At 36.4% G+C, this 68,356-nt stretch overlaps 8 protein-coding genes and 4 non-coding genes across 14 annotated transcripts in view; 8 read left to right on the top strand and 4 right to left on the bottom strand.

Moving 5' to 3' along the window:
• Positions 1–8,429: 8,429 nt before the first annotated feature.
• LOC141821768 (uncharacterized) lies at positions 8,430–9,773 on the top strand. Its single transcript, XM_074709127.1, has one exon. The coding sequence runs from the start codon at positions 8,464–8,466 to the stop codon at positions 9,541–9,543; it is 1,080 nt and encodes a 359-aa protein (XP_074565228.1). The 5' UTR covers positions 8,430–8,463; the 3' UTR covers positions 9,544–9,773.
• A 5,185-nt stretch (positions 9,774–14,958) lies between these two features.
• On the top strand, positions 14,959–16,086 carry LOC141822268 (uncharacterized). The gene is made up of 2 exons (XM_074709707.1): positions 14,959–15,655; positions 15,758–16,086. The coding sequence occupies exons 1-2, from the start codon at positions 15,041–15,043 to the stop codon at positions 15,983–15,985; spliced, it is 843 nt and encodes a 280-aa protein (XP_074565808.1). The 5' UTR covers positions 14,959–15,040; the 3' UTR covers positions 15,986–16,086.
• A 268-nt stretch (positions 16,087–16,354) lies between these two features.
• On the bottom strand, positions 16,355–16,743 carry LOC141821659 (uncharacterized). Its single transcript, XM_074709022.1, has one exon. It carries the CDS (start codon positions 16,655–16,657, stop codon positions 16,355–16,357), a length of 303 nt encoding a protein of 100 aa, XP_074565123.1. The 5' UTR covers positions 16,658–16,743.
• Positions 16,744–17,041: 298 nt separating this feature from the next.
• LOC141822522 (PHD finger-like domain-containing protein 5A) lies at positions 17,042–20,852 on the top strand. The gene is made up of 2 exons (XM_074709967.1): positions 17,042–17,146; positions 20,374–20,852. Exon 2 carries the CDS (start codon positions 20,398–20,400, stop codon positions 20,728–20,730), a length of 333 nt encoding a protein of 110 aa, XP_074566068.1. The 5' UTR covers positions 17,042–17,146; positions 20,374–20,397; the 3' UTR covers positions 20,731–20,852.
• Positions 20,853–21,594: 742 nt separating this feature from the next.
• LOC141821361 (omega-hydroxypalmitate O-feruloyl transferase-like) lies at positions 21,595–23,375 on the top strand. Its single transcript, XM_074708785.1, has 3 exons — positions 21,595–21,663; positions 21,753–22,190; positions 22,267–23,375. Exons 1-3 carry the CDS (start codon positions 21,661–21,663, stop codon positions 23,128–23,130), a joined length of 1,305 nt encoding a protein of 434 aa, XP_074564886.1. The 5' UTR covers positions 21,595–21,660; the 3' UTR covers positions 23,131–23,375.
• Positions 23,376–26,520: 3,145 nt separating this feature from the next.
• Positions 26,521–27,100, bottom strand: LOC141821658 (uncharacterized). The gene has a single exon (XM_074709021.1). It carries the CDS (start codon positions 27,098–27,100, stop codon positions 26,591–26,593), a length of 510 nt encoding a protein of 169 aa, XP_074565122.1. The 3' UTR covers positions 26,521–26,590.
• A 1,997-nt stretch (positions 27,101–29,097) lies between these two features.
• LOC141821778 (amine oxidase [copper-containing] zeta, peroxisomal-like) lies at positions 29,098–42,632 on the bottom strand. Of its 2 annotated transcripts, none has more exons than XM_074709138.1 (12): positions 42,132–42,632; positions 37,956–38,068; positions 37,557–37,862; positions 35,857–35,969; positions 35,430–35,760; positions 35,116–35,331; positions 34,796–35,032; positions 32,743–32,928; positions 31,090–31,230; positions 30,385–30,653; positions 30,135–30,216; positions 29,098–29,468 (listed from the first exon to the last, which is right to left on the bottom strand). In XM_074709138.1, exons 1-12 carry the CDS (start codon positions 42,355–42,357, stop codon positions 29,352–29,354), a joined length of 2,337 nt encoding a protein of 778 aa, XP_074565239.1. In that variant the 5' UTR covers positions 42,358–42,632; the 3' UTR covers positions 29,098–29,351. The 2 variants fall into 2 exon arrangements, with proteins under 2 accessions (XP_074565239.1, XP_074565240.1); XM_074709139.1 differs by having other exon boundaries at positions 37,956–38,065.
• A 13,332-nt stretch (positions 42,633–55,964) lies between these two features.
• LOC141822555 (small nucleolar RNA R38) lies at positions 55,965–56,054 on the top strand. Its single transcript, XR_012601287.1, has one exon. It is a non-coding gene; the product is annotated as a small nucleolar RNA R38 (small nucleolar RNA).
• A 74-nt stretch (positions 56,055–56,128) lies between these two features.
• LOC141822562 (small nucleolar RNA snoR20a) lies at positions 56,129–56,213 on the top strand. Its single transcript, XR_012601294.1, has one exon. It is a non-coding gene; the product is annotated as a small nucleolar RNA snoR20a (small nucleolar RNA).
• Positions 56,214–62,993: 6,780 nt separating this feature from the next.
• On the top strand, positions 62,994–63,083 carry LOC141822554 (small nucleolar RNA R38). The gene has a single exon (XR_012601286.1). It is a non-coding gene; the product is annotated as a small nucleolar RNA R38 (small nucleolar RNA).
• A 75-nt stretch (positions 63,084–63,158) lies between these two features.
• Positions 63,159–63,243, top strand: LOC141822563 (small nucleolar RNA snoR20a). The gene has a single exon (XR_012601295.1). It is a non-coding gene; the product is annotated as a small nucleolar RNA snoR20a (small nucleolar RNA).
• Positions 63,244–64,564: 1,321 nt separating this feature from the next.
• Positions 64,565–68,356, bottom strand: part of LOC141822297 (pentatricopeptide repeat-containing protein At4g20740-like) — a 7,417-nt gene continuing 3,625 nt past the window's right edge. The window contains exon 2 of one of the 2 annotated variants that reach the window (XM_074709739.1): positions 64,565–64,738. The gene's annotated coding sequence lies outside the window, so the exon portion shown is untranslated. Of the gene's footprint in view, positions 64,739–65,726; positions 65,776–68,356 lie in introns of those variants that run through there. The other variant, XM_074709740.1, reaches the window with a different exon arrangement.

Raw genomic sequence — 68,356 nt, 5'->3', positions numbered from 1 at the left:
ACTATACATCATTTATGCATTCTGAATGATTCTTAGTAAAGTTTACAAACTCTTCAACTCTAGTATAATATCCCGCTCGAATAAATTTATTTTCTAATCTATTATACATTCAAGCTTTATTCATATACATTATAACCTTCTACAATAATAAATTCATTGAATAGAAATAATATATAAAATTAAACACGCAGATAATTTAAATTACTTCTTAAGCACTTAGAGTTAATACTATTAACATTTAAACTTAAACTAAACATTCAGTTTGAGTTTTAATATTAATATTACGGCCAGCTAAAGCAAAAAGTAAGAGGTCACAATCGACCAACCTATCGAGTGGCCATACTATATAAAATTTGATTAAATCATTATAACCTACAAGGCATATTTTTTGACAAGATTAATATTATCATATTTATGTTAAATTTGTAACGCCAACAAATAATAATTAATATTGAGCTTTTTAAATTTTCTCAACTTTACAGTTGCTTGAAACCACCAGGAGCCCAATGCACTATACAAACAGGAAGAGAAAATATTACCGAAATATAAGTTTACTATTTACTATTCAAATACTAATGAATCTATTAGATATAAAATGACTAAATGTCATTTTTTTTGTAATTACATTTAATAAAGCTAACTGTAGTGACACTAATATTATTGTGTAGGTCTAATTTTAGAGAAAATAAATTTTAATAAAATATTTTTAATTAAACTATCATAACATTGTCATAATATTAGTATTCATATTTATATAACTTCTATTAGTGATTGTGAGAGCAACACAAAATTAATTACAAAATACACATGTTCTCTAACAATATTAACTACTATTTTTTGTATTTGTAAACATGATTATGTCTAAGGCTAGTTATTATCAATAAATCATTAACACAGAATTGCTTTCTAGTAATATTACACATTCATCAACAATCAACGAGATTTGTACATATTTCAACTAATTTAATCCATGAGTTGTCTTAAGAAAGCTCAATCTAGTTTGCAAATCTAAAACCAATAAAAGCATGATGCGAAACTCATATGAGACCTACTAAAGATGCAACTTTGCAACGATATTTATATATCAATGTATGGATCTGGATGCCAAAACTTCTGAAATCTTGCTTCTGCTTCTTCAATTAACCTAAATGTAAAACCGAAGCGAAAATATCAAATACAAGTTCAATGATTTGTCACAAATTTTAAAAGTGCAACTATAAAAGCACAACTCAAGTCGGGGCCGGCAAACTTGGCCAGGTTGTGGTCTTGCCCGGCGAGGTCGGTCAGACCAAGGTAGTGGCCGACAAGCTCAATCGTACCGAGCTCATGGCCGGCGAGCTCAACCGGGCTAAGCCCGTGGCCATGCAAGCCCCTAGCCATGGTAGTGGTCGAGCTCGTGCATGGCTACAGCAGTGATAGAGCCTATGGTCGCGACAACGGCAGCGGCAGTGACTAGGCCGAGCCCGTGGCCGCGGAAGCAGTAGTGATCATGGTTGTGTAGAGCTCGTGGGCGCGGTAGTGGCCATGGCCGTGTTGAGCTCGACCGCCACCGTGGCCGTGTCGAGCCCGGCCGCGATAGCGGCCGTGGCTGTGCCGAGCCCATGGTTGTAGCAGCGACTGTGGTTGTGCCTATGCCGAGCCCCTAAGCATGCTCGCACCGAGCCCCTGGTTGTGCCGAGACCATGGCCGCTAAGCTCAGCTAGTCCGGGCCTGATGTCGGCGATCTCGACTAAGCCGGCCCCAACGCTAGCAAAAACTAGCAACCCTAGAATCGCGAAGAGGAGAGCAGAAACAGAAACTTACCGGTCAGGAATGGCGAAGTGGAAGGTCGGAGATTCGTGAGGAGAATGCCGACGACGATGATTGGGAGATCGGGAGACTGAGAGTTGGAGAGATCGGGAAACTTTGGGAGAGTTTACGCGAATGAGAAGGCCGGAGACTCACAAGGGGAATGTCGGAGACTCGCGAGAGGAACATCGATGATGGTGATCGAGAAATCGAGTGAGGGAGAGTCGGAGAGATCGAGCCGAAAGAGTTTACACAAAGGGAAAAATTTTGGCCGAAAACCCCTAAAAGCTGTGACATTAGCGATGGAAAATTAATTCTGTCGCTAATAAAGATCGGGCCAGAAGAGTTTGCACGAAGGAAAAAATTTTGGCCGAAAAATCCTAAAAAACGTGACATTAGCGACGGAATATTAATTTCATCGCTAAATTAGCGACCCAAATTAATATTCTATATATAGTGATGAAACTTTACGTCTGTCATTAAAATAACCATTAGCGACGAAAATAAATTTTCATCGCTGATTTAGTGACGGGAAATTAATTCCATCACTAGCTTATATATTAATATTTCGTCGCTAAATTAGTGATCCAAATTAATATTCTATATATAGTGACGGAACTTTACATCCATCATTAAAATAACCATTAGTGACGGAAATAAATTTCCATCGCTAATTTAGTGATAGAAAATTAATTCCGTCACTAATATATTAATATTTCATCGCTAATTAGCGAGCCAAATTAATATTCTGTATATAGCTAGTGACGAAACTTTACGCCCGTCATTAAAATAACCATTAGCGATGAAAATAAATTTCCATCACTAATTTAGTGACAGGAAATTAATTTTGTCGCTAATTCTCATCTTTATTGTAGTAAGTTGGAGGAATCAGATGGGTGCGATGGGTGGGTCTGGTTCATGTTTGACTATTTGTGGACGACGACGAGGATATGGGTGGTTGATTATTTCGATCGAAAAAAGTTTCTGAAGATAAAAAATAATTAATTAATAAAATATTAAATAATTAATTGTAATTAATTATATTTTCTATTAAGTTTATTAATTATATAGATTAATGATAGGAAGTATTAAGTTGTCGTACTATAAGAGAAACAAGGATTAGCCATCGAAATTTAAAGACAGAAATTATCAAACTCCTAATATGTTCACTATCTTCATTCTAAAATATCATGCAGCTATTTATACAGTGATCAAGTTTTTTTACAAGCAAACCTAAACCCCTAATAAATTATTTATACTATAGAAGCTATCGGTCATTATGTTATCGGCAAGAAACAACTCTGATATCAATTGACAAATATCATCATAACATCATTCTGAGGAATGATGTTCTATTTTGATATTCAATAGTCTTGCAATAGCTGATAGTTGGGAATGACTAGAAGAAAAATCTTCCTAAACTTCTTTTTCACACCAGCCTTTAACATGTCATATATAGTTTCTTGACAGCATATGTTGATATTTCATCTATATTCGAATGATCAAGGACACTCATCACGTCGTAAATCATTGATTACATTGTATTGTCATTAAATTATTCCTCTCAAGTAATAGGGGTAGATGATGAAGCAACAGAATATCCAATTGACTCAATCAAATAAAGCTCTCCATTACAGTATCAGTTGTAATAATTTAGAATAAAATTATTTTTATCTAGATGTACTTTCGCAATATCCTCATCACGAAAAGTTATATTTATATTTGCAATGATTACACAGACAACGTAACTTATTATCATCCATACAATTTGGATGATGCTTAATGAAGTTTACAAACTCTCCAATTTCATCAAAATATTCATCAGTGATAAATTCATTTACTAATCTATTTTACATTCAAGCTTTATTCATATACATTGTAATCTAAAGAAAAATAAATTTATAATATTATTAAAAGTGTAAAAATAAATATGCATATAGTAATTAAAATTTAAGCTTAATTAAATCATAAAACCTAATACTATCAATAAATAACCATTCATTATATACATAAAGTAAGGGCACAAAGAAGATTGTCTCCAAATATTTTAAAAACATACCAAATAGAGAGGCATGCACAAATAACATTATGAAGTCAACAATCAAATAAAAAGATACAGAAACAACAAACAACATTTTTGGTAATTTTTACCACAAATATAGGCATGTAAGCCCTTCTGGCCACCCGGTCGCTTGCTTGCCTGGCTATCCGGTTAAGGCTACACGCACACCTGATCGCTCGGCCAGCACTGCATGACCACCTGGCTAGAGCTGAGGTCGCGGTCGAGGTCGTGGCCTCCAAACTACCAAGGTTGAGGTCGCGATCAAGGTCGCGCCTGACCTGTGACCTTGGTACGACTAGATATTGGCCCTATTGACGGAGTTAAGGGGAGAGAGAGAGAAGAGGAGCTTACTTGATGAGGGTCGAGATCGTGCATGTCGTAGAGGAGATTGGAGATAAGAGAGGAGAGATCAGTCGTGTGTGAGAAGAAAAAATTGAAAACCTAAAACCCTAAATAGAAAGTCATTTATAGACGGAAATAAACTCCGTCATTATTTTAGCAATGGAATTAAGTTTCCGTCACCATTTTGGTGACGGAATTAATTTTCGTAGCTATTTTAGTGACGAAATTGAATTTCATCGCTAATTAAATAAAATAAATATCAATTTTGGTTAATAACGACTGAATCAGAGATGAAATTTAATTTCCGTCATTAAATTGAATATCAAAATAATTTTTAATCGCTAATTAATGATGGAATTTAAATTCCATCACTATTTAGCAATCAAAGATTATTTCAATCGCTAATTTAACAATGGAATTTAAATTTCACCACTAATTCCTTTTCTTACAATGATCATGCAATCATCACAATTCTATATCTTCCTTATACTCACATAATTAAATTAAACTAAACTAAACTAAATTAAATTATAATATAAGTAAATCAAATTTATTTAATATAAGTCGAATTCAGAGTCAATATTTTCTTCAGAATGATTCAAATTTCTATATTCAAATTATCACAGAAAAACTATTTGTTTCAATCTAAGTGAATTAGATATTTTCAGGTCCATTTCCTTTTGTCGATCAACATTATGATTAATAAAGGAAGATAATTTTACCTGACCAAATAATATTCTTCTATACGATGGATTGAGCCAAGGTTCTGAAAGTGAACGTACGTAAGCAATTTGAGCTTGATCGGTTGCATAATGCAAGTGTGGTTTGTGTTGAAAAATATTTATATTGACAAAAATGCTTTGCTTTTGTATAACTAAATTATACATTATTTAAGTTATCTAATTAATAATTAAGTAGAAAAATATGTATTTAAATGTTCCTGTTGAGACCACTTTTGAATTCGTCAGTGGCCACCTGGCTCACGAGATGACCTTGCAGGAAAGAGAGGAGGAGGAGAGAGAGAGAGAGAGAGAGAGAGAGAGAGAGAGAGAGAGAGAGAGAGAGAGAGAGAGAGAGAGAGAGAGAGAGAGAGAGAGAGAGAGAGAGAGAGAGAGAGAGAGAGAGAGAGAGAGAGAGAGAGAGAGAGAGAGAGAGAGAGAGAGAGAGAGAGAGAGAGAGAGAGAGAGAGAGAGAGAGAGAGAGAGAGAGAGAGAGAGAGAGAGAGAGAGAGAGAGAGAGAGAGAGAGAGAGAGAGAGAGAGAGAGAGAGAGAGAGAGAGAGAGAGAGAGAGAGAGAGAGAGAGAGAGAGAGAGAGAGAGAGAGAGAGAGAGAGAGAGAGAGAGAGAGAGAGAGAGAGAGAGAGAGAGAGAGAGAGAGAGAGAGAGAGAGAGAGAGAGAGAGAGAGAGAGAGAGAGAGAGAGAGAGAGAGAGAGAGAGAGAGAGAGAGAGAGAGAGAGAGAGAGAGAGAGAGAGAGAGAGAGAGAGAGAGAGAGAGAGAGAGAGAGAGAGAGAGAGAGAGAGAGAGAGAGAGAGAGAGAGAGAGAGAGAGAGAGAGAGAGAGAGAGAGAGAGAGAGAGAGAGAGAGAGAGAGAGAGAGAGAGAGAGAGAGAGAGAGAGAGAGAGAGAGAGAGAGAGAGAGAGAGAGAGAGAGAGAGAGAGAGAGAGAGAGAGAGAGAGAGAGAGAGAGAGAGAGAGAGAGAGAGAGAGAGAGAGAGAGAGAGAGAGAGAGAGAGAGAGAAGAGAGAGAGAGAGAGAGAGAGAGAGAGAGAGAGAGAGAGAGAGAGAGAGAGAGAGAGAGAGAGAGAGAGAGAGAGAGAGAGAGAGAGAGAGAGAGAGAGAGAGAGAGAGAGAGAGAGAGAGAGAGAGAGAGAGAGAGAGAGAGAGAGAGAGAGAGAGAGAGAGAGAGAGAGGGAATTGAAATATTTCGTGATAGATCACAAGGACTGTTGGGATTGTCTCAAAAAGCTTATATTGAAAAAATTCTAGAAAGATTTAATATGGAAAAATATTTTACTAGAATTGCTCCAATTCAAAAAGGGGGCAAATTTAGTCTTATGCAATGTCCAAAAAACAATATAGAACGAAAACAAATGGATTCAATTCCATATGCTTCTGTTGTAGGAAATCTAATGTATGTGCAAACCTGTACAAGACTTGATATTAGTTTTGCTATTGGAATGCTCGGCAGATATCAAAGTAATCCAAAAATTGATCATTGGAAAACTGCTAAGAAAGTTTTAAGGTATCTTCAAGGCACCAAGAATTACATGCTCATGTATAGAAAAATTAATCACTTGGAAGTGATTGGTTACTCAGATTCAGATTTTGCGGGATGCATTGATAGTAGAAAGTTGACTTTTGGTTATTTGTTTCTTCTTGGAGGAGGAGCAATATTATGGAAAAGTGTTAAACAATCTGTCATTATCTTATCCACAATAGAAGCAGAGTTTGTGGCATGTTTTGAAGACACAATCCATGCATTATGGTTGCGAAATTTTATTTCAGGATTTGGAATTGTCGACACTATTGCCAAGCCCTAAAAATTTATTGTGATAATTCCGCAACAATATTCTTCTCTAAAAATGACAAATATTCAAAAGGTGCCAAGTATATGGAATTAAAATATTTTATCATTAAAGAAGAAGTTCATAAACAAAGAGTGTCTATTAATTATATTAGAGCGGATCTCATGATTGCAGATCCGTTAATTAAAGGTTTACAACCAAAGATATTTAAAGAACATGTATATCGAATGGGTCTTGATTAACCCTTTGAATGATATATTAAGTTGACACTTTGATATCACTTATGCGTTTCTGATATACAGATATCAGTTTCTAGTTATGATGTGCACATTACTGTGTTATAACATGAATTGTTTAGAAACATTATTGTGGACCATTATCAAATTATATGTCCATTTATAGACCTAGTATGATAGAATACTGGTGTTTGTGGTATATAGAAGGAAGTATGTTATATAATGTACAACCGCTATAACCCACATTTAGTATTCTATTATATTAAGGTAATTATGATGTCTTAAGAGGATGAGTTTTTGATGCTTATAGTTATAATGCATCATACTTGAGGTTTTAATTTTAGACCAAGTGGGAGAATGTTAGATAATTATTATTATCTAATTAATAATTGATCTTAAAAATTAAAAGAAAATAACGTAAAACTAAACGTAACTTCATGCAATAGAAGTTACTAATTAAGTTAAACTCATCTATATATATATTATAATTATTATTATTAGTAACGGATGTAAATAATAATAATTATTATCACCGATGCATGATGGATGCATGAAAATATTACATGTATATTGGTCCTCTCTCTGCCTATAAATTGAAGATATTATAATGATCCATCATAAAAACATATTGAGTGTCTTCGGAAAGAAAAAAAGAGAGAAATCAATATATGCAAAATAATTACATTGCAATGGCTTCTTCATCAAAGCTCAAATATGTAGAACATATAGATTTCAAGATTCATTTCATTAAATAAATATTAATGATAATATAAAATTAACAAGGCCTGCTCTTAGCTCAATCTTCTCAAGTCCCTCATCCTCATGCCACATGAATAAGCAACCAATGTTTGCTCAATCCTCCCACTTCTCTCATCATCTCATCCTCACGCTATAGGAGTCAACGACCAGTATGGATAAATATGAAAGTTGTGATACTGTCTTCCAGCATTAGCTTATATGGGTCAAATGTGCCACACCCATGTCAGGTGTTGGAACTTCTCAATCAAATCTTCAACACGGGACACGATCGTGCCAAGTGGTACGATCAGCTTGTGTTTCCTATTGGACTTTCGGTGGGGATAAAATAGTAAAGTTCACGACTATGTATATTTTTGAGCCTTGGTCCCTTTTAAATTTCTTTGAAATAATTAAATTTGATTGATTCAATTAATTTATTTAATTTAATCGAATTTTTTTTTAGGAACGGTAGAAATGGATTACAAATTGAGCCGGACCTTCCTGTATTTGGAAAACTAAAAATTAAATGATTTTAAAAAAAAAAGAAACTGAGGTAACAAATTAGCGGTTATTATTGGACCTGGTTGTGTTTTTTGTGTAAAAAAAGCCCAGTAGTGTATCCATAAAATGATTTTTTTTTTTAAAAAAAAAAGAAACTAAGGTAACAAATTAACCGTTATTATTGGGCCTGGTTGCGTCTTTTTATGTAGAAAAAGCCCAGTAGGGCATTGATAAAGCCGCTCCTCTGTTGTTTCATCGCAAACGCTCCGTCATGGCGAAAAAAGACCGGCGACGCAAAGATTCCCCCGTCACCGCCGCTGACGCCGATGTCGACTTGAAAGCCCTAATCCGAACCCACTCAGTTTTCTTCGATCACCTCGTCGAGCTCATCCCCGCCCGCTACTACCTCCCCCTCAGCGATGACAGACCCTGGTTCTATGGCTTATCCAAGATCCAGAAGGCCGACGTCAAGGCAGAGTCCCGGGAAAACATTAAGAAGTCTCGCCGCGCTCGTTTCGACCCTGCCAAGTCCACCACCACCCTCGATCACCTGAAGAGGAACATAGAAGCCGCAAACGCGGCGGCAGACACTAGCGAGGATGAGGACGGTGAAGAAAGCGGCGAGAGCGAAACCGATGTCGATAACCCCCGGCCGGTGCTCCCCGAGGCCCCTTCCCTTACGTACGAGGAGCTCCGACATCGGCTTCACAAGCGGATCGAGGATCTCCGGTCTGGTCGCAACACCCGGCCGCAGCTTCTGATCAAGCCGAGGCCGGATAAGGCAGACAAGAAGAGTAAAAATAAAAAGAAGAGCGTGGAGGAAAAAGCTTCTACTTCTCTTGGAAAGGAGGAGGCGACTGAGTCTCGCCAAGAGAAGAAGAAAAGGAAGATGGCAAACCGCGATGGAGGCGTTGGTGCTCCTGATATCTCATTTGGGAAGGTCAATTTAGGCGGGGAGGATGATAGTAGGAGCAAAAAGAGGAAGCTTTCTAAGAAGCATCAGCTGGAGAAAGCGAAGAAGTTGGAAGAAGATAAAAAGGATCCTAAGATCTCCAAAAAGCATTCTTGGAAGGCTGCCGTGAGCAGAGCTGCAGGTATGAAGGTACATGATGACCCAAAACTGCTGAAAGAGAGCATAAAGAAGGACAAGAAGAGGCAGCAGAAGCATGCGGAGAAGTGGAAGGAGAGGATCAAGATCACGGAAAAATCTATGGCAGAGAAGCAGAAGACAAGGACAACAAATATCAAAGGGAGGATCCACCAGAAAAAGATGAGGCGTATCGAGAAGAGGGAGAAGAAACTGATGCGCCCAGGTTTTGAGGGACGGAAGGAAGGATATATCAATGAATGAGCCCTTGGGTAATGAAACTTTTACATGAATTAGAATTTTAAGAGGAGGTAATGGAGGACTACTCTTTGGCCCTTCTTGTATTGTCTAGCTTATAAACATCTTGCAATCTTAATTTTCTATTAGTCGACGTTCATTATTTATGCAAGCTTGGAGTGATTATCATTTGATTGCAGGGATTTGTAATTTTCTTTGGCTAACAATGGGATAATGATGCAACTTTCACAGAGTTATTGTTCTTCTTCAAATGCATGAAAGTTTCCTAAATTTGGCTGTAGGTTCACAGTTCTATAGTCCTTTAATGTATGGAATCTCCCTTAGAAAGGATAAGTATTTTTCATAGGAAAAACATGTTTAGAAGCTAAAGATTAATGTGACTGTTATAAGAAGTAAACTGCTTCTTTTCAGAAAAATAGCTTCGTTGTTCTAAAAGGATTATCATTCTAGATGATTGTATTGAGTTGAATCATGGGCTGGTCAATTTACCATTAGATGTAACTGATCTGCTTTTTTTCAGAAAAAATAGCTTCTTTGTTCTAAAAAGATTATCATTCCAGATGATTGTATTGAATAGAATCATAGGCTGGTCAGTTTACCATTAGCTGTAACTGTTATAAGAAGTAATGTGCTTCTTTTCAGAAAAATAACTTCTTTGTTCTAAAAAGATTATCATTCTAGATGATTGTATTGAGTTGAATCATAGGCTGGTCAGTTTGCCATTGGAGCTCTATTCCTTCTCTATTAGCTTGGCATTCTTTTTTAAAATAGAAATGTTACTGAACTGATAATCTTGTCAGTTAATGACTGTTTTTTGCACACATGTTTGGTGGCTCCTGTATCAATCCACCATTGCCGCAGGTTTGAACCTATGAGGTTCACTTCAGAAATGACGGCGCAAAGATCCATATCCGGTCCCTCGCTCATATTTGATTCTTGCTTCTTCTTTGGCTTTTTACACTCAGAAGATTTGTGACCAATTCGGTCACAGTTGAAGCATTTCCCAGAGAACATCTTAGATATGCCTCCTCTGGGTCCCATTTTGGAAGACTTAGAATTCTTCCGTTTTGAGTTTTGACCGTGCTCGATCACGTTGGCTTTTACCTTAGCCTGAGAGAACGATCGTTTGTCTGAGCTCCTGTTGTCTTTCATCAATCCGGAGTCGGATGATGAGCTCCTCGATATTCATCTCCTTTCTTTTGTGCTTCAAGTAATTCTTGAAGTCTTTCCAGCCGGGAGGGAGCTTCTCTATGATCGCTACCACCTAGAAGGTCTCACTCAGCACCATGCCTTCTGAGTGAATCTCGTGCAGGATCATCTGGAGCTCCTGGACTTGGCTGATCACTATCTTGGAGTCCACCATTTTGAAGTCCAGGAACCAGCCAACAACAAATTTCTTGGCCCCCGCATTCTCTGTTCTGTATTTCAGGTGTAAGGATTCCCATAATTCCTTAGCCGACTTCTTTGTGCAGTATACATTATATAATGAATCTGCCAAACAGTTAAGGATATAGTTTCTGCAAAGAAACTTCGAGTGTTTCCAAGCCTCCACAGCATTGAAGGTTTGGGCATCCAAAGTACCCTCAGGTACCTTGGGTGGTTCTTCAGTCAAGAACCTAGCCAGATTAAGAGTGGTCAAGTAGAAAAGCATTTTCTGCTGCCACCTCTTGAAATTCATTCATATGAATTTCTCTAGCTTCTCGGCATGATTGATTGGGACTGACCAAATCGATACAGTAGGAGTCGTTACCTGCACTTGTTGAGTAGTTGGCTCCGCTACTGTCATCTCAACTTGGTCTGCCGCCATCGCAATAGAAACAAATCTGTTTTAAGATTGTTTGTGAATCTTTGCCGGAGAGAGCAATGTGGTCGAGTCGCCGACTGCCGAGCAGAGTGGCCGAGTTGCTAAGCCGAGTGTCGAGTGTTGAGTGGGCGAGTGCCGAGTGGCGAGAGCCAAGTGCCGAGTGGTCGACTGTCGAGTGCCAAGCCGAGAGCTGAGTTGTCGAGCTGAGTGGCCGAGTGCCCGACTACCGAGAGTCGAGAGGCGACTGCCGAGCCGAGAGCTGAGAGCCGAGAGCCGAGTTGTCGAGCCGAGTGGCCGAGTGCTCGACTACCAAGAGTCGAGAGGCTGAAAGCCAAGTGGCGACTGCCGGGACGCCGAGTATCGAGAGGCCGAAAGCTGAGTGCCCGAGTGTCCGACTGTCGAGAGCCAAGTGCCAAGTGGTCGAGGCCTGCGTTCAACGCAGTTTCCTTAAAACAGATTTGTCCCCTCCGGCGGTGCTTAGAAGTAAAGACAGACGTCTATTTCCCAGGATACAACGACAAAACCGACAAGACGATCAAGCACAGATCGTTACCGACGAACCGTTACAAAATGTTGGTTGATGTGCTTGAGTAAATTCTGCCCTGACCGGTCCGACATTCAACGCACGCAGGTCGCGCTTGCACACAAGTTACCTTGCGAGCAATGCAATCCGGACCCTGGATTTGCACCCCCCCTGCGCACCCACGCGTGAGAGAGAGTCTCTCTCCTTGCATGTGTTCACAATATCAATGCTTGTGATACAATATAAACCAACCAAGTTGTCCCTCAACTACCAATGTGGAACTAAACTTCTCCATATGAGAATTTTCTCCCTCCTTCCATTTCATTGTTTCCATTCATATTTCCAACATTATATACATAAAGTCAGGGCACAAAGAAGATTGTCTCCAAATATTTTAAAAACATACCAAATAGACAGGCATGCACAAATAATATTATGAAGTCAACAATCGAATAAAAAGATACAAAAACAACAAACAACATTTTTGGTAATTTTTACCACAAAAATATAGGCCTGTAAGCCCTTCTGGCCACCCGGTCGCTTGCTTGCCTAGCTATTCGATTAAGGCTGCACGCACACCTGATCGCTCGGCCAGCGCTGCACGACCACCTGGCCAGGGCTGAGGTCGTGGTCGAGGTCGAGGTCGTGGCCTACCTCACTACCAAGGTCGAGGTCGCGATCAAGGTCGCGCCTGACCTTGTGACCTTGGTACAACTAGATCGTGGCCCTATTGACGGAGTTAAGGGGAGAGGAGAGAGAAGAGGAGCTTACTTGATGAGGGTCGAGATCGTGCATGTCGGAGAGGAGATTGGAGATCAGAGAGGAGAGATCAGTCGTGAGAAGAAAAAATTGAAAACCTAAAACCCTAACTAGAAAGTCATTTAGCGACGGAAATAAACTCCGTCATTATTTTAGCAATGGAATTAAGTTTTCGTCACCATTTTGGTGACGGAATTAATTTTCGTAGTTATTTTAGTGACGAAATTGAATTTCATCGCTAATTAAATAAAATAAATATCAATTTTGGTTAATAACGATTGAATTAGTGATGAAATTTAAATTCTGTCATTAAATTGAATATCGATATAATTTTTTATCGCTAATTAGTAATAGAATTTAAATTCGATCATTATTTAGCAATCGAAGATTATTTCGATCGATAATTTAATGACGGAATTTAAATTTCATCACTAATTCCTTTCCTTACAGTGATAATGTAATCATCACAATTCTATAATTCCTTATACTCACATAATTAAATTAAACTAAACTAAACTAAATTATAATATAAGTAAATCAAATTCATTTAATATAAGTCGAATTCAGAGTCAATATTTTCTTCAGAATGATTCAAATTTCTATATTCAAATTATCACAGAAAAACTATTTGTTTCAATTAAGTGAATTAGATATTTTCAGGTCCCTTTTCTTTTGTCGATCAACATTATGATTAATAAAGGAAGATAATTTTACCTGACCAAATAATATTCTTCTATACGATGGATTGAACCAAGGTTCTGAAAGTGAACGTACGTAAGCAATTTGAGCTTGACCGGTTGCATAATGCAAGTGTGGTTTGTGTTGAAAAATATTTATATTGACAAAAATGCTTTGCTTTTGTATAACTAAATTATACATTATTTAAGTTATCTAATTAATAATTAAGTAGAAAAATATGTATTTAAATGTTCCTTTTAGATTACCTTTTAAACTTGTCATTGGCCACCTAGCTCACGAGTTAACCTTGCAGGAAGAAGAGAGGAGGAAGGGTTTCGTGATCCTGCAAAAATAAAAAAGATGAGAATGAAAGTCAAGGGTACCTTGGCTCGGTCACTCTGACATTTAAGTCAGTGAATGGGCTGATGAGGGAAGGAGGAAGAAAGCTAAGTTTAATTGAGGGCGGGTATGGCGGATGCGTACCTGTAGCTGTGAAGAATGAGAGTTATATAAAAGGTGGTGCGAGGAAATACGAAAAATCTATTTTGTCTTTAATTAAGGAGAATATCCGTGCGTAGAGATTCTGTTAGAAGAAATGTCCCATCTAAGTAAGGAAAGGATCTCATTGCAGCCGCAATAGCGAAAAGACATCATAAAGTGTCATTATGATGCATTAAGAAGAGAGTAGATTGTCAGATTACGTGACCGCCTATATATCCTTCTGGCGACGACGTGACAGACTAAGGAAAAGGAGTAAGGTCGGTTGAGTATTAAGCAGGGCACTGAAGGAAGTGCGGTCGACAAGGAGAGACCGACCGCCAAGTGACAATGGCGGAGCTAGCCCAAGTAATTTACCTGGACTGATTCGAACTCTTGGACTATATCGACGGTATACCCTGGGCTAGTTCTTAAATTTTTTTCTCTCCTCCTTAAATTCAAGTTTTTTTTTCTTCTCGTCGTTGTCGGACCCCCCGGGCTATAGCCCGGGTACAACTAAGCATGGCTCCGCCCTTGGCCAAGTCCCGTGCCAACTCATCAAGTTGGAGGTGAGGTGCCGACCTAGACCACCTTCTGAGCAGAGCTCGGACCTCTCAATTAAGTAAAACACTGATTAACGGATCGAACAGAAGGTGAAAGACCTAGCACCAAGTCCAATGCAAGTGCCCGAGCTAGGATAACTCTGAGCCGAGTTGTCTACCCGACTCGATCGAGTACTAGATCAAAGTTGTCGAGCTGAGGGGTAGGGCTCGTTCAGTCGTCTCGAATAACATATTGTGGGTCATACGGGTCATCTGAAGTGTCCTCAAACTGGATCAAATCTTGACCTCAATCCGATCAGACTGACCCACAACATTAAACATAATACATAAAAATATAAAAATTTATATTAATCAACAATGTTGCCATATGAGTAACATGTATATGATTGAACTCACGCAAAAGGAGTATGCCACCTCGTCCAAGTGATAAGTGGATAAGTTTAAAGGTATATTTAAAAAAAATTATATATATAATTTAATGTGCCACCTCATCCAACTGTCTCTGATCACAAGCCAAGTGTCGTTGCTGTCGTCACACATTCTGAAACTCCATTCTATACGTGTCGACCGTAGCGCGGCCATGCAAAGCCGGCACTACAAAACAACACGTCCTCTGTTGCTTCTCTCAGTTTATTCTCGAGCGCCAAGAAATTAACATCGTCGAACGATCGAGGAGTTTGATCGATCCATCGAGCAGCCATGTCCGGACTTTCTCTGGCAGTCGGGCAGCGTCCGGACCAGGAAGCCACCGCGGAGCTCTCTAACGTGCCGCCGGGGCCGGCGAGCAAGGGCCAGGGACAGGCTGTCATCGGCAGCGCCATGGGTTCCCTCCGCGTGATCGAGCTCCAGCTCGTGGCCTTCATCATCGTCTTCTCCGCCAGCGGCCTCGTGCCCTTCCTCGACCTCGTCTTCCCGGCCTTCGCCACGCTCTACATTCTCGCCCTGTCCCGCTTCGCCTTCCCCGCCGCCGCCTCCGGCGGGGATGGCGGCGGGAGGGAGCTCTTCGAGGGTAGCAGGACGTTCCGCGCCTACGTGGTGGCGGGGACAAGCGTGGGGCTGTTCCTTCCGCTGGCGTACGTGCTCGGAGGCTTCGCTCGCGGCGACGACCACGCCGTGCGCTCCGCCACGCCGCACCTCTTCCTCCTCTCCTGCCAGATCCTGACGGAGAACGTGATCGCCGGGATGGGGATCTTCTCGCCGCCGGTGCGTGCGATGGTGCCGCTGCTATACACAGTGCGCAGGGTCTTCGTCATAATCGACTGGATCTACGACGTCTGGATCAACAAAACGCTGCCGACCAATGCGTCCATCAACGTAAGAAAAAAGAAAAACAACCCAAACATATATCAAACTTCACCATTCGATTATATATACTCTCCGACTGAATTCTGTAAATTTCATTTGGGGAACGATTAGGATGTGGCATGGGCGTGGTTCGGGAGGTCTCTGGCAACGGCTAATCTGCTCTATTTCTCTATCAACCTGTTTGCTTTCTTGATCCCGCGGTTTCTTCCGAGGGCGTTCGAGAAGTACTTGACAGAGAGGAAGGAGATCTACGCGAAGACGGCGGAAGACAAGATGGCGCGAGCGACGACGGAGCAGAGTGGCGGAGACAAGAGCGGCGAGGGCAAGAAAATGAACTGATCTCTCTGCATGCTTGAATTTGTTTAGTTACGTATTGGAACGCGGAGAGTTTCTGGCCTTTCTTCATCAAATAATCAATTAAGCTAGAAACTTGGTTTGTTTCCTCTGTTCTGCTCCCGTGAGAAGTTATGCTTTATTTTTTGGGACGTCATCGTCGTAGCATGAATCTGCAGGGCACTAAATGCTAATATAATAAAAGAAAAGCTAATAAATGTGTTTTTGGTAGTTAAATTTTAGAATTGTTCGGTTCGAGCGAGCGAGCGATCTGGCAGGCGAATTTAATGAAGAGGAATTATGAGCTAAATCTTGTTCTGTCTCTGAATCTCTGGTGTTCTGTACAAACCAGCTTAGTCATGCAAGAGGTGAAGATTATGGCCAAGAACTGAAATTGACAATAAAAAAACGCTTTTTCTCAATAAGAGAAGCATCTCTGGTAGAAATTGCCAACTGAGAAGAAGAGGAGCAGGGCACTTGTAACAATCCAGCTGCTGATACACATAGATGTAACAATAAGACGTAGATGATGGCGTGGACGAGAATGGAGGCGCCGCTCGTGTGGAAGTTGCCGAACTCCACCACCCGGCGGCTCCTCCCCGGGATCTGGAACAGCAGCCCCGGCGAAAGAAGTACGAACAACAACAGCACCACCAATACCGGTCCCCAGTCCGCCATCGCCACTCCGATGTGAGAATAGGGGAAAACGAAACACAAGCGCGACGGGGAATGGTGCCTTTGCAGTGGGGTGGAGTGGGGGTTGTTGGTTCTGGAACCATCGCTTTGTCCCATTCACACTCTCGAAGGTTTCGATTCGAAATAGAAACCCTAGTTAATGGCGTGCCGACCCAAGCGGGAGGATGTGTTGCTCCGCGGAGAAGGTTTGGTGATCGAGCTGCGCCATCCTTTAACGACTACGTGGATCGTGTTAATGAACCACGTAGTTGGATCAGGTATAATTATGGCATCTGTTCGCCCTAGATGCTGCGTTAGACTGTTGGAACCCGTCTCTTCCACATTCGATTCATTTTTATCTCCGGCTGTCTAGTCTCTTCCTCTTCTCCGCAGCAATCTTTGAAGGTCTCTTCTCAAGGCGGCGATTCACGGTTTGAAAGGCAAGATCACTGCAAGATTCCCAGAAAGTCTTTTCTTCAGCGTCAAGCATCGGTTTGTCCTTGTTTCCTTCCACGATTTTTTTAATGCTTCTGTTTGTGCAACAAAAACCCTTGATGTATGGAGCTTCTAGGATTAATATCTAGATCAAATGCTTGTTTGCTATGTTGGTCTTTTCGTTGATAAAGAAAATAATCGTGACAGGAAACATTGAGGAAATGTTGCAGGGAATTGTTAGCAAATGTTGGTATAATCGGAGAAGGATTTATCCTAGGACTGAATTCAATCAAAAGAAAAAGAAAGGAAAAAGAAATTGTTGCGCTTGCGTAGAAGGAGAAGTGGTTTAAGTTCTGTTAATGTGCTATCATGAAAAGTTTGGGACAAAGGAAGAGGTGGGGATGTTGTATAGATCCTGATTTTTGCAAAGATAAAACATCGACTTAAAGCTGTTGAATGGCTATGCCTTAGGGGTGAGATGTCTTGTCACAGCAACCAAGTGGTGAAATAGATTTATCCAGTTTAGCTTATTTAGCCCGTAAGACTTAAGAGCTTCACCAAGTTGTACCCCCTGCTTCTACTACTTGGTACTGAGAGCTTCTGAAGGTTTTCAAGTTAAGCAGGTGACATATTGGTACACAATGGAGCAAGGAGACAAGTGGCCTCTTAGTAAGACCTTTCTTCTGTGATAAACTAAATTATTCTCAGGCTAGGATCCCTCTTTAGATTAACCCCTTCTTCAGTGATAATACTCTCTAGTTGATGGATTGTGCAAACAGTGTTTCTTTAAATTGCTTGTTCATTGTTTTAAACAGATGATGATAGTAATTGTGAATTCTCAGATACTAACAAAAATGTTAACTTTTGGCAAGTCAGCACAATTTAAAGGAGACATACAAGTTCCTCACAAGCAAGTTCTATTTTGGGGCAGGAATTTAAGAGCTTTTCTTTAACCTTTTTATGATCGCAGTCTTGAATAATTACATATTCCTTTTTGTCCATGGCTTTGAGACATATTCGTCTCTTTTCCTACTTGTACATGTTCTTTGTGCTAGTCTTCATAAACCTTTTTGCTAGGTAATCCATAAATAATTATTTTGGTATTAAGATGGTGTTTAGTCTGTAAGACCCAAATGTTAAAAACTTAGTGAAGCAAAGCTCATGTGACCATAGTGACTAAACACCACTGCCAATTGGCAAGGAACTTGGATCTTCCTCTAAACGTCAAATCATATCTTTCTCACCGGTACCTAGTAGGGATGAATTTCACTCTCTTTTGTCCCTTCTTCCCCATCCTCTGTCAAGTTTGTTCTCCAGGTTTCCTCTGCTGCATGCTATCTTCTTCTTCACCTGCAATAAACAACAGTAAGAGTAGCAATTCCATTCTTCCACATATCTCCCATTCTTGCTTTATCTGTCTTCATCTCCTTCAGTCCTAACTTTATGGTAGTACTTTTATTCTAGTATCTTCCTTATCTTTTTTATCTCCTTACAGCATTGACCGTAGCTGCTTTATTAATCTTTGTTTGCTTGATCATTTGAATATAGTTGGAAGTTTTTAGATTACCAATGTTAGAAGATAGGTTGAAGGGAAGGCTTGGCGCAACGGTAAATTTGCTGCCATATGATTTGGAGGTCATGGGTTCGAGTCTCAAAAATACCCTCTTGCAAAGCAGGGTAAAGCTGCGTACAATAGACCCTTCCCTGGGACTCCGCAATGACGGGAGCTTCGTGCACCAGGCTGCCCTTTAATGTTAGAAGATAGGTTAAATAAAGCTGAGTTGATTAATTTCCCATCTCTTGATTGTTCCTTTGCGAAGGAACAAATGCTAATTATTGCTAGATTTAGGAATCATATCATGTTTGATTTTGTGCCATGGTAAATAGTATGTATATCTGCTTTAGATTGTGAAATGTCATCTTTGAGTTGTATATAAAGACAAGGTCACCATGTAGGTTGTAGATTTGTTAATGGTGCTACATATACTTTGATGTTAACTTTGATACTGGTTTTATGTCTATCATATAAGTTATTTGTTATTTCTTAGCAGAGTTTGGTAGAACACTTGCATACTGGTCGTTGAGCGACCAATCCAAGTATCATTATAAATGTAAAATAACATAAATTACAAAATATTTGTAAGTGTCTAATAATAGATACTATACTGCTATCAATTTTGGCATTTTTTCAATTGTAGATGTTGTTCTGTGCTAAAGAAGATGTGCTCTATAATAATTAATATGAATGTGGTAGACATATGTTTTAGGGTTAGTTTTACTATTTCATAGAATCTTTTGATCCCGCCTTCTGATTTTATCGATGTTTCTTCGTTCCTCAATAGGAAAGTGATTTGTTCCAATAAATTAGGAAAGACTGTGACAGTTATTATCTATCTGTTTCAGAATAATCTACCTAAATAAGGAAAGATTTACTCATTCAAAAAACGAGAGAAAACAACTAGAAATCAAAGTGTTTGTTAATGGATGCATGGAAACTTTGTCCGATGAAGCATTTGAGTATCAAATATATGACCATGAATCAGGTGTTACCCAAGTGATTCTTGGCTTGACCTTGATACTCCCATGCTTCATGTTGAGCATTTTGTATTAGATAAAAAGGGCAGCTCGGTGCATGAAATTCCTATCAACACAGAGTCATTGGGGGGGCCAAGGAAGGGCCTATTATACACACCCCGGCAGCATTTTGTATTAGATAGTTTCTCTAATACTTGGATTTCGCATTTTGCCTCTTCGTACCTATGTTTGCACCTTATGTTAGCATGAAAGGTGATAGGATTGTCCCCAAGGTGTAGCCGAGTTTGTACCTGAATGGTAGAGAGTTGTATCAATCAATGAAAAGTGATAGGATTCCCATATTCTGCACTTGGCTTATGGTCTCCTTATCATTGAGCACTAATGTCGCTTCATCTTCCTAGAACCTTTCAATCTTACCCCTGAGCTTTCAACAAAAAAGCTTATATGCATCTTAATTAGAGCATATTATATATATATATATATATATAAATTCTTTAAATTCATTCGAAGTGAATATTAAATACTATTTTAAAATTTATCTAGAATCCGCAGGAAATTTAAGAAATTTCCTTCCATTGATTGATCTCTTTCCATTCCGATGGCAGGTTTGTGTGACAATCTTAAGAATTGAAGATGAACATTTAAGAAATTGACAACTTTCTGCCCTAAACTATTTAGTGCAATTGAATCTGTAGTTAGTGCCTATAAATAATCGCCCTGATATAAATGATCTCTTATGCTTTTTCCAGGGGGTTTTAGTGGATTAGATCACCATGGCAAAGCACCATCCCGATCTTATCATGTGCCGGAAGCAGCCAGGGATCGCCATTGGTCGCCTGTGCGAGAAGTGTGACGGGAAGTGTGTCATCTGCGACTCATATGTTCGCCCTTGCACCCTCGTCCGTGTCTGCGACGAATGTAACTATGGTTCCTTCCAAGGAAGGTGCGTCATTTGCGGTGGAGTTGGCATATCTGATGCCTACTATTGCAAGGAATGCACACAACAGGAAAAGGATCGCGATGGCTGCCCCAAAATTGTCAACTTGGGAAGCGCCAAGACTGATCTGTTCTATGAACGCAAGAAATATGGATTTAAGAAAAGATAGATAAATTGTATAGGTTTTCCTTGCATTGTGATCATGTGTTTTGATTTCTAGGTAGATAAAGTTGATAACATGTAGCAACTTTCTGAGAACTTTAGCAATAGTGAATCTTTGAGATTGTTGAATTACCTATAAATCATTACAAGTGTAAACAATCTTGATTATTTGTTCATGATATGATCAAGAACAGAGGCCGCGTTCTTCATTTTGTACAAAGGTAAAAACAGATTCGCATTAGAACATCATTTTTTTCAAAATGTTAAATTTAAGTTTCTTCATAAATACATACTACCAAGAAAATTAAAGTTTCTTAATGGAAAAAGTAGGACATCAAATCTCTCTAAAAAAATGGGATCAGCAAATCCTCCATGAAGATCAATTTAGTATATGAAATTCCCGTCAATACGGATTAAGAAGAAGAGTATATTATACGCAATCTTATTAAATTATTTTTGGGACTCCAAACTTGTGACCTAATGAAAAATCTTCCATGGGAAGGAAAATTCTAAGGAGTGGAGTACACGCTCAGCATTAATGACCCAATGGTTTAATGAAAACAACGCTTTAATTCACACCTAAACTCGATTAATTTCTTTTCTAAATTAAGTAAAATTGTTCGTCTTCCGCTACGTCCTGATTAGGAGGCCAACCCCACCTACCGGCGCTCATCGACTCCGTTCGTAGCTGCGATTGGTTCCATGGCAGTGGCCAACCCCAACCGTTTTAGATTCGGCTATCGTTTAGCCCCAGCAACCATCTACCCGATTCCTTCTCGTCTTGGAATTCCATTTCTTAATCCAGTTCTGTTAAACAAGCTGCATGCCCTCTATAAATAGCTCCATTTGCTAATCCACAAGAAGCATCTTCTCCATCTCCTCACTGTTCTTGTGTATCACAGCAGAAAGGATCCATCCGTCTTCTTTAGCTATCGAAATGGTACTGTAAGCTCAAGTCGATCGAGTAGAAACAGTTACAATGTGTTCACAGTTTTTTTTGTTTTTGTTTTTTCTACGTTTGATGATCAGATTGTAGAGTTGAGAGAGAAGGTTGAGCTCGAGGTGAAGCAGGGGGAAGTTAGTCTGGTGCCCCCGGCGGAGGAAACAAAGAAGGGCCTCTACTTCCTGACCAACCTGGACCAGAACATCGCGGTGATAGTGCAGACTATTTACTGCTTCAAGGCCGGCGATAAGGGGAATGACACGGCGGTGGAGGTGATCAAGGAGGCTCTGGCCAAGGTGCTCGTGCACTACTACCCTCTCGCCGGTCGGCTCACCATCAGCCCGGAGGGGAAGCTCATCGTGGACTGCACCAGCGAGGGCGCGGTCTTCGTGGAGGCCCATGCCGACTGCGAGATGGACGACATCGGAGACATTGGGAAGCCGGATCCGGCCACGTTGGGGAAGCTCGTTTATAACGTTCCTGGCGCCAAGAACATATTGGAGATTCCTCCATTGGTTGCTCAGGTCCGATCGTGTTTTGATTTGATTGATGGTCGCAATTTGATTAACTCGATTGTTTGGTGCCGATGATCGTGTTCAGGTGACGAAGTTTACTTGCGGGGGATTCATTCTGGGGTTGTCGATGAACCACTGCATGTTCGACGGCCTCGGTGCGATGGAGTTCGTGAACTCGTGGGGGGAGACGGCGCGCGGCCTGCCGCTGTCGGTGCCGCCGTTCATCGACCGAACGGTTCTGCGGCCCCGCGACCCGCCGGCGATCAGCTTCCCCCACCATGAGTTCGCGGAGATCGAGGACATCTCGGAGTCGGCGGATCTGTACCAGAAGGAGGAAATGCAGTACCGCTCCTTCTGCTTCGACCCGTACAAGCTGGAGGCAGCGAAGCGCCGGGCCACGGAGGGCGACGGCGCGCTCGACAAGTGCACGACCTTCGAGGTGCTGGCGGGCCTGGTGTGGCGCGCGCGCACGGAGGCGCTGGGGCTGCGCCCGGGGCAGAAGACCAAGCTGCTCTTCGCAGTCGACGGGCGCCAGCGCTTCGAGCCGCCGTTGCCGAAGGGCTACTTCGGCAACGGCATCGTGCTCACCAACGCGCTGTGTACGGCAGGGGAGCTCTTGGAGCGGCCGCTGGCCTTCTCGGTGGGTCTGGTTCAGGCCGCGGTGAGGATGGTGACGGACGAGTACATGCGATCGGCCATGGACTACTTCGAAACCACCAGGGCGCGGCCTTCGCTGGCGGCTACGCTGCTGGTCACCACCTGGTCACGGCTGTCGTTCCACACCACCGACTTCGGTTGGGGCGAGCCGGTGCAGTCCGGTCCGGTGGCGCTGCCGGAGAAGGAGGTGACTTTGTTCCTGGCGCATGGGAAGGAGAGGAAGAGCATCAACGTCCTATTGGGGCTTCCCAGCTCAGCCATGGAAAGATTCCAAGAGCTGGTGAACGTATAATAATTTACACGTACGCTACGATACGAAGTCCTTCATCATCAAGGTTAATAATATATAATAATCAATCGAATCGATCTATATATACATTATATATATTTCAGTTGTTACTGGTCGAATATCTATCTGTTCTGTATATTTGTTCTTGATTGTTTCGTCTTGCCTGTCATTGGATCATAAGTGGTGTTTGGGGTGTATGAACCACAGTACTGTTTCATTTGCATAGCTAATTCATGTTTCTTTCTTTATTTTTGAAGGAATATTAATTTCTGAAATACTTATGTACAACAGAAATACATTTAACAACCGATTAGCCACCCACCTTTTTCTTTCTTTCTTTCTTTCTTTCTTTCTTGTAATGCTAGATGAAGCAGTCCGTACTGATGCAACCAAACTGCATGCCCTAATTAATTTTCCCCAACATTGTACCATTCCCTTAACTTAAGGGAATTCCCTTAAGTATCATTTTTGGAGGGCCATTTGAAGATCTCCCTCTCCAAGAAGTCAGAGGGACGGCCTACATCTTTTATTGTTTGGAAGAAAACTCAAATCGAGGCGCTATTGTAGCAAAAGATGGTTATATTTTTCTTTTACAATAAATATACGAAGGAATATAAATTAATCACGAAGTCAATTTATAATCAACTACCAAGTGACAAGGAGGGAAGAATTTTTTTTCTCCCAAATTGAGACGGAGCTAAAGCACTAATGGTAAATCCACAATTTATAATCCAAGTCCTAATGGATAGGGTAAATGTTGGATTTAATCTATATTATTTTATAGCAGCCGAATTTATATTAGTGTGAACAAACACTTTAAATAATCTAATTGATATTAATTATGAATCTATATATATATATATATATATAATTTATTAAATTAAATTTTATTATTAATGATAGATTATATTGATAACAGAATTAGATCCATTATTATATATAGAGTGTGGTAATTTGAGATCTTCACATTTTTCATTGGTGAGGGCCGAGAATATGGCACCACCATCTTAATTCCTTTAGGAGATCCCTCTTGTCTTCTATTCTAGGATCTCGGATAAATCTGCTGCATTTAAGTCATTTTTATTTTAACCATCCTCTTTTAATTTATTTAATTACTGTTATAATTTTCAATATTACTATATTTTGTGCATAATTCTTTTTCTAGTTCATATGGTTTGTTAGAATTTTTGATCTATAAAACTCCATTATTAGTATAGTACAGTAACAAATAAGAAGATTCGCACTTGAATTTTAATAAAAATAAATATTTTAATGGTCAATCTTGAAATACTTATAAGTTATACTCTGAATTTACTCGATTACTCGATAGACAAATCAAAATGAAGACGATATATCTTCATAATTAATTTAGTGAAGGTTAGGTTGGAGACCTGAATTATTAAAAAAAATGTATGAGCAAAAAATTTCAATAGTGACAATCGCTAAAAAAATCAAATTCATATATGATTGGTTAGAATTTCAATTTAGAATTCATGATCGAGAAAATTTAGTAAAACACATAGGAGAATAAATATCAAGATCAGAACTTATAATTTTGATAGAGATGAATATTTTAAAAGTTAAACGTTTATAAGAGCATCTGCAACGCAGAAGCGTTATAACGCTTAAAAAAATATTAAAAAATTACATGGGACCCACCTCTGCCACAATAACGCGTTCATACCTTTGAACGCATTCCTATTCTCACTCCTCCACATCAGATTGGCTCATGTGATCACTCCTCCAGCTCAGGTGGTGAGAGAATAAAAAGGTATCTATTAACGCGCTAATAACGCGCGTTGGAGATGCTCTAAGGCAAATTGCTTTTCCCACTCCCTTGATACCGCACCCCCCATCCCCTCCTCTCTCTCTCCTATTCAAATGACTTTTATATCCTTTTTTCTTTGTTTTTTATTTTATTTTACTTATATCTCTCTCTCCTATTCAAATGACTTTTATACCATTTTTTCTTTATTTTTTATTTTATTTTACTTATATATATATATATATATAATTTTAATTAATTTTTATTTAGTTTTATTTTTTAAATTAAAACTGTTTATTATTTTTTCATTAATACTTATATATATATTTTTAATTTTATTTAAATTTTATTTAGTTTTATTTTTAAATTAATTTTGTTTATTATTTTTTAAATTTTATTTATTTTATTTCTTTAATCAATTTTGTTTATTATTTTTTTATCAAATTTTTTTATTTTTTATTTTATATAATTTTTAACATAGGTCAGAATCTCTTTCTTTTTTAAATTACCTTTCTAATTCAACACTTAAAAGGGAATCAATTATAAACAAAATTGATTAAAAATAAAACTAAATAAAATTTATATAAAATTCTAAAAATAAAGTATTGATAAAAAATAATAAACAAAATTGATTAAAAATAAAACTAAATAAAAATTAAATAAAATTAAAAAAATATCATATTGATGAAAAAAATAAAACTAAATAAAAATAAAAATATATGAGAGTTATTTTTAAATAAAATTAATTAAAAAATAAAACTAAATAAAAATTTAAAAATAAATAAATAAATAAATACAAAGAAAAAGATAAAACTGTCATTAGAAGAGGAAGTGGGAGGGGAGGCGTGCGCTGTTGGGGGTGGGAAAAGCAGTGCTCTTTATAAGTTAGGTTCTGAATTTAATTGTTAGATAAATCAAAATGAAACGGTCTATCTTTTAAATTAATGAACACCTGACTTTTTAAAAAGATCAATAATGACAACCATTAAAATGACCTAGAAATGCGTCTGGTTTTACCAATTGATTCTAGAGCAGTGTTTCGATCTAAAGGGAAGTCTTGCACTTCATTGGTGTTATCGATCGGAGGAATAACACACATCGTGAGATATGCATGGTTTGTCTATCAAGTATTTATAGAACCACAAACTACCATCATACAAATTGCAATATTTTCAAACAAGATTTTAATGAGAATAATAATGCGAGATATTGCAATTTAAGGAGGTGTTTGGTTTTAAGTTTATTTTTTCAACGGAAAGTTGAGGTTGAAAATATGTAAATGTATAGTTGGGATTGAAAAAAAGTTGAGAAAATGTAAATGTAAATGGAGTGTTTGGTGAATATGAGGTTGAGTTGTATTTTGAATGTCCATTTACTTATTTATACTTACTAAAAAAATTAAAAAATTCTTATATAATTTTTTACAAGGGTAGATGTGTAATTTGAACTTTCAAGTTGGGAAAAGGATCTCCACAAGTCCTTTTTGCCAACCCCAATTTCTGGTTACCCCAACCTCATATGTACATTCACCATCTAAACCCAAACACCTATCATCTGTCCATTGTACAAATTTCGAGAACTCAACGGAACATTTACATCTCAGGAACCTTAAACCAAACACCCCCTAAGTTTCGTTTTAAATGATGATCGCGATAGATCAGTAATTAATTAACACGTTCACGGTACGTAGTTTTGTTTTCAATTTTGAATTATAGCTAGATGTCCATTAGCCGGCGACGAGAGATCGCCGGCGACGATAAGCCTAGAAGGGCTGAGAAACTGGTAGCTCGGCCCGGCGCTGTAGCACCTGCCGAAGCCGGCGGCGCACTTGGGCGGCGCCTCCTCCATCTCCTGGTCCATCTCGCACATGACCTTGTGGAAGAGGTCGACGTCGCAGGGGAGCTGCAGCGGGCCGGGACTGGCGAAGCCGTACGCGACCTCCGCCTGGTCGAGCAGCGCCTGGAACAGCGGGTGGCCGATGCACTCCGTCCGGATGACGAACCTCTCCCTGTTCGGCCCGACGTGGACCGCGAACTGCCCCGACCGGGTCCCCGCCGCCGCCTGCGACTTGGACCGCCGCCACGGCCGGGCGCCGGAGGCCCCCGGCGGAGGAGCGCTTCGCCGGCGAGTCAGCGAACGGCAGCGGTCGAAGGCCTTCAGGATCAGGCTCCACCTGTGCTTCTCGCTGATTCTTCGCTGCCTCTCCATCTCATCGATCGGATTAAGAAAAACAAAAATTGACTGAAATTTAAGAACAAAAAAGTCAAATATAAAGAGGGGAGGGAAGGGAAACAGCTGCACTGGATGAAGGTTCCTCATCGCGAGAGAAGATCTATATGGAGTAGGCATCATTTCGGCAGTTAATAATTAATTGTTCTTTTTTTTTAATTTTGTTAGAAAATATTCAGAGCATGCGCAGCCATTATCTTGTTATAAAAATATTGCAATTATGCATTCTGTTCTTCATTTATATATTAATTTTGTTTGTTTGGAAGAAGAAAAAAAAAGGGAGATGGTGGACGGCGGTGGAGCGTTAGATTGCGCCGCAAGAACGCGACAGATGCGATTCATAATACCAGAGCAGTTGCACCGAAACCATTGACAAAATGGCCTACATGTGGGGCCCGGCCCACGTGTCCAGATTGTAGGGACACCCACGCAAAAGAGAGATGAATAAATGGTAATTAATTATGTTGAAAATGAAAGACAATGATGGTACATGTTTTTATTGTTTTCATTTAGTAGTCTAGATTTTATTACTTAACTATGGAGATGAGCTTACATGTAATTTAAGATATCCATTTACTCATTAACAGCATGATATTAGGTACTCGCTAATATTATTCAAGTTTTTTTTTTTTCTTTTGATTCTTAAAGGGCTTTTTACATACATTTTTTTTCAACCAGGATAATTTAAGATATCACATTTACTCATTAACAGCATGATATTAATATATAAGTATTATAATATTCGAATAATATTATATATATATATATATTAACGTTTAATTCTTTGAATATGATTAATATGAATGAATATATTTATTTATTTAATATAAAATAAGAATAAAAATAAAATGAATAATAGATGTTAACATTAAAATGAATATGAATATATATCAATAAAAAAGAGATATTGATATAATATGCATATGGTATGTATATTTTATATTTTTTATAAAAATAATATATGTTAATATTAAAATTAATACGGATGTCCACGAGCATTAATTAATGCAAAACCGTTTTATCTCAATCTAACTGCTTTTGCAATACCAAATTAACTCGCATCCACGTCAAAATCCAACATTCAACTCATGCTCGAATAAGCAGAAAAGAATCTAAATGAAACATCTTCAATATTTTTCTAGCTACTTCAGCAGCAAGGTAGAATTCGCTACTCAAGCGATCTCACACTTGACCTTACAATCATCTATGAAGAGGTAAATCGAGAAGTTGTATTAACAATGTATTAATAATTTAATACAACTAATTTTGTATTTGTCCACTTTAACAAATATACCTCGCAGTAACCAACTCAATCATGTCTCACAGCAATATTTTTCAATATACTTTGCAGTAATCAACTCAATCATGCCTCACAGCAATATTTTTCAAGCTACATTTCTAATTAATGGTTTATTTGATGTGAGATGATCTCTATTCGAACCTAAAACAGCAAGATTAAACTTAGTAGTATTGCATCATTATACAAATTTAAAATTCTTACTCTTGATAAAAAGAAGAAGAAAAAATACTTTGGGCAAACTGGTTTACTACAAAACTAAGCAGTTGTTAGCATTTTTAATATTTTTGTGCAAATATTTTTCTTCTTTTGAGCGGAATAATTTCTTAAATGGAATGCTTATCATGCTGTCTTCATGTCAATTGGGATAATAAAATTACGTTTAGCTAATAATTTGCTTGAATGGGGGCTATGTTTTATAGCATTGTTTTATTCTCTAAAATTTTCCGACCTCAACTTTCAGCATCGACATGTCCGACACTGTTGGCGTGGTGAGCCAAAAATGGATATGAACTATAAAAAAAAAAGGCGGTCCAAAGAGCTCCCGTCAATGAGAGATCCCGAAAAAAAATCGGACCACACATACTCTATGCATGAAGGAAGAATACCAGTTGAAACGTCAAAAGTCTTGTTATCCACCAAACTAGGATCCACAAATCATCTGAACAGTAAATGTGGTCTAAAGTATAAATATGATGATGAATATCAGATTGACACAGCCAAACATATGATTCGAAGATGAGATTAATGAGCCACACAAAGGATGATCAACCTGTTGTGATTTTGGAAGGCCAAGTCTACTAAAGCGATTAAACAAGTTTAAAGCAATCCATGATTATTCACAGACAGTTTTCTTAACTGTGCAAGGTTTTAAGTTTGAACAAAGCACAGAGATACTGAAGTTACATAGAGAAATTTACTCGACTTGTTCTGTCAGAGCTTGGCAAGAAGTGTGTTGTGCATCAACTTTGATGTTCCACTCTCTTTCTCCACCTCACTGACGCTGGGAGGCACATCGACAGCAGGGGAGCAATTGAAGAAACCATGAGGCTGCAAAAGTTTTGAACTGGCAATTAGTGATGGTAGAAGACAACCATCCCCTTTAAGACCAAAAAATTGTAGGTTGGTGACCTTAATTTCCATCCATCAATAGTTATAACACATACAGTGGATGCAAAGAGATAATCTACCAGGAAATTACACAGCTATAGCAAGCCGAGGAACTTCTTATCCAGCTCAATACTTTAATTATGAACTCGGAGTAAAGGCATTTTCACTTTATCGAAAAGCTAGGTAAACATTGTTTCAGTGGATGGTTAGTTTCAAGAAAACATTGGCCAAGTAACAAGAAGAGAAACGAAAATGATTTTTTTTTAAATGAATAAAGAAAGATGTAAAGTGCAAACTAGATTCACAGGATCTTTTGCTTAATGTAATTTTCTAGTAGCAGCGATGCTGATTGTCTAGATAACAAGACTGAAAAAATAAAAGATGAAGCAAACAACTACAGAATTCTAGTAATATTGAGCAAAGTTGACACCTAGTTATGAAAGCTTTTGCTTGTAGAAGGTGAAATCAGAAATACAAATAACAAAAGACTTCGTCGATAAAGGTGAAACATGACCAAGTCTGTTTCTATCAAAGCTATTTAATGTGAAATGAAGATGGCCAAGGTAATCATAAGGATCAGGAGATGTAAAGTAGAAGCAGCAATACCATGAGCATAAAACCAATGCGTTCAACAGGCATGACAGGCCAATCTTCCAACCTTGGGATGTGGGTGACTCCAAAGACATACCTGTAATCAAAACTCATCAGTAAGAAGAGTAGCCAACCTGCAGAACAAAATAACAACTCTCCCTAATCAAAGATCATGCATACTAGCCTGTCTCTAAGTAACAAAGTTTAAGAAATTTTTTTAATAATGTCAAGCCATACAAACAACAGAAGGTAGAAGGGAACTAACCAAAGGACAATGTCAGTTTCCTCAAGTGACCTATTCTTCTTAACCCAAGTAGCAAGTCCTTCATTTATACGCGGATTTTGATTAGGAAATTCTCCTCCTGGATACATCTCATCACGATTATATGGGGTAACCCAAAGGTTATGCTTTAGAAATGCAGCTCTTCTCAAAAATTTTGCCTCTGGACCAGCTAATGGAAGGCAATTGGGGCCAGGCATAAGCTTATAGCCAGTAGGTTGACCAGTTCGATTCACAGTCCTAGTGTTCCGTACCTGTAATTCCGAATAGAAGACATGCCAATTGTTTGATGTAAGAAAGGTAATCAAATATTAACTATAAAAAATCGTAAGTGGCAGAAAGCGGTCTCATTAAGATGTACCATAATCTATGAAATCTTTCATTCCCTAAATGCTATAAAAACTGAATGGAGCTATCTTGTTGATAACTGAGATGTTCTAAATAGCAACATCAACAAACAATGAACATAATTTACTGTCATCGCAGTTCAACTTGTACAGGCATTAGTTTCTTCATCTACTGTGATGATTGTTCTCATCTAAATAGAGTCCAAAAACTAAGTAATAATTTGATACTTGTAAATAATTTAGGACAAGTGACAGCGCCTCACATAGTATGCAGTTTTAAGCATTTAAAAAATTCAATAAGCGAATAAGGACATATCAATGTATAAAACAGTGAGGAATGTACAATCCAGTGCCGTGCAGAAGAAGGATTGATATCACGCATTGCCTGCAACTCAGATTTGAGAAGTTGTTCTTCAGCATAAAAGGCATTATTATGAATATTGTTGGGTCCAGGCTTTTCGACTTTGACATTTACCTCAACAACCTACAGGAAAGAGAATATATCATCCACACAATATCTAGTTTGTCATACCAAAAAAAATAGAATAATCTAATATGCTGATGAAAAAAAACAAACCATCAGGAAATGTATTTGGTATGACTGCCCCTATCATTTGTACTGTTTAAAACCAAGTGCACCAAAATTGTATATAGCTTTAGGAGTTTCTCAAAAGTAAAATTGTAGATATTTCATATAGAAAGATAAATATATGCACGTGTAGAGCTTAGAAATATACTAGAAACTATTCGTTATTAGAAATGAAATAGAGCATACATAGACAAACCGAGATTATGATTTTCCAACTACTAAATTCCAATATAATCATTTTAACCATTTGGATGCAGTAGTCTCATCGGTGGACAAGCAGTAATTATTCTGCATTACAACTAATATTATGGCAACAATTTCATACTGAAAAGTTGATCAGATAAATCAATATGTATGTCCCACTCAGCACTAACATAGAAAAAATAGGAAAGAACCTTGCAGAGATCGTGCCTCACCGCCATGTGATACGAAGGTTGAAGAAATCAGCTGCAGCAGCCTTACCACAGTTAAGCTTCTTGTCATTCCACAAATACCACATACGGCAGTATTCAAGACTTCTCTACATCAGACTTCATTTTTTAGCTCATGCATTCTACTAACTCTGAGGTTTTTTTTTTTTGCTTCATAACTTTGAAGAATGAATATCCATTGGTTGGGTTCCATCTTATAGCCACATATTTTGTTTTAGTTTTGAATTTTCTCTCCTCTAGAACCTGGGTCACAAGATAAGTCCTTTTCTTTCCTATAAACATTCTTCTCCCTCCCTCATAAATAGTAACACTGCTTAAACTTCCATGTGAACAAAATTTCTCGTACTTTACATGCTACTTAATCGGCTTCAGTTATTAGTTCACACCCATATAGATGCATTGCGTACATAGTATATATTGACAATATACTAAGTTAAATAGCAAAGCTTTGTGATGACAATAGGTACTGAACTCAACTAGTCCTATATTTGATAGGACCAACAAACAAGAGCCATCACTAAGCAATCTAAAATATTGTATGAAAACAATCACTATGTTATAAAGCTTACTTTCAATTTTCTTTTGTCCATCTCCTATTTCTATCCACTCATTCAATATTTCATATTTTCAGAAATTATAATACATAGGTCTATCTTACAAGTTATATCATTTATGAATCAGAATACTAGAACACATTCTTGGGTCTGAAAGTATACCAATTAAATAGTTGTCAGCTTTCATGCAACAACCAGAAAACTAACAGAAGTGAGACTACTCTCAGTTAATACAGTGGTCAGAAATACATACCGAGATGAATGTAAACCAAGAAGTTCAATAAAAATAAATTGAATATATGGTGCTTATTGTAACTTTAAGAGATGGTTAAAAAAACATGCATCAGTACTATAGAGAAATTTTGTAAAATCATATTAAAAATAAAGGAAGAAAATTGCAGATCAATGGAAAACAAAAAAACCTGATTGAAGGCTTCATTTGATTTACAGTCAACAGCCATATCCATACGAGCAACAAAGAAATGCTGATGAACTGGTGCATATAGTCCTGGAGCAATTGTTGTACCATATTTTCTTGATTCACCTGGTTGTAATGCTCCCAAACTTAAGATTCCAGTCAATTTTACTTCAGCCTCAATTTTACCATCCTGCATGAATTTGCAAGAGGGCTGTGATTTAAGATCAAATGATGTATTTCCATTGTTGAGTGAACTAAAAGAGAGAAACAAACAGCAGAATAACAAACTTTCTTCCAGCTTTGGTAAAAGAAAAATGAACAAAGAATTGTGGATGCCTACATCACTCTGAATGCAAATGGGGATAAAAGTTTGTTTTTACTTCACGTTCAAATCATTAATCAGCTCAGCAGCACTAACCATGTAAACATCTCCATGAATACCTATGGCATAATTTCTTTTTTATATTGTTATAGTTATCACAAGCAAAAAAAACTAGAGGTTATTTTCCAAGAGAGGTGCATTTTTGTTTTTTTGCAGGATTTCTGATGAGAAATATGCTCAGTGTAATTTATTAAACCTAATAATTGTAAATGCATTAGTTCAGAATACAGACTGTAGTTCACCAAAATATAACAAATTTGATAAGAGTTAACATAGCATCCATCAATAAACCATTGCAACAAATTTTATGGCCCAACAGGGAATGACCATATCTTTGTTTATGTTAAGTATTCTTTGGTCTTCCTCTACCCGTAACACTTTTAACTCTAGTTAACTCAATAATTCATCTGAAATCCAGTAGTCATCTTAACCTATTCATTCCATCAATATTGAGGAATAAACATTTGTTCTTATTTGAGGAACTTTTAGAACTGATCCTAGTATTCTACCCAGTGCATTACTTATGCACACACAAACCAAAATCCTAATCTGTTGTGTCATAAATGCTATTGTCCCAGTTATTTAAGTATTCTTTGATCTTCTTCTACCCTCAACACTGCAATTTTTCTTTTTCAACTGCAGTGTTCCCAACAAAATTTCTTTGAAGACAAATTAAAGAATCCTTGATGCAGAACCTTCAAGCCACTGTTAGCTTATTCCAAACTATTAATATGCTCCGTGTTAAGTAGCCAATGGACATGTATGTGAATGTTTCATTTAATGTTCATAGATTTACTGGCATTGTTTTGGATGCATGCATACACTCCATAAATGCAGAATCACATTAGTCCCCGTTGACCATCAAAAGGAGGTCAAGCCAGCACATTATAGCTATGCATATTATTCGTTCAGTGTGAGTGTAAAGCATTGTTGTCATTATTAGGTCTGTAAACAAACCAAACATTCATTAGCAAGGGATTTGGCTAGATGAGAGCTTGTTTATGCTTGTTCAACAAGGTCAACTAAATGAATAAATTTGAACAACTCAATAAACTAAATGAACAAACTTAAAACACATGTTCAACTCATTAATGTGCATAAACAACGATAAAAGTAGAGATTGAGAATTGTTCATGAAGAATATTCATGAACAATATCCATGAACAAAGCTTGTGAACCATGTTACTTAACAAAGCTCTTATCAAATCTATAAATAAACAAACAAAAAAATCAAAACAATTCAAACAATGTGTAATGTCAATCTCATTATCCAACCAAACAAACTTAAAAATGTAAAAGTTTCTTGATAACATCTAAACAAACCAAGCTCAAACCAAACTTGAGATGAAAAATATAAGTCAAGTCAAATCAAGCTTGAAAACCTATTTCAACAGCTTGGTTAGTTCTAGGTTTGATTGGCTCAGTCGCCCTTACCAAACAATTTTGAACAATATAAAGTTTGGTTAGAGCTCATTTATAGCCCTAGCCATTATAAAATGCTTCAAAAAAACATGAAATATCAAAGAAAAATCAGCCAACAAGCCAAAAGATGGCTAAGGAGATAAGGGCTAGGACATTCAGAAATTTATAATGCTGAAGTATCAGAAAGAAACAATCTCATCTCTCTAGCAACTACAAGTCTAGGACAATGAGTACAAGTTGTAAAATCAACTACCTGATAGAAGTGCCAGAAAAATCCATATTCATAGTTGGCCACTGTGCATATGAATGACACACTTAATCTTCGTGATCGCCTAACCTCTGCTAAGCCTGTCCTCCAATCTTGATGCTTCCATAAGATTCCATGATCTTCTTCATGCAAACATACACAATTCTCAATAGTTTCTACACCACCAGTATAGTTTGTAAAATGGGCATCAAAGTATTTGATGTAGCCCAAGCAGTCACATCCCTGGAATAACAAATAAATTATAAAGTAAAGCAAGAGCCATCAACAGATTATGAAACCAATTTTGTAAGGATAGTTTCTATAACCTTTTTGAGAGAATGTGCATTTTTTCCTAGGCCATCTTCACCAGCATCAAATGCATTCTTTCGGTAATGAGGTTCATTAGGATCTCCATAAGGCACTACCATCTCAACAAAACTTAATCTGTGTGCTATAGGTCTCCTTCCACGACTACCATCAATGTATGCCGCAGAATGTATCACCAATCCCTCCCTCGGGGTGAAGCCAATCCGGAAATTCCACTGTCAGCAACAGAAGAGAAGCTTATCAACTATAATGTTGGCAAAAAATTAAAGAGTCATAAACTGACTAGAATATATGTGATACAAGCACAAAGTACCTTCTGCCACTGCACAAAATAACCACTAATGCGAAAACTTGGACCTTCAGGTTGAAGAATATGTATAGGCTTCACATCACTTCGGTCAACACCTCCTCTTGTTTCTCCAGCAGTATAGTTCCTCAAAGGATCTGCTGGAGGTAGAGGGACTAATTTTCTGTCTTCAAATTCAATAACCACATTATTTTGAATATCCACAAGAACATAAATGCCCTCAACTGGACGTGCATAACCATTCTCCATTGGACAGTCACTCTCAGTTCTGCAAAATATTAATGGTTTTGCAAGTCTTCGACTAGGACCATCAGCATCGCTGTAGTAACCAACACACCTAGTCGCACAAGTCAATAGAAAATATAGTTAATTACAAGGAAACTAAAATAAGGTTATTCTCCCATTGTTTTTTAGCAATAATATCCTGGCTTACCAAGCATCAACCATTACAAGATCCATATCCTCCACCCCTCTCTTTCTCATTGCCTCTATGAATGAAGGATTACTTTTTACAGCAGCTTCACATTCTGCATATTCCATAGCATCCTACATTTGAATTTTGAATAACATTGGCTCATTAAAATCCAAGTTATAAGACAGAAAAAGCTGGTTCAGAACATGCAAGCAACCACACAATATCATGGCATAACAAAAGCCTACATATGTCAGTAGCAACTCCACTAACAAGTGAAAATGTGATAAGTTCACCTATTACCTATGGGCTATGCTTATTTGCTCATATTACCCTTTGTAAGGTCATCCATCCCAGTATTATTTACAAACTAGGCATCCATGGGGTCAAGAATAACAACACTAATTTATGAATTCTGAAAGAGTCAAGGTGAACCAGCTTTAAAAACCTTACAAATCATGAATGCCAACTTTATCTTACTTGTAACCTATCAATCTCCATCCATTGGTCATGGTTCGTGGCAAAGGCAGGGGCTCACTCTATCAAATCCAGGGTTCATTCTAGCAAGAGCCCAAACTGAGTTTCTCACTTTCAAGATTTTGGTAATCCATTCTGAATGACTTTGCAGTTGATTCTCAATGAGACATGAAATTTGGTTTAAAAACTATGAATCAGGAAATTTGCAGTTGCTGTTGAGCCATCTGTTTATGCACAACATGCGATAGTCAAATACATAGAGCAAGACTAGCCAAGAGCCACAAATCATCAAGAGCCAAAGTGTGCTTCCATTCACCGCCAAGCAAGACCTACAACATGCAATGCACAAAGACTTGCATGCACTATTTGGCATGCTAGCAGCTTACATATACTAGTATACTGGTCACAACATGCTAGCAGCTTGCATATACCGGTCACAAGATGCAAAAATCACAAATGAAGGAAAGACAGACAATACACATGTAGTGTAGAGATATCTAGGAATGGATGATCAGTCAGATGGTGAAATAAGGGAGAACGACAAATTTCAAATTATCAGATAAGTGACCCATTAACTAATAGTAAGTCAATGCAACTGTCATTGTGTAGTCAGGGCAATGAGGATCGAATTGTCTCATTCCACAGCACAAATGGAAATTATTACACAACTCTGTCATCGCTCAAATGACAAACCTTGATGGAAATAAGGTTGCTCTAGAGCATCCTGGTTACAATCAGTTCATCAGTACAACAAACTTCTGGGCCAGGTCAGGCATGAGCATTGCAGAAAAGTAGGCCAGATCAATCCCTGCATGCACCTGCCAGGCCCTGCACGCACATTGGAAAGGCCTTTATTATTACAGCTTGTAGCACTAACAGAGACAGTTGAAACGAACTTTTATGTGATGCTTACTTTTCTACACAAAATGATGAGTAGAAAAGATTTTCCACCAAACAGTTAAGTTAATACTCTATATTAGCCTTTTTTTTCCTTTTTAAAATGTTGGTTGCACTTATGTCTGCAAAGAAGGTTACTTGGTTTGAGTTTCCAATGCTTCTGCAGCTCACTGTCCATGTTTTATAAAACTTGGTAGTTTAAAAGTTGCAGTCAGAAACTTAAGAAAGTTAATGAAGCATAAAAAAAAGTTACGGCTGGGCAACCTGTTGGGTTCATAAGAAAGTTGTAGCCATCACCTACTATTGAAATAAAGAATGCATCAAGGTAACATCTAAAAAACACATACCATAGGTGGTTGGACATCAGGAACAACTTCAGATGAGATGACTTTTCCTCTGTGATGGCCACCTCGAGTTGCTGCATGCACTTCTGATAGTTCAACAATCCAAATGCTTGTCTCATTTGACTTTTTGTTATATACAACAAGCCGTGCCCTCCTAGGAGGAAGCTTACTGGGGATGACAGGAGAGCCTTTAGTTCGGGGCAGTAATGAAGGTTGAAATGGAGGGAAGTAATAAGCATCAGCCAGTGCAACAATATTTTTCTCTGGTTCCAACAGTACAACTTCGATGAACCGCATACTATCTCTCACCTGACAGCAAAAGTTCAATTCTTAATGCCAAATAATCCATCTAAAGCAAATATTTATCAACCAAACAGATAATCTAAATAATATAATGCAAACCTCTGGAGTTGCTCCAGCAGCTCGAACTGTTGCCACTGCAACAGATATTTCAGCAGCAGATAATGGATCCAGAGGGTGTCTTGTCTGAGCCCGCATCATAACTGGAATTCCTGCTGTTAGACCAATGGACATCTATGAATCAAACTAAGGATAAAAGATGAGGAACCAATTATCATGAGCAAGAGAAATATGCATACAGGTGGAACAAGACTCAACATGAAGCAAGCAACGAAGGAAAATTCTAACAAATAGCAATAAAAAAATCAAGAAAAGTTTGTATCTAAGATAACCAAATGAAGCATTTCACTGGATTTGTCAACACACATCCCAGGAATTACAAGAGGTATGACTTGGCAGGATTAAGATCATACAGGTCAGGAGAAACAACTGCAACTTTCAAATCACAAACAAACAACCAGAAGAAGAATTTTCTTGGCTTATCCAATGGCATCCCACTGCAAGACTTAACTTTCGGGTCCAATCAGTAAATTGCTCACTTACTCGGATATAAAACATCTTGTAAATGAACAAGGGCATTGGACTTTCCTTCTTCCAAAGAAACATTTGTGAAAGGAACTGATGCTCCATAGTTCACATTGTTAAAATTCTTCAGTGTCTTACCATCTTGGACGGGGGCACTCTGATGGCATTTCCATCACCACAAGAAAAATCACACAGGCTGGATCAACTAGGAAAACTAATTGTTCGCAGCATACACAATGCTAGGCTTGCAGAAAAAGCTTAAATAATTATTCAAAGAAGAGGTTATGGGTTCCCCAGCTTCAGGAAGTTAACGTTGTTTATTTTTTACATCATTTTAAATTTTTTTACAGCCTTGTCAAAAGCTACAGCCAAAGAAGATGAATATGTAATAGGTTATACGACGGAGACAAAAAGTACAGAGGGAGTTTCATATAGTTTCATATGGAACACATGCCAACTTTGTTGTATTTTGAAGTCAAAATAAAAATCATTGAATAAGCATAAGAAAAAATATGAAGTTATTTATATACTTGTATTCTCAGTACAGGAGATAGTAGATACAATGATTAAGAAAAAATTAATATTTTATATATACAAGAAACAAAATGGACAGGAGAGAAGACAAGATGATAGAGAATTCAAATTTTAAGTTATGGTACACATAAATGAGTAAAATAAAAAATGGAATAGTATTGTTGTTTATAGTTCGTTAAAGAATGAAATGGTAGGAGTAGTTAGAAAGAGGAATAGTATTATAGCTCTTAAAATAGTGGTGGCGAAAGAAACTATTAATATAATTAATATATATGCACCTCAAGTAGGGTTAGATGAATACACGACTCAAATATATATGCCCAATATAAGCTAGTAGTATTGGATATACGCCTCAAATATAGTATCAATAGAAGGAAAATATGCACAACTCATAAAATTAAATAATGAAAGTTAAAAGATGGGAAACAAATCAAATTTAAAGAGAGGGTAAAAGTACAAGTATTAAGAGAAATATATGATGACTCGAATACCATATGGGATAAGATGTTATCAAAGTTAAAAATAATAATCAAAAATATACTCGATGAGTCAAAAGGACGTGACCACTAAGTAAAGAATCTTAGTGGTGAAATGAAAAAGTACAAAGTGAAGGAAAACAAACAACTTATAAGGTATTATATACTTGTAAGGACGAGAAACATTTTTAAAAAATATACAGTAGTCAAAAAAGAAACCAAAAAAACAATGAATGAAACTAAGAATGAAATTTTTGAACACTTATATCGAAAATTGAATACAAAAAAATTATTTATTGAATAATTAAAGTAAGAGAGAGAAAGATAAGAAATCTTATTCAAATAAGAAATATTAAAAATGAATGTAATAGAGTACTAGTAAATAATGAGGAAATAAAAGAGCGATGGAAGAGCTATTTTCATCAACTTTTTAATGAATATTTAGCTGACCAACTTAACTTAGGTAATTTAAGTAGGTCAAATAAATATAGAAATTTAAATTTTAATCGTAGAATTGAAATTTCATAAGTAGAACAAGCTTTAAATGGGATGTAAAATGAAAAAATAATTGGACCATATGATATTTTGATAGAAATATGGATGTGTATAAAGAAACAAGGTATTTAATGACTTACAAAGTTATTCAACCTGATATTGAAAATTAAAAAATATTCGATTAATGGAGGGTAAATACTTTAGTTCTCTTATATAAGAATAAAGGAGATGCACAAAATTATGTAAATTATAGGAGTATTAAACTAATAAGTCATACCATAAAATTTTAAAAAATAATAATAAAAAAACTAAGAAGGAGACCACAGTAATCGAAAATTAATTTGGATTTATGTCAGAAAGGTCGATAATAAAAGCTTATACATCTTCTCGTACAACTAATTAAAAAGCATCAAGAACAGATTTACATATGTCATTCATCGATCTAGAAAAATTTATTATAGAGTACCAAGAAAAATTATATAAAGAATTTTAAAAAAGAAAAGCGTTAGCATAATGTATATTGAATTAATTAAGGATATGTATGAGGATGTAATGATAAGAGTGAAAAACTTCAGACAAATTAACTGAAGTGTTTTCTATACAAATATGGTTACATCAAATATTAGCGCTAAGTCCCTATCTTTTTACATTAATCATGGACAAACTGACTAGACACATCTAAGATACGATACCACAGCATGTTGTTTACAGATGATATTATTTTGATAGATGAAACACATGAATGAGTAAATATTATACTCGAATATTAACGGAAAACACTAGAAGTGAAAGATTTTAGATTTAGTAGAATAAAGACAAAATATATAAAATTTAAGTTTAGTAATATTTGATGTAGTGAGACAGTTGTTAAAATAAGAGATGATGAGTTATTTGTAACTATAATTTTAAATACTTAGGATCATTTTTGCAAAAGGATGGAGGGATTAAGAGTCTTACATAGAATACAAACAAAATGGTTGAAATGGAGGAAAACATCAGGTGTTCTATGTGATCGTAAAATACTTTTAAAACTTAAAGAAAAACTTTACAAAACAATAATTAGACCTACTATGTTAAGTGAAATTAGATGTTGGGCTATAACTCGAGCACATGAACAGAAGATGAGAGTTGCAAAGATAAGGATGTTAAGGTGGATGCGTGGACATACAAAGATAGACAGGATAAAAAAAATATATTAAAAATAAAATCGAGATTGCACGCTATTGAAGAAAAAACTCAAGGAAACACGTTTAAGATGGTACAGACATATAGTTAGACGACTAATAAATATTTCAATTAGACAGTGTGAAACTATAACAAATATGCGCATCAAACAAGGAAGATTAAAAAAGACTTGATCAGCAATAATAAAATAAAATAAAATTTATTTAAATATAAAAGATGATGTAATGGGCGATAGAATCCAATGACATAGAAAGATCCCTATAACCGACCCCATCTAGTGGGATAGAGTTTGATTATTGTTGTTGTTCTCAATACAGATGTTGTGAACATCAAGCTACTGGGATTTTATAATTGTAAATACAACTAGTTACAGATGCATCTAGCATAACTACTCAGCCTTAGAATGAAACTAAAGGTACAACTGGCATATTATATTATCAACTAGTCGTCAATTTATAATATACTGTCAGCTCATTTAACTTTGAAAGAGATTTGTGAATATCTGAGGCTGCTAGTTTAGCAAACGGAAGGATGATCCAAGCATAACCTACAATCATATAGTGGAAAATCCTATTTCCGCTTTGAATATGCCGTCTGACTGGTCTGTTTCATTGTTTGGCATGTTGTTCCATAGTCATCCATTACTAGATAACCACCATAAAATCAATGGTATCATCCTCCTCTTGGCATATCATCTTTCTCGGAATTATCAGCAAAACTCCTATCAAAAAGTACCTAATCAATAAATTATAAACTCAAGAGGGCCACCAATGTTTCTGGTGCCTTTCCCCCGTGGCACTGTATTGTTCAAGGACACGTTTTTCTTGCATAACTATGCGAGATGGAGTCCCATCCCACTATTCATGAAAGTTAATGGAACTTTGTCATCTTCTTTCACACTGCTCTCCCTCTCCTCAGCATCAGCACAGTAAGAGTCCAAACAACAAAAAGTAAGAGCACGTAACAAGAGGGAAGTTTCCGAGGGAAAAAAAAAGCAGATCACCTTTCGAGGACGTCGGCACAGAAGGGGTCTCCTGGATATCCTCCACCGGAGCAATCAGCGAGGCTACGACCTCGATGGGCGGCACCTCGGCGCGCTTCTCGCGATCCGGCTCCGACGCCCATTTTCGTCGGACGGGACGAGAGACGGCTCCTCCTCCTTTGGCGCCGACGACATGGGATTCGTCAGCGTGGCAGAAAGGCGTCTCTTTTTCCTGAGTTGCGGCCATTGTAGTGGGTTGGCAAGCGCTCCGAATCCTCCGTAGTATCCCTCCTCGCTGCTACTGCAATCTGACATGCAGCGCGCCTCCGTGGCCGTCCTCTCGCTCGATCCCTGCCGTTCCCCGCCCTCCCCTTGACTCTCTTCGAGGCCCAAGACGTGGTTTGAGGTGGAAGAGGAAGCCACAAAACTCGAAATTATAGAAAGATGGAGAGATATGTCTCTTTCCAAAGGAGGAGAAGGAGGATTTGGAAATCGGCAGGGTTTTTTTTGGAGGTTGCAGAATTTGAGGGCAGAGGAAGAATGGGAAGGGGAGCGGTGGAGCGGATTTATAAAGCTGGCGAAGCGGTACGAGGTAGCTTACAACGACCGGAGACCTCGAGAGAACGCAGCAAATAAATAAATAAATAAATAAATAAATAGTGTGGAGGTAGCCGTACTTATTTGGTGGCCTATAAAAAAAAATTAAAAGCATATCATCACTTTAGACATGCCAGCAAATAAGGTATTTATTTTCACAATTAATTAGAGAGATTAAAATTAATTATGATATATTATATTAATTTTTCTGATAAAAAATAATTAGTCTTTAAAATTAATTATTCATATTTTTTAATTTATTTGGATTGAATTTACTTTTAAAATTAATCGATTTAAAAAATTAAATATTTAAATTATTAAAAAATAATTAAAAAAGAGAAAAGAGAAAATAAAGCCAATAAGGTAAATTTATTTTAATTTTTCATTGCCAATAAGGTAAATTTATTAATAAGCAAATTAAAATTAATATAGAATTTCTACCAAATAAAGCCACCTTGTTTTGCTCCCTCCCTCTTGCAAGTTGCAATTAACATTGATTTAACAACATCGAGTGTCACTTTAATTATAATTTCTTTGATTGTTCCTCTTATATATTTTTTTATAACTTAGATGTTCTTTTTATAACTTAGTTGTTCAAATCTTAGAGAACGAGAATTTTTTTTTAATCTAGAAATTAATTTTTAAAATATTATTTAATAAGATTCATTTTGATCCTCGAGTATTTAACAATTGCTCTACACTCCCAAAAAACACATTGTTCCTCCTATACTTGAACTGATCTCTCGCTGATGTCTCAAAATATAAGGGGTGTTTGGTTTAAGGTTCCCCAGATATAAATGTTCCGTTGAGTTCTCAAAATTTATATAATGAACAGATGATGGGTGTTTGGGTTTAGATGATGAATATACATATGAAGTTGGGGTAATCAAAAATTGGGGGTTGGCAAAAAAGACATGTGGAGGTCCTTTTTGCCAACCTGAAAGTTCAAATTACACATCTACCCTTGTGAAAAATATATAAGGATTTTTTTAATTTTCTTAATAAGGGTAAATAAGTAAATGGGCATCCAAAATACAACTCAACCTCATATTCATCAAACACTCCATTTACATTTACATTTTCTCAATCTTTTCTCAACTCCAACTATACATTTACATATTTTCAACCCCAACTTTCCGTTAAAAAAATACAACTTAAAATCAAACACCTCCATAATGTTCCTCCTATGCCTTCACTTCTAATAAGTAAATATAATGTTCCCCCATGCCTTCACTTCAAAATGTACATATAATATATAGAGGAATATTATGTTGGACATCATTGGTGAACATCAAATGTAAAAAAAATATTTTTTTTTATTTGTACTTCCTTTAAACTAAATGCTAAACTCTAAGAAAAAAAATTACATTTGGTACTCACAAATGATATCTAATATATCAAAATCTTATATATATAATAAATGAATTGATGGTTCCAACCCATTTAATCAGATAGGTAATTGGCCTGTCTGCCCGAGTCAAGTATATGTAGATTCTATCTTACTAGCTTTGTCTCGGGGCATTGTTAAGTTGGTTATTACGGAGCAGACTTATTGAAGTGGACAAAGGTTGAATCTCGACGAAGCCGAGGCAATGCTCTCTCCGTAGTAGTCAACTGTAGTTTTTCGATTTACTTTTTCACAGATGATCGTGAGACTGACCATATAAGCTATCAAGATGATAAATTTTAACTTTTACTAAAGGAGCAGAAGAGATAATGGTCATTCCATGGAGTTAATTCAAGCTTCTTTTGCGAGGGTAGTATTTTGGCGTGTGAAGATTTCAAACTTGTCTTATGCTTTAGGTCAAATACAACTTCATTAGCTAGTTTGCATGATGCATGATACTAGCGCTGTCTTTGTTGTTGTGAACATGTATCCATAATCAAAGTAAATACACAGAAATTCAATGCTAATGAAAATAGAATTTTAAGTGTGTCGGACCTTCTATTCTATTAAGTCTAATGATATAATAAAAGTATCGGAAGAAATTTCTTATAAAATATATTTTTCTTATAAATAAATTTGGGATTCTGAACGATGCCAGATGGATTAGTCTGTAAGGGGTGGGGTCAGGTGACCACCATCCTATCGGAGAGGGACAGATTTACATGGAAACTGGTGGGATCACACTCCCCTCCGCCCTTACATTATTATTATTATTATTATTATTATTATTATTATTATTATATACGATTGGTACGATGGTAAAATTTAATTTTTTTTGTAAAACTATGCTCTTTCTCGATCCTTACATGATTAAATTAATTTTTATTATTGCATTTTTATTACATGCGAATTGGTGGGGTCACAGCTCCCCTTCTCTCTCTCTCTCCTCTCTCCCCCTTGCATTTTTTTTTTGTATTATATATATATATATATATATATATACAAAAGTTAAATGTGTACGGTTGGTTTGATGGTATAAATTTTTTTTTTTTTTTACGCACGACTCCAGTTCGAGTCATCTTGATGATTAAATTATTTTTTATATTATATTTTTATTAGTGAAAGTTATATAGGATGTATAATAATTATTTTCATCATTTAATATACAATCCTTCCTAAATTTAAAATGATCCCTAAACTTAAAATTTTAGATTCGCTCCTACTGACATATTAGAAAATTCTCAATCTAAAGTGTATTGTATATAATCAACCTACAAACCCACTAAAAAATAAATAAATATATATATAATATTAAAAAATTTAAATTTGAGTTGCCGATTATGCATCAACCCACATTGAGTTTTATACTTTAGTTTTAAGTTTTAGATTTTTTTTCTTCTCAATTTGCATATCAACCTGAGCCTGCCAGCAGAGATTGGCTTGTCTGGATCAACAATCCGTATGGGTTGGCTCATTTAGATCTATTTTTAAATAAGTTGATAAAATTTTAATATAACCTACTTAAAATTTTTTGATGGGGCAAATCAATTTGACAATTCCAATCTAAATTAACCGCTTTTGTTAGAAACAAGAGCACGAAAACTTTGACTGAGTCTTCTTTTCTGTAGCAGTGTCCCTTCCTCACTTATATTCTGTTTAGATGGGGCGAAAGAAGGTTCATTAATGAAAAAGGAAGGAATTAAGGAAAAATGATGGAAAATAAAATATTTATGTCTTCATTGTTTGGAAGGGAGAAAAGGTTAATTAACATAACATATATTACCTTATTTGAGAGAAAAGGAAGGAGAATGAATATTAAATATATAAAATTATAAAAATATCTACTCTTCTTAAAATAAATCTATATGTGAAAAATATATATATATATATATATATATATATATATAGCTTATTAAATCTATAGATGTAAGATTTTTACTAAAAAATTCTGTTGGTACATGTAGAAGTTGAGATATGGAATACCTTAAAAAAAGACAATATATACTTTTTGGATAAGTCACTATCCTGTCCTTGGAGTAGAAGAAAAAGAAGATTAAGTTTATTTGTCTTTATCCTCTTGAGTCCTGTCCTCAGAGAGATATGCGATAAGAATTGATGTCGACATATCGTAGAGTGTGAGCAGTTAGACATTGGACGGTGATGACTTACGTTGTGTCAGGAGCACGGTTTCTTACCTTTTTTTCTAACTTGATGACCTCTTGGAAAGCGTGAGAAATTTCTGATGATTAAATTAAAATTATGGTACAAACTAAGATGAATCATAATCACTTTTTATTTTTATAATAGAATAAGAAAATACTCCTAAAAATAAAGAATTTAAGCATATAAAAAAAATGATAAAATCCTAGTCAGTCTCATGGACTCAATCCCTGGGGATGGTCAATCCGGTCCCACGGAAGTTTCCCACTGACCACCAGGGTAAATCGGGAAGCGCATACGGCGGTCAATCCAGATGCCCAACATCCTTTGATTACATTCCTCATTTGGAGAAAAATTCTTGCAAATACACCGTAGCTGGGGATCGAACCGTGGGTTCTTAGGTCACAACCCAGATGTTCTACCGTTGCACCATTGCCCCGGGGACAATGGTAAGGTAGTAACTCATCCAATTAGATACAGAATTAATTAAAACTTAAAAAACCATTCATATTTGTATAATTGTATTAATTTATGCTCGTAAAGAAAAAAAAAGTATTTTTTTCATCCTCATTGAATTTCCTTAAATAAGAATCAGATCTCAAGGAGGAAGGAAGGTGATCTACCGGGGCGGTGACGAGATCCAAGCAGACTGGATAAGGATAAGCGGGACTGATGCTGTGATAGGAGCACCCACTTGTTCGTTCGATTATTTATTATATGTATTATTTACTTTTTTTTTTTCTATAATTTATTAGCCAGAGCAACTGAGCAAGTGCTTAACACGTGATTATGACTAATTTAAAGATATTAAATCCTCACTCCGATGCAGATTGTTTGTTTTTTATTTATTATTATATTATTAATATTATAAGATAAAGATAAAAGGACGGCTCTTTTGACGCTCTTGTTTTATTTATTCTTAAAAGAGCGACTTGTCCCTCCTTTCTATATTTTATTTCTAAAAATTAATTTTATATTTAACATTATTATAATAATTATAAATTCATAATTATTAGAACGTAGACATCTCAACTTCGATCAATATAAAAATATATATATATATATATATATATATATTATAATAATTATAATTCATAATTATATAAACTCTTCCATTCTAATTAATGATCAATATTAATAAATTGTATTGTAATAATATTTCAAATTAATATTATGTTATAATAGTAATTAATATTAATTAATACATATCAATATCATATTATAGCTGCATGCTACAACATAGATAGATATCATATTATAACTTTATTTTTGATTAATATAAATCAATATTATTTTATAATAATTATGAATTTGTAATAATTAATAATAGCATAAAACATAAGAATAATTTTGTATATAAATATGGGATGGAATGTTTTTTATAATAAATTAAAGACGAGGGTCTCTTTGATGATTTCAATAAAAAAAATGACGTGTTTTTTTATAAAAAAAAATCATCCAATATTATATAATAAAGAACGCCATGAGGAATCCAACCGGACGGCACACGGCAGCGGGACAGAGGCATTAGAGCTGGCGTCAAAAGGAAACGTGTTGTCGCTTTACCCAAGCAGTCTGTTGGCCGATTTTCCTCTTGGATTTTTCCCGAAAAGAAAAGCAAATTATTTGGGTGTGACTCAGAGGAACGTGACGTCCCATACTAAACTATTATTATTCCTCCATCTCCATGATTAATATGCCATGAGATATTTCTGGAGTTTGAAATAAACGATGAATTTATAAAAATTTTCTTTTATTAGTTGTTAAATTGGATCGTCATTTTTAATTTTTTTAATTTATTTTAATAATCGATAAAAAAATTTATATATATAAAAATTACGCCACGGGTCCACTCAGCTTGGGGCCGAGGCAGTCCCGTGCTTATCTGGGTGGAGTCAACTTATCCATGGCCCCCAGACAACGACGTGGCACCACCCACAAAAAATAAAGAAGAGGAGGAGTTAAAAGCTGCCAGTGAAAGGACACCCGCAGGGCCAGCTGGATGTGGACACACAGGCAGCAGTTTGGTGGCTTTTTGTGCCACCAAATATTATTTTAAAATATAAAATATATATATATATATATATATTAATTTATTTATATAAATTATAGTATTGGAATTAGGAATTGGAGGACAAGGATTTGATGGGAAGTAAAGCAGGTCGGCAGAATTGTGGGTCCCTGGAAATAATTAATTCATTTAATATGTTTGTTTGTGATTTATAATTATTCTAAAAAGGCTTAATTTCTATTTTTCATTGTCGATCGCCCTGATAAGACATTTCTTTCAAATTACTTTAAGACTTTTAAAATTAAAATATGTTAAAGAAATCTGTTGATAATGCCATAGGAAGGAAGGAAGGAAGGAATTGTCAATCACAGCACCATCATAATGGTGATGAGAAATTATATTAAATGATTGTATTTTATTTTTTGTTTGTTATGTAACATCTAGGCGATAATATTGAAGTGAAGATATGATACGGTTGCATGAGTGAAAAATGAGTGGGAGAAAAAAAAAACTAAAAAAGTAGAGCACTATCGGCACTAGTTAGAAGTCAAATCGTGAAATTAATATTTGATAAATATGATCCATGCATTTCGAGAAGTTGAGAGAGAGAGAATGACGATGGTGCGTTGAAAGGCAACGAATAAGAAGGCGACAAGCCAGCATTCGACGTATATGATATCTATAAAATTTTATAGTTGACTACGACGTCAGATGGTCAACTAGATCCATTCCTTTTCGGGGTCAACGATAAGGCGGGATGTGGACCCGACGAGACGAGCCTGGCCTGACTTGACTCTCGAGGGCGACTGGACTACTCTTGAGGAATCGTGATAAACTTGGGCAGTCTGACTTAGTTGACATCTCTAATTAAGTCAAGCAAGTATAATGCTTTGAAAATGAATATTATTACTCGTAATAAAAAAATTATATATAATTATTTTGATGTCTAACAAATCTAGATAAGCATGAATAAATTTTTAATTTAGATAACTATTTATAGAGAATGATATCATTAAAAATGACAATTAAATTAATCAAATCTACATAAATCTTTACAAATATACATATATATCTAATCTAATATGTCCCTTCAAGATTAAAGTTATGGAGAAACGTCAATCTTGAATATTAAACTGAGAAGGCGAGCGTTGGATAATGACTTGGTGAGAACATCAGCAAATTGATCTCTTGACGAGACATGAGAAACACGCAGCTTGGCACCTTGGACAAGTTCGTGAACAAAATGATAATCCAAAGTGGTATGCTTCATATGAGATTGAAAAATTGAATTAGCACAAAGATAGGTGACTCCAATATTATCACTATAGTTGATAAGGATAGATAAAATAGGAATATGCAGTTCTCAAATGAGAGAATAAATCCAAGAATTTTCAGTAGCATATGATGCAATGGCTTGATATTCAACTTCCATAGAAGATCAAGTAATTGATTTTTATTTCTTAGAGCTTCAAGAGATGAATTGGAGCTAAGGAAGATAACATATGTTTCAGTGGAATAACGATCATCATGATTGTCACCCCAATCAACATTACTAAAGCTATTAAGAGATAGTGAGGTCTCAAGGCAAATATGAAGACCATAAATAAGAATACCATAGAGATAGTGAAACATACACTTGATCGCACCTCAATAGTATTTGGAAGGGTATGCATGAATTGAGAGAGACGATTAATAGCAAAGGCGAGGTCAAGGTGAGTGACAAGTAGATATTAAAGACTGCCCACAACTTGCTTGTAGTGAGTGTCATCTGTGGGAGCAACACCATCATGAAGAGATAACGTAATAATGGTGGCAAGGGGGTATTTGTACAGACTTTGAATTGTGTATATTAAACTAAGTAAGAAGATCAAGTTCATAATGTCGTTGAGATAGAACTAGCCCACAAGAATAAGGAAAATAACTTCAACACTAAGAAAAAATGACAGGTGTACCAAGTCTTTGATAGAAAATTGTGACACAAGTTCGTTTAACAATATCATCAATAAGAGATGTACGACTACCTGTAAGAATCAAATCATCAATATATACCAAAAAATACATGGTGTGTCCCTAGCAATGTAATTTGGGTAGCTCCTGAAACTAAGCACATAATGTCTTCTTAAGAGTATAAATGACCTTATTTAATAATTGCAAACATAGGTAGAATAGTTGCGATCAAGGAATCCCAGGGGCTAGGTTATAAAATCCTCTTCATCCAAGGAGTCATGAAGAAAAGCACTATTTACATCAAATTGTCATAAGGGCCAATCATGCTGCACATCAAGGCTCAAGATAGTATGAATGGTGACTAACTTAACTATAGGGCTAAAAGTGTCATGAAAATCAATCCCAGGATGTTGCTGAAAATTTTTTGCAACAAGGGCTATATATAGTGTTCAACAGATCCATTAAAATGATATTTGATACAAAACACCCACTTACAACTAATGAGATTATCTGAGACTGAGGAGGAACAAGATCCTAGGTGTCATTATGAAGAAGAGCATCAAATTCAGCTGACATAACGAATCACCACTGTGGTGGGGTAGTGGTTGTTAGGATCGAGGCGTTCGCTAGAGGGGGTGAATAGTGTTTTTCGGCTTTCTCTGTAAATTTGTTAGCGGAAGCAAAAAGATAAAGATAAATTGCAAAGAACCAAACGCTAACCCGGTCGATTTACTTGGTATCCACCTCAACGAGGTGACTAATCCAAGGATCCATACACACAGCCGACGATTCCACTATGAGAAAAACCTCCTTCTCGAATCACACTTCGAAGGCGGAGAAACCTTCACAAATCGATCTCTTCCTTGTACAAGATTGGAAGTGAAGTTTAGAGGAAGAGGAATCAGGTTTACAGTGATTGGAGTTCGTTCAAGAATATAGAAGAATGAATTGCAACTTATCCAATCGTCAAACTGCGCTTTTATAAGATTCTGGAAATCAGTCGACTGCTCCAAGGGTCAGTCGACTGATGGACTTCCAACGGCTCTTTAATTCGCATTTAATTGACCAGTTGTCACCCAACGATAGTCTACCAGTCGACTGCTTACTCGATCAGTCGACTTCCCAGTCGACTGCTTACTCGACTGATCTTTCTATGCGCTTCGGTATGCTTCTGGTCAATCATCAGTCGACTGGTGAAATTGTCAGTCGACTGATCAGTCAGTCGACTGGTGAAATTATCAGTCGACTGAAAAAACTGAAACTCCCTTTTCAGCTTCTTCTTCAGCCCTTAGCCTTGACACAAGCTTTCAAACGCCTTCCACAAGCCTCGTGCCCTTCCTTGCACTAGCTTGAGACGTTTCCCTCAGCTTCGTCGTGCTAAGTCTTCCTTTGCCAAGAAGCCGCGCCTTCGGGACTTCATCCTTTGCCAAGAGGCCTCGCCTCCGGGACTTCACCTTTTGTCAAGCCTTCATTCTTGGACTTTCCTGTGAACTCAATTCACACACGTTAGATCACCAACATTGCCTAACTTAAACTGATTCAGTCAAACATCAAAATCCAAATCACTTGGGGCAAAATTACCCCAACAGTGGTGGCACATGTAAGTTCATGATCAACATCGATAATAGTGGTGATGAGAGAGTATTTGGGATTGTGCTTGATGATATGATTTTTGGATCGGGTGGTCATAGGGCGAGGGACAGGGATTAGGGCGGCGGTGGGTGGGTGGGGCATGGGGAGGTATAAGGGCAATGGATCAGGAGCACAAACAGTGATGGAGCGCAATCCGAATTTGTGTGCGGGAGTTCAACCACTGGTGAGGATGGAATAGAGTAGACCATACTAGAGGAGTTAGGATCATACTAGAGGAGTTAGGATCGGATAAGGGTCTAAGTAAGATAGTAGTTGGAGAACTAGCATAAGGAAAAACTGTCTCAATGAAACGAACATGACAAGAGACAAAGACCTTGGAAGAGGATTGTGAAGGGTGAGCATAATCACCTTTTGCTACAATGAATTCACCTTGAGTATTAAATTCAAACACAACCTAGATTTGGTTAAGTCAAACTACATCTAGCTAGGTAACTTAGGTCATAGGTAGTCTGACCTTGTTAATACCTCTAAATGTATATATTGCTATCACGTTTTAACTCTTGTTAGGGATGACATCAATCATACTCTTATTTGCTCATAAATAGATAAAATCCTAAATGACTTAGTCGCAAAGTAAAAAAAAAAAATCCTGCCGATGCACAGTTACTTAGTGCGTCACACAAAATATCATGTATATATATATATATATATTAGTTATTAAAAATATTATTCTCACCATTGTCATCATCATACCATACTATTTGATATTAAAATTGCACTCTAAAAACTTAGTTGGACCATTATTCGAATGCATATGCATTGGTGAATGTGTTGCTCAAAAGGCCATTCTCAATTGGGCCATTCTTGAGCTCTACTTCTTGGTTAAGAAATATATATCCAATTTTTATGTTTCATTTTTTAAACAGTGAGACTACTTTTACTTGGCCCCATCCCCGAGCTAGTCCAATCATACTTGAGCGAGCTGAATTGAGCTGTCGAGTTAATTCTACCTACCCACCTACTTAATGTTGGATCGGGTTGGACCGACTAGAGGAGGTGAATAGATGGTTAAACAAGGTTGCAGGATAAACACTCTGTTTTTTAAAAAAAACTTAGTTGCAACTCGGTCGTTGCTTCCAAGACAATTGACGCTCAAATAAAACTCCTTGAGACGTAGAAGTCTTTACAATTATAGCAGAGAGACTTAGAGAGAATGACAAAAGTAATTGATGTTCTAACTCTAAAACTCTAAGTCTATTTATAGCCCAAGAGAATAGATCTAGATCGTTGATCGTAGATAAACTTTCTCTTGATCGTTGATCTATTGATGCGATCTTAACTGTTGATCAGAGATAGGCTTGATCGTAGCCGTTGAGTAAATAAAGATAAATTTTATCTTTAATAAAAGATAAAGAGAATTATCTTTAATAAAAAATAAGTATTTATCTTTTATATGATAAAAGATAAATCTTATTATTTTTTCTTCTTTGTTTTTTGCAATCGCCACGTTCAAACGGTCCAAGTCTAAGTCTTCTTCTCTGGGCAAAGTCAACGGACAAAGACAACCATCAAAGTCAAAGTCAAAGTCAATAGTTTGACTTTTGTTGACTTTTTTGGAACCTTCGATTGGGTGATTTCTGACCAACCGGAGTTAGACTCACCCGAATCTGACTCCGACCTTTTGCCCCTCGAGCGTGCTTCTTCCCGAATTCTCGTCCCTCGGACTTCGCGCACGTCCTTCTCGCTCCACCGGCGTACTCTTCCGTAGCTTCCACGTCCCTCGGATTGCACCGAGCCCGTCGGCTCACTTCCCCGTGCAACTCTTCTCGTCCGCTATGTCTTACGCTCGACTTCCTCCATACCTAAATTCCTGCACACTTAGCAGAGATATTAGAACAACACATGACCTAACTTAATCTAGTTGATCACATCAAAATTAACCGGGACACCAATACTTAGTTGAGTCAAGCTAAGTTGAGCTAGTCTGAGTTGGTTTGACATACCAACCTACTGAATTAGTCCGATCTGTCGAGCCAATCTAAAATGTCAAGTGATCAAGTCTCCAGGCCAAATCCTCCAGATCATCCAAGATCATTTAATCGAACTCAGTAAGCTACAGAGATATGGGTCATGATGCACTCCTCACTTTCCCACAATGTGTCTCATTTTCTTGTAATATGCTTCTCCACTTTTTCATGATTCTCTATGATCTCTCATATTCTTTTGCTCTCTCACACTTATAAATATCAGATATATGTATGCTCCGTGAAAAATGACAAGCATTCTCGAACTCTTTCTTATTATTTTTCCTTGTTCTATTCTATTATTTAGAGTACTATGATGATTTAAATATAGGAGGAGCCTAAGTCTCACCGGGTAGTTTTAGATGAGTCTTCTGACATATTATACGGAAGAAAAATATCATCGTTAATACCTAATGAGTTAATGTCTAGGAGATTGGAAATAAATCATGTAACAAAAGAAGTTGACAACGTCAAGTCAAACCGGATAGCATATTTCGGCCGCATCATTTCAGTTGGAATGATAATGAAACGATCACACAAGTATTGTATATACAACAGTCTTTTGCAACGGGATCCATACTGTCCAGGCTTTGCAATGAATATCATTTATCTCAAATGGCCTACTCTAAATTATATACAATAATTCTCCAAGGTAAATAAGGGTCCATTTGACGGATCCTTAATTTGATCAACACCATACGTATGTGGCACGATCCACGACTTGGTTAATATAGATTCCACATGATATGTCAATTGCCAGATTGACTCGACTAACTGAGTCGCTGACCTCTCGACTTTTCGAATAATTTGACTTACCGAGTTGACTTCACCAATCGAGTCGTCAATCTCCTGACTTCTCGAGCAGTCTGACCTGCTAGCTGACTCAACCAATTGAGTTGCCGACTTTTCAACTTCCTGAGTAGTCTAACCTATCGAGTTGATTCGACTAATCGAGTCACCAACCTCTTGACTTCCTGAGTCGCCTAACCTGTTGAGTCGTCAACCTCTTAACTTCCCGGGCAAACTTGTCAAGTTCTATTAATTGGGTTCAACAGGGCACAAGTAGATATTGGGCATGATCCTCACTTTTCCATGATCTCTCCCCTCACTCTCTCATGTTCTCTTCCCCATCTCCACATGATCTCTACAAAGACCTCACATTAATAAAAGTTAGGTATATGCTCCAATCAAAGGGGACTCTCTAACTCAACATCTCTTATTATTTTTTCCCTTTTTCATCGAAACACCAAGATGAATTAGGTATCAAAGTGGTTTCACTGGGACAAGCCTCAGCGAGTCCTTTGATATTTGTTATTCTCCATGAATTCGGTTCCACCATGAGAAGACCAGCGAAGAAGAAGATTTCAACATCATCGCTCTTCATTGCAGGATGGATTTCTACCGCCACATCACCGTGGTAAGATTTCTACACTGCAACACCCAATTTTATAAAGTCTCCTCAGAGCCATTGTAGAGATTTGTCAAATATAAATTCTCCATTCCCAATTATATTACCATATGTAAACCACAAATATTGCAGAAAAGACAAGAAAGAAAATCTTAATATTAGACCTTCGGATCTAATTTTAAAAACTATTAGATGTTATACTATATATATATATATATTTTTTTTTTAATTATGTATTTTTTCCATAGGTTATAAAATTACTTTTGCGTAATAAAATAGGTTAAATTATTTTCATTTTGAGCTGTGTTGGCATTACAGAAAGGGTAGATCCGGCGTTCAATAAAAAGGCCAATCAAACAAATGAACGGTCTTGATCGTGAGGCTCAGCGAAACCCTAATTGGCCGATCCCCTCCTCTTTATATCGACTCCTCACGCCCCCACACGGGCAAATCGAGCTCCTCTGCGCCTCTGTTCTTCCTTCTCTTTGTTTCGACCTTCGTGTTTCGTTCCATCTTCTCTCTGATTCCTTGGCTCACAGATCGTGATGGGGATTCTAAATGATGTGAGCTTTATGGAAAGGACGCATCCATTGGATTGGCTGCGATGATGCTTTCTTTTACTTGAATAGGAAGAGCTGATGGATTCCCCATTGTTCTTTGTTTTTTTTTTTGTGGTTTAAATTCTTTTTTATTTTTGGCTTGTTCTTCAATTTGTTTGGCTATGCTATCTTATGGATGATGAGAATATATGTAAATCACAGTTATCCCTGTCTGATAAGTTCGTACGGGTGCTGACAATATTCAATCTGACACATTTACTGCTTTTTTTTTTGTTGATTTTCCGGTTCTTTTTTATCGATCTTTCCTTTGAATCAATCAGCCGTCTCTGTTGCCAATGATGACTATTTTCAAAGCTTAGAGCAAGTCATAGTACTTGTTTTATGTTGAAAGATTTGAAACTAGGACGGTCTGAGGCAAATGATATGAAATTATTACAATTTTGGATTCAAATGGTTTATTGTTTGATGAATTTTTAATGTTTTTAGTTGGAGTTATGAATTTATAGTTTATGAAATGACTTGTAATTAGGCTAAATGGTTTAAATGGACCAATGTGGTAATCTAATGTTTTGTTAAAAGATAAGATTAGAAATGAATTAAAGGAAATTTTGAGACTAAGAATTGTAACTAACAATCAAGGAAGTAAAAGAAATTAATTTAAGACTGAGAATTCGATTAGAAAAAATAAGAAAATTAATTGGTCGATAGATAAATTAAATTGATTGGATGGAATTTAAATTAATTAAAGTAAATTGATGAGACAAGATAATTTAATGATAAAATTAAGTTGAATTAGTAATAAATTGGGAAAAAAGGGTAACTGTAAGTTTTTTTACAATAAATTTATGATAAATTATTAACCAGTCTGTAACTGATTTATGCATCAAAACCAAACCCCGATTTCGCTCGAGGGCCTCTAATATGAAAAAGTAAACTAACAGGCATACCTATTGCCTATTACAATGGCTATTCAGTGAATGCTTACAATAGCATCCAGACCAAGAGAATAAGGTTCTGGCAATGGCTTCCAGACCAAGAGAAATTATCTCCATTTAGAGATCTTTTGGTCGTTACAGGTGTAAATGAATCAAGCTGCTCGTGAACTATTCGAGTCTCAATTTGAAAAAAATTCATTTGAATTCGTTCGATTAAGTTAACAAGTTGAATTCAATTGTTTAAGCATGATTTCGAATTCGAAAATATTATCGAGTCAAGTTCAAACTTAACAATATTTAATTTGTGAGTTTGTGATCATATTCGTTTTAAAACTCACGAACATATTTATTAAGAGGCTCACGATATATATATATATATTAATGAGTCAAGTTTGAACTAAATTCGTTTAACTTTTAAACGAGCTATTTTCAAATCGAATTCAAACTAAACTCGTTTAATTTTAAAACGAACTATTTTTGAATCGAACTTGAGCCGTTCGTAAATTATTTAATTTCATTACGGACCGAATTTGAATTTAAAAATTAAAGCTTGAATCAAATTCGAACCGAATTTGAACTTAGGAAAAACGAACCGAACTCGAGTCTCTTATTGTTCGACTTGACTTGGTTCGATTACACCCCTACTGGTCTCATCACAATTGCACAAACCAGTATTACTTCGTTCAGGTTTTCTTTTCGTAAAGGCTTCTACTAAAATCAGTATAGTATCAATGAATGAAATTAAAATGCCCAATATAATATAAGAATAAAAGACAATAAAAATTACATAGCATTTAGAAACCACTAATAAAGGTGAGATAACTAATATTTGTCAGCCTAATACATACCAGGCTTATGATCAGACTTCTTTGGAGGAACACAAGTCCTAATGCAATATTAATGCTTGGAGGAAACCTAGAGAATGCGAACAATTCAGCAGTAGAACTCAAGGATCCCCAAACAAGAGGTTCAACAATCTTCCTGTAGAGTATGAAAATTTTGAGCTATCAGTATCATCGACAAGAGTAGAAATGCCTGTAGTGGGGAGCAGTAGAAAAAACAAACAATGATGGAGAAAGAAGAAAAAGCCATCCTTACATGGAATCTAGTATTTCCACTTTTTGTGACTGTGTAGTCTATTGCTTCTCTTCAGCATGGCTTGTCCTGGCTCGTTCCATAAACAGCACATTTGGAATCCAATGGCTTCTAAGTTTCTGATAGAAAATGGCAAAGTCAAGCAGCAATAGTAAGATTATCCAACCGCATCTGGGTGCATCTAATACATTTTCCAAAAAGCCATAATCGTTGCTTCCTAAGATTCTGAATTATTTGCTTTGACCACTCCACTTTGATACTTTTAAGTTCTTACATCAAAAGTGCCCCTCTCCCTTATGGTCTAGCTTTTATACTATCTCCATCTCGGCCTCTCCAAGCAACAGGTCATCAATGGTGTACCATTGACTCTTTGGTTAAGTTTGGATTCTGCCCCTCATTAATGGACCACTCCACTTGAAGTTCTGTTTTGAAAAGCATTCGAATGAATCAGTAAGTGTTGCATGTGTGAAGCATATAGCAAAAGGTGATCTTTTATCTTCAATATCACTAGTCTACAATTGAGCTTTCAAGAGAGGCTGAACTCAATTAACAAAGGCTTGATACTGAAATATAAAGCATCAGCAGGGGAAAATTTTATTTCTCTGAGACTTTGTATTAGTACACCTTATCAGAGGGAGAAAATATGCAGCACCATGATTTATCAGTAAGGATGATGAATTCAAACTGAAGGAACAAGGCAGCAGGAAAAAAAATTAAATTGGTTCTCAGTCTTAATACAGCCAAAACGCATTTGCTGGAATGCCTCCAGACAACTTGGCTTAGTGTTTGGACTCAAGAAAAGAAAGCAAGCAACTGTGGTGCCACACAAAATTCCTTTTACACCCAACACAATAACCCTGTGATTGGGACTGAACTTACTTGAGCTGCTTAACTCAAGTACAATGGGCCTAAGGAATATTCAGATTCATTTAAGAATTTGCAACCGATTGAGATTTGTTAAGTAAAAAATTACACATACGATATTACAATTAAAATGTTCAAAAACATATATAATTCATAATAAGATGAATTATTTGGCATATCATAGGCATTTGCTTTACAAGCTTTCATGATATCAACAAAATATTTTAGCAATCCGATATACTCTTGAAGTGCATAAGAATAGTGTAATATCTGCCCAGTTAATAAAGAAAAAGAAAGTCCTCTAAAAAAAAAATTATGTATGAAGTTGAAACTCATAGAATAGCTAAAGCAATCAAACCAAAATAAAATAATGCTGCCAATAAAAAACAGTCCGGTGCATAAAGCTCCCGTTAATGCGGAGTTGGACCACATTGGATTATTGTATACAGTCTTACCTTACATTTTGCAAGAGGTTGTTTCTGCGACTCAAATCCGTGACCTTAAGGTCACATGACAGCAACTTTACCGTTGCACCAAGGCTCCAACTTTATCATTGCGCTAATGCTCCCCTTCAAAATGATGTTTTGCCAATGCTAAAAAAATATACATGAATAACTACACATCAAATTCATTAATTACCCATGGAAGTTCAAAAGCCAAGCATGTAAGAGTGTTCTCCATGTAGCAAGTAAATAAGGATAGATAACATTAACCTCAAGATAAGAAACATAAATGGAAATTAAATGAAACTTGCTAGCATAAATCAAAACAGACCATCTGCCCATTATACCCAAGTTAAAACTATTTGGCACATGCAGCAATCATTACACAGGTGTTTGCCTGTATTGAGAAATAGATTTTTTTGTTGCAGGTTGTACTAAATGAGACAAACTTAAACCCTGTGGAACCCAATTATATTTTTGTTGTCAATAATCCTTGACATGATCAACTGACTTACACACAAGCACCTTACAAATACTAATGCTTGATTTGTATTCATGTTACATGAAAATTAGTATTTCTAAGCCATTGCTATTCACCCCCTCTCCTCTAGCCATGTTGAACCACACTCAAACAGTCTTCCGGACCAGCCATCAATCCTACAAGTATGCCTTGTAGATAAAACCAACAAACAAGGATGTTGAAAATCTGCCATTATGGTAATATGTGACTTCTACATTGACAATTCACTAACATTTAAATCAACACGCAAGTCAATTTCAAAAGCATTAATACCAATCTTTCTCATAGTATGAAAAAAATAGGTAGATCAAGCATTTTCTTTGAAGGAGTTTTTAGAAAAATGTTCAGGGTGAATACATGTAAGAACATAACTATCTTCATTGTATTCTTTATATTTACGATGTACATTGACATGTATTTTATAACTTAGAGCAATTTTCCTCCTAACATCGACATGAATCTCTCTAATATGTTCAACAAAACTCTTGGCACTCTCAAAAAAAGAGATGTGGTAGGTAATTGAATTAGGTCAATTGGTTGATGAGCTCTCAGCCTATATACAATAAATAAAATAATTTAAGTAATTGTTCCAATAAACTCAAATATTGACAAGATCTTTTCATCCACTAGACATCTATGTAGATTTCCTAAAATATGATTGACGACCTTCAATTGACCAATCAATCTAGGCTGAAAGTCTAGGGTGAAATGCAGATAGCAATTTAAGTTGGATTCCAAACAATTTTCATACTGTATTTCAAAAAAGCTAACAAACTTAACTTCCATTGTTGACACTATTGAAGAGGATAACTAGATCTAACAATTTGGCTATATACGATGCATTATTTATTTTATTGCACGAGATAAAATGGGACACTTTAGAGAAGCTATCAACTACGGCCAAGATAGAGTCATGACTTTGATTTGTTGGGCAGTCTAGAAAAATACACGCTAAGGTCTTTATAAGATTCATGGGGATCCAGTAATGACATGTAAAGATTTGTGTTTTAGGGTTGTTTAACAAGTATGAGATTGTGGCACAATTTGACCAACATCTTGTCTCAAAGACGACAATAAAATTTATCTAAAGACATCAACATCTTTCCCAAATGTCCTACTAGTCCTCCACCATGTAATTCTCAAACTAAGAAATCGCTAAGTAAGGCTCGAGGAATGCAAGGCATGTACCTTTAAATAGGCAACCATCTCTAATGACAAAAACTACCAACTGGTAATGACTTCCATGTTGACTATCATGAAAGATTAATATTAAAATTAGGTCATGTAGGATACTCATTCTTTAATTATTCAAATCCAATTACCAGTGTACTCATCCTATACAGGGTAGCTAGTATTTGACTTAATGAGTTGGCGGGTTGTGTTTTTCATTAGGTTTATAGTTTAAGACAAAAGTGTATTCTTGATGAAATTCATCCACCTGACATGTTTAACAATTAGTTTCTTTTGTAACAGATGGTCAGACTAAAGGATGAAATCATGTGGCATTAGGCAGTGTTAGGATCAACTGTGTAGATGGTCAACAGCTAGAGGTGGGGGCAAAAAGTGTGAGATTAGGAAATCTAGCAGCATTGTAGAGGCAGTAAGCATGGAATGGTGGTGGCATGCCTTTGAGGGGACTAGGGTGCATAGGTCTCAAGGGGGCTGTTGGATTTCTTCAATACCAGATCTCTGGAAGAAATAGGAAGCCATGAACACATAATAAGACAAAAATCTTGTATCAAGACTGAATCACATTTGACTCTAAACCAATTGACGCAGAACTGGACTATAGAAAGTGATGGACATGAAGCACCAACTTCCAAAACAATAAACTTATCAAAAGAAAATATTATTGAAACAAAGATACATTACATAAAGGGAGTATGGCTGTTTCTCAAGGCTTTAATCCAACTTAATTTGGAAAATAAAATTAGAAAAGATGTTAGAAATATATACTTGACTCAGCAATGTAGAAAATAAATTGACTATGATTTGGAAATATAAAGTCATATTAATTAGAAAAGTTATCTAATTACCCTAAAACTCTTTCTCCTAATTTGGGGAGTCTAATAAAAAATACTTTAAAATAAAATTAAAGCAACATCTAATTTCGAATTTGCATCATCATCTCACAAAGATTATTGGAGAAGTTTAATAGAAACTTAAAATTCAATGAAATTGCATAGGAATAAGTTAGAAACCACTAGAAGATAGATTGAAACAATTGGAATTTAACTAAACTGAGTGTGAAATAGATAAGACTAGTTGGAATTTGTCCAAATGAGGTTGATTCAAAAAATTCGAGGATTTAGCAAACATTTTGTCAATCCCCACTTGATTATTAGTAAACGTGCACAAGAGGGTGAGAGAGTCTTATTTGCTCTATTGAATTTCAATTTAAATTTATCAACTTCTTTTCTGACTCAACGAACTGAGTCGTCGACCTCTCGACTTTTCGAATAATTTGACTTACTGAGTCGACTTCACCAATCGAGTCATCAATCTCCTGACTTCTCGAGCAGTCTGACCTGCTTGCTGACTCAACCAATTGAGTTGCCGACTTTTCAACTTCTTGAGTAGTCTAACCTATCGAGTCGATTCGACTAATCGAGTTACCAACTCTGCTCCGTCGTAACCAACTCAGCTATGTTCCGGGGGCTTAAAAACTGTCTTCCCCATCTCCACATGATCTCCACAAAGACCTCACATTAATAAAAGTTAGGCATATGCTCCGATCAAAGGGGACTCTCTAACTCAACATCTCTTATAATTTTTTCCCTTTTTCATCAACACCAAGACGAATTCAGTCTTAGATGTTCTACTATATATATATATATATATATATATATATATTTTAATTATGTTTTTTTTCCATAGGTTATAAAATTACTTTTGCGTAATAAAATAGGTTAAATTATTTTCATTTTGAGCTGTGTTGCCATTACAGAAAGGGTAGATCCGGCGTTCAATAAAAAGGCCAATCAACAAATGAACGGTCTTGATCGTGAGGCTCAGCGAAACCCTAATTGGTCCATCCCCCCGCTTTATATCGACGCCTAACGCCCCCCAAACAGGCAGATCGAGCTCCTCTGCGCCTCTGTTCTTCCGTCTCTTTGTTTCGACCTTCGTGTTTCGTTCCATCTTCTCTCTGATTCCTTGGCTCACAGATCGTGATGGGGATTCCAAATGATGTGAGCTTTATGGAAAGGACGCATCCATTGGATTGGCTGCGATGATGCTTTCTTTTACTTGAATAGGAAGAGCTGATGGTTTCCCCATTGTTCTTTGTTTTTTTTTTTTTTGGTTTCAATTCTTTTTTTTTTTGGGCTTGTTCTTCAATCTTATGGATGATGAGAATATATGTAAATCACAGTTATCCCTGTCTGATAAGTTCGTACGGGTGCTGACAATATTCAATCTGACACATTTACTGCTTTTTTTTTTTGTTGATTTTCCGGTTCTTTTTGATCGATCTTTCCTTTGAATCAAGCAGCCATCTCTGTTGCCAATGATGACTATTTTCAAAGCTTAAGGCAAGTCATAGTACTTGTTTTATGATGAAAGATTTGAAACTAGGACGGTCTGAGGCAATGATATGAAATTATTAGAATTTTCGATTCAAATGGTTTATTGTTTGATGAATTTTTAATGTTTTTAGTTGGAGTTATGAATTTATAGTTTATGAAATGGCTTGTAATTGGGCTAAATGGTTTAAATGGACCAATGTGGTAATCTAATGTTTTGTTAAAAGATAAGATTAGAAATGAATTAAAAGAAATTATGAGACTAAGAATTGTAACTAACAATCAAGGAAGTAAAAGAAATTAATTTAAGACTGAGAATTCGATTAGAAAATATAAGAATATTAATTGGTCGATAGATAAGTTAAATTGATGGGATGGAATTTAAATTAATTAAAGTAAATCGATGAGACAAGATAATTTAAATGATAAAATTAAGTTGAATTAGTAATAAATTGGAAAAAAAAGGATAAATGTAAGTTTTTTACAATAAATTTATGATAAATTATTAACCAATCTAACTGATTTATGCATCAGAAAGTAATGAAAAATTAAACTAACAGGCATGCCTATGCCTAGTACAATGGCTATTCAGTGAATGCTTACAATAGCAAGAACTAGTAGATAAAAAACAAGGTTCTGGCAATGACTTCCAGACCAAGAGAAATCGTCTCCATTTAGAGATCTCTAGCCTGGTCGCATCACAATTGCACAAACCAGTATTACTTCGTTCAGGTTTTCTTTTCGTAAAGGCTTCTACTAAAATCAGTATAGTATCAATGCATGAAATTAAAATGCCCAACATAATATAAGAATAAAAGACAATAAAAATTGCATAGCATTTAGCAACCACTAATAAAGGTGATAACTAATATTTGTCAGCCTAATACATACCAGGCTTATGATCAGACTTCTTTGGAGGAACATAAGTGCTAATGCAATAGTAATGCTTTGGAGGAAACCTAGAGAATGCGAACAATTCAGCAGTAGAACCCAAGGATCCCCAAACAAGAGGTTCAGCAATCTTCCTGTAGAGTATGAAAATTTTGAGCTATCAGTATCATCGACAAGAGTAGAAATGCCTGTAGTGGGGAGCAGTAGAAAAAACAAACAATGATGGAGAAAGAAGAAAAAGCCATCCTTACATGGAATCTAGTATTTCCACTTTTTGTGACTGTGTAGTCTATTGCTTCTCTTCAGCATGGCTTGTCCTGGCTCGTTCCATAAACAACACATTTGGAATCCAATGGCTTCTAAGTTTCTGATAGAAAATGGCAAAGTCAAGCAGCAATAGTAAGATTATCCAACCGCATCTGGGTGCATCTAATACATTTTCCAAAAAGCCATAATCGTTGCTTCCTAAGATTCTGAATTATTTGCTTTGACCACTCCACTCTGATACTTTAAGTTCTTACATCAAAAGTGCCCCTCTCCCTTATGGTCTAGCTTTTATACTATCTCCATCTCGGTCTCTCCTAGCAACAGGTCGTCAATGGTGTATTATTGACTCTTTGGTTAAGTTTGGATTCTGCCCCTCATTAATGGACCACTCCACTTGAAGTTCTGTTTTGAAAAGCATTCGAATGAATCAGTAAGTGTTGCATGTGTGAAGCATATAGCAAAAGGTGATCTTTTATCTTCAATATCACTCGTCTACAATTGAGCTTTCAAGAGAGGCTAAATTCAATTAACAAAGGCTTGATACTGAAATATAAAGCATCAGCAGGGGAAAAATTTATTTCTCTGAGACTTTGTATTAGTACACCTTATCAGAGGGAGAAAATATGCAGCACCATGATTTATCTGTGCAAGGATGATGAATTCAAACTGAAGGAACAAGGCAGCAGGAAAAATAAATAAATTGGTTCTCAGTCTTAATACTGACAAAACGCATTTGCTGGAATGCCTCCAGACAAGTTGGCTTAGTGTTTGGACTCAAGAAAAGAAAGCAAGCAACTGTGGTGCCACACAAAATTCCTTTTACACCCAACACAATAACCCTGTGATTGGGACTGAACTTACTTGAGCTGCTTAACTCAAGGAAGTACAATGTGCCTAAGGAATATTCAGATTCGTTTAAGAATTTGCAACCGATTGAGATTTGTCAAGTAAAAAATTACACATACGATATTACAATTAAAATGCTCAAAAACATATATAATTCATAATAAGATGAATTATATGGCATATCATAGGCATTGCTTTACAAGCTTTCATGATATCAACAAAATATTTTATCAATCCGATATACTCTTGAAGTGCATAAGAATAGTGTAATATCTGCCCAGTTAATAAAGAAAAAGAAAGTCCTCTAAAGAAAAATTATGTATGAAGTTGAAACTCATAGAATAGCTAAAGCAATCAAACCAAAATAAAATAATGCTGCCAATAAAAAACAGTCCGGTGCATAAAGCTCCCGTTAATGTGGAGTCGGACCACTTTGGATTATTGTATACAGTCTTATCTTACATTTTGCAAAAAGTTCTTTCTGCGACTCAAATCCGTGACCTTAAGGTCACATAACAGCAAGTTTACCATTGCACCAAGGCTCCAACTTTACCATTGCACTAATGCTCCCCTTCAAAATGATGTTGCCAATGCTAAAAAAATATACATGAATAACTACACATCAAATTCATTAATTACCCATGGAAGTTCAAAAACCAAGCATGTAAGAGTGTTCTCCATGTAGCAAGTAAATAAGGATAGATAACATTAACCTCAAGATAAGAAACATAAATGGAAATTAAATGAAACTTGCTAGCATAAATCAAAACAGACCATCTGCCCATTATACCCAAGTTAAAACTATTTGGCACATGCAGCAATCATTACACAGGTGTTTGCCTGTATTGAGAAATAGATTTTTTTGTTGCAGGTTGTACTAAATGAGACAAACTTAAACCCTGTGGAACCCAATTATATTTTTGTTGTGAATAATCCTTGACATGATCAACTGACTTACACACAAGCACCTTACAAATACTAATGCTTGATTTGTATTCATGTTACATGAAAATTTGTATTTCTATGCCATTGCTATTCACCCCTCTCCTCTAGCCACCACACTCAAACAGTCTTCCGGACCAGCCATCAATCCTACAAGTATGCCTTGTAGATCAAACCAACAAACAAGGATGTCGAAAATCTGCCATTATGGTAATTTGTGACTTCTACATTGAAAATTCACTAACATTTAAATCAACACGCAAGTCAATTTCAAAAGCATTAATACCAATCTTTTTCATAGTATGAAAAAAATAGGTAGATCAATCATTTTCTTTTAAGGAGTTTTTAGAAAAATGTTCAGGGTGAATACATGTAAGAACATAACTATCTTCATTGTATTCTTTATATTTACGATGTACATTGACATGTATTTTATAACTTAGAGCAATTTTCCTCCTAACATCGACATGAATCTCTCTAATATGTTCAACAAAACTCTTGGCACTCTCAAAAAAAGAGATGTGGTAGGTAATTGAATTAGGTCAATTGGTTGATGAGCTCTCAGCCTATATACAATAAATAAAATAATTTAAGTAATTGTTCCAATAAACTCAAATATTGACAAGATCTTTTCATCCACTAGACATCTATGTAGATTTCCTAAAATATGATTGACGACCTTCAATTTGACCATCAATCTAGGCTGAAAGTCTAGGGTGAAATGCAGATAGCAATTTAAGTTGGATTCCAAACAATTTTCATACTGTATTTCAAAAAAGCTAACAAACTTAACTTCCATTGTTGACACTATTGAAGAGGATAACTAGATCTAACAATTTGGCTATATACGATGCATTATTTATTTTATTGCACGAGATAAAATGGGACACTTTAGAGAAGCTATCAACTACGGCCAAGATAGAGTCATGACTTTGATTTGTTGGGCAATCTAGAAAAATACACGCTAAGGTCTTTATAAGATTCATGGGGATCCAGTAATGACGTGTAAAGATTTGTGTTTTAGGGTTGTTTAACAAGTATGAGATTGTGGCACAATTTGACCAACATCTTGTCTCAAAGACGACAATAAAATTTATCTAAAGACATCAACATCTTTCCCAAATGTCCTACTAGTCCTCCACCATGTAATTCTCAAACTAAGAAATCGCTAAGTAAAGCTCGAGGAATGCAAGGCATGTACCTTTAAATAGGCAACCATCTCTAATGACAAAAACTACCAACTGGTAATGACTTCCATGTTGACTATCCTGAAAGATTAATATTAAAATTAGGTCATGTAGGATACTCATTCTTTAATTATTCAAATCCAATTACCAGTGTACTCATCCTATACAGGGTAGCTAGTATTTGACTTAATGAGTTGGCGGGTTGTGTTTTTTATTAGGTTTATAGTTTAAGACAAAAGTGTATTCTTGATGAAATTCATCCACCTGACATGTTTAACAATTAGTTTCTTTTGTAACAGATGGTCAGACTAAAGGATGAAATCATGTGGCATTAGGCAGTGTTAGGATCAACTGTGTAGATGGTCAACAGCTAGAGGTGGAGGCAAAAAGTGTGAGATTAGGAAATCTAGCAGCATTGTAGAGGCAGTAAGTATGGAATGGTGGTGGCATGCCTTTGAGGGGACTAGGGTGCATAGCTCTCAAGGGGGCTGTTGGATTTCTTCAATACCAGATCTCTGGAAGAAATAGGAAACCATGAACACATAATAAGACAAAAATCTTGTATCAAGACTGAATCACATTTGACTCTAAACCAATTGACGCAGAACTGGACAATAGAAAGTGACGGACATGAAGCACCAACTTCCAAAACAATAAACTTATCAAAAGAAAATATTATTGAAACAAAGATACATTACATAGAGGGAGTATGGCTGTTTCTCAAGGCTTTAATCCAACTTAATTTGGAAAATAAAATTAGAAAAGATGTTAGAAATATATACTTGACTCAGCAATGTAGAAAATAAATTGACTATGATTTGGAAATATAAAGTCATATTAATTAGAAAAGTTATCTAATTACCCTAAAACTCTTTCTCCTAATTTGGGGAGTCTAATAAAAATACTTTAAAATAAAATTAAAGCAACATCTAATTTCGAATTTGCATCATCATCTCACAAAAATTATTGGAGAAGTTAAACAGAAACTTAAAATTCAATGAAATTGCATAGGAATAAGTTAGAAACCACTAGAAAATAGATTGAA

Source organism: Curcuma longa, chromosome 2 (genome assembly GCF_044706935.1).
Source record: "Curcuma longa cultivar G26 ecotype Majalengka, Jawa Barat chromosome 2, ITB_CL_G26_1.1, whole genome shotgun sequence".
Classification (NCBI taxonomy): domain Eukaryota; kingdom Viridiplantae; phylum Streptophyta; class Magnoliopsida; order Zingiberales; family Zingiberaceae; genus Curcuma; species Curcuma longa.
The sequence above is the reverse complement of the archived record's forward strand: the minus strand, read 5'-3'. Positions and strand labels throughout refer to the sequence as shown.

Bases quoted from the DNA above. Each gene is read 5' to 3' on its own strand.
- LOC141821768 (XM_074709127.1), top strand. From the start codon at position 8,464: ATGGCGAAAAAAGACCGGCGACGCAAAGATTCCCCCGTCACCGCCGCT.
- LOC141822268 (XM_074709707.1), top strand. From the start codon at position 15,041: ATGTCCGGACTTTCTCTGGCAGTCGGGCAGCGTCCGGACCAGGAAGCC. The intron at 15,656-15,757 runs GTAAGAAAAAAG...GGGAACGATTAG, and splicing joins CGACCAATGCGTCCATCAAC to GATGTGGCATGGGCGTGGTT.
- LOC141821659 (XM_074709022.1), bottom strand. From the start codon at position 16,657: ATGGCGGACTGGGGACCGGTATTGGTGGTGCTGTTGTTGTTCGTACTT.
- LOC141822522 (XM_074709967.1), top strand. From the start codon at position 20,398: ATGGCAAAGCACCATCCCGATCTTATCATGTGCCGGAAGCAGCCAGGG.
- LOC141821361 (XM_074708785.1), top strand. The intron at 22,191-22,266 runs GTCCGATCGTGT...GATCGTGTTCAG, and splicing joins TTCCTCCATTGGTTGCTCAG to GTGACGAAGTTTACTTGCGG.
- LOC141821658 (XM_074709021.1), bottom strand. From the start codon at position 27,100: ATGGAGAGGCAGCGAAGAATCAGCGAGAAGCACAGGTGGAGCCTGATC.
- LOC141821778 (XM_074709138.1), bottom strand. From the start codon at position 42,357: ATGGCCGCAACTCAGGAAAAAGAGACGCCTTTCTGCCACGCTGACGAA. The intron at 38,069-42,131 runs GTGATCTGCTTT...TTGGTCTAACAG, and splicing joins TGTGCCGACGTCCTCGAAAG to CAGGAATTCCAGTTATGATG. The intron at 35,970-37,556 runs GTATGTGTTTTT...ATTCAAATGTAG, and splicing joins CTGATGTCCAACCACCTATG to GATGCTATGGAATATGCAGA.